We start from the raw sequence: 72,089 nt of genomic DNA on the forward strand, positions 1-72,089 counted from the left end.
TATGATTATCCAGCACTAGAAGGTATTTTCCCTCTCACTTTCCATTTTCTTTAAACACATCTGCAAATTTACCCAACAGTGGCTGCTTATTGACTGCAGAACTTGCATCCACAGAAGCCTGTACTCTCATTATGTTCTCCGTCTGTACCGTCAGTTCCATTTGCTGGGCCAAAGGACCACCAGGATCGGCAGCTTGTTTTTGCCCAGCGGTATTATGGCTCTGTGGTTCTGCATTGTTAGCTCTTGTTTTGTGTCTTCAATCTTCCTTGCAAACTTCTTACAAATTATATGTTGCACCATTGTCCCTGTGGAATTGTGCATCTCTTCCTTCTACTTTATTATAACCGGGATCTGCTTCGGGCCTTTGACTTCTCTACTCTTCCATATCCACTCTACCTGGGTTCAATGTAACAATTTTTATCTCATCATATTCTCCATCAGTTGTCTCCCAGAAAGTGTAATTAGCTGGTGTGACATTGTGAACTGCCTTGTCCCTGTGTAAGTATTCTTCTGCTTGTTACTAATCTTTTGATTCTGCACTGATATGAAAAATTATTTATCATTTTGCATTTGCAGCATCCTTTACCATAAAATAGGGGCTGTTTCTTCTGCCATTCATACCATTCACCACAATATTTGCATATATTAAGCTGCTGTCATTTTTTCCTTTTGTGCTTCTGTTTGACTGCACATACAGAATTTTGTTGTCTGCCATCCAACTCATTAACTTTGGCTTTGGACTGTAAATGTAAAACATTTTGCCATGATTAAGTCTGTTTTTCTCAGCTTTCGCTATTTCAGTCGTGCATCCTGAATTTCCAGCATCCATGTCAGTTTTTCAGGGTCTCACCATGAACCTTTCCTGTCTGATGGCACCAGATGGCACATAATGAAAAACCAGCAGGTCATACGCTCTGAACATGGGAGATTTGACAGGAAGGATGTGAGCACGATATCACCCTGCATTAGGCACAAGTTGGTAGAAGATCTTTGTCTTGAATATGTTGAGTGTAGGGGCCATCCTCTTGTATACTTCAGTGAATGAGTGAACGATAGCTTAGAGCTCAGCCTCTAAGTGTGCACATACAACAGCTCAACTACTGAGGCATGGCTGACCGCATTTCTGGAGTGTTGTTGCAGTTTCTCTTAGTTCTGGAGGTTAGCTCCACTCTCATGAAAGGTTTGTTGAAGGTGAGGTACAACACTGTGGAGCAAAAGATTGAGAAAAAAGTGTCAGGGCAATGAGAAAGCATCGTCTGACATTTGTCTTCACTAATATCGGCTCTTTTTAGGGTCATGGTTTGCAGGCCATCATGAAGCAAACATAAAATGAAGATGAGTTTATGTGGGCAGCTGAGTTTGAGGAGGGTATTCCATAGTCCTTCCGGTCGATGGAGGCAAAAGTGTTTGTGAGGTTGATCAAGGCCACGTACAGTGGCTGGTGCTGCTCCCTGCATTTTTCTTGGAGTTGTTTCACAGTGAAATTCATGTCCACTGTCCCTCTAGGGGTGGAATCCACACTGTGATATAAGGGCTCAGACCAAAGCATGCCACATTCCACTGTCTCCCACAGCCCTCCATACTTCAAGTAATATACTTGTTGTTTTGCAAATAATACCTCTTTAGCTGTCGATGTTACTGTGGAGGAAGTTAGTTTTCTTAGTAAGTTTATTTTGAGTTACTTACTGCCTCATTCTGTGTGGTTTTGCTGACTTAACAATAACCTCTGACTCAGAGATGCCTGGTAATTACAGCTGATGGCACCAGATGGAACCAGATGAAAAACCGGCAGGGCATACATTCAGAACATGAGGGAGGTTTGACAGGAAGGATGTCAGCAATGATATCATTTGCCTGCATGTGATGAAGGAAGTTGTGTGTGTGGCTACAGCTTCAATGCATGGTATAGATATGAGATGTTCTATGAAGGGAAATGGAAAGTTCTACAAGAAAACGATGAGGATTGTACATGCTACAGCATGCCTATGCTAACAGATGAGGATATTAAATAAAAGATATCATTACATCTGCCAACACTTTTCCTCCGGTGATATTTCTGAGCTTCTGATACTCCAGACGCCGCAAGACAATGTGGCCCTTACATTACTATACTCCATCATCCACTGGTATGCTATTGATTGTACCATGGGATGAGGAATTCCCTCCATGATCCAATCCCTGCAGCAGTATTTTAGTGCACTGATGCCCTACTTATAGAATCAAAGAATGGTTAAAGCACAGAAGGAGGCCATTCAGTCCATCAGGTCCACACAAGCTGTCTACCAGAGCATCTTATGAGTTCCACACACTGGCCCTTTCTCTATTGCCTTAGAAGTTTTACTCCACCATGTATTTTTCCAATTCCCCCTTGAAAGTCACAATGGAACCTGTCTCTCCCGCATCTCCAGGAAGTGTATCCAGATTCCAATATATGTAAAAAGATTTTCCTCATGTCACTCTTAATTCACTTCCCATTTATTTTTTAATTGTGACTTTTAGTCCTTGATCTCTCCACCAAAAGGGAACAGACTGCCACTATCCACTCTATCCATACCCCTCATCATTTCATTTACTCCTATTAAATGTTCCTTCAGCCTTCCCTTCTTCAAAGAAAACAAATTCAGGTTCCTTAATCTATCCTTGTGAAGATAGTCTCTCATCCCAGGAACCTTTCCTTGAACTTCTCCAATGCCTTTACATTCTTCCTATAGTATGGCCATCGGAGTTGAACACAATATTCCATTTGAGGTTGTACCAGTATTTTACCAAGGTTCGGAATAACTTCCCCATTTTTAAATTCTGTGCATCTGTTGATAAAGCCCAGAACTTTGAATGCCTTATTGACTACTTTCTCAACCAGACTTGCCACTTTTATTGATTTGTGTACACAAATATCCACAGATTTCTCTACTACATGCCTTTTACAATAGTTATTCTATATTGCCTCTCCTTATTCTTCCTACTAAAATGCATCAACACACATTAAACTTCATCTGCCATGCGCCTGCCATTCCAGCAGCCTTTTTATATCCTGCTGTGATCCATCATGATATCTTTGCAGTTCACAATACCACCAAGAGTTGTGTCGTTTGCAAATTTAGAAATTGTGGCTTTCACCCCCACATCTAAGTCTCATTCACATAGATCAAAAACAAAGCAATGACCCTAACACCAATCCCTGGGGAATGCCACTATTCACCTTCCTCCAGTTCCAAACCAATGATTTGCCACAACCCACTACTGTTTGTTACTAAGCCAACTCTGTATCTGTGGTATTGATTTTATGCCACATGCTTCAACTTTGCTGATAAGCCAAGTGGTACCTTATCAAAACATTTCACCACATAGACCATAATACCCTCATTAGCTGTTAACTCATGAAAAATCTATCAAATTAGCCAAACATAATTTGCCCTTACTAAATTCCTTCTGACTTGTTTTAACTAATCAATTTCTGGCCAGGTTACTATTAATCCTGTTCTGGATCAATGTTTCCACCATCAGGGTCAAATTGACTAGCTTATAGTTACTGGGCATAATAGTTGCTGCTCTCCAGTCTTCTGTTACCACCCCTATTTTTGAAGCATTGGAAGATTATGGTCAGCATATGGGCAATTTCCCCTTATATTTACCTCAACATCCTTGGTTGCATCTTGTCTGGTCCTGGTGAAGTACCTACTTGAAATTTTGCCAACTTTTCTAATACCTCTGTGCTATAATTTTTTAATGTATCTAGTGTTGCAACTATCTCCTTCTTCATTATTACTTTGGAAGCATCGTCTTCTCTATTGAAAACAGATATAAAGTACTGATTTAGTACCTTAACATTGCCTTCAACGTCAATGGACCCCAATCTTCATGCACAATCATTTTATTATCTATATGCCTATACAGCTCTTCTGGATTCCATTTATGTGGACAGTGAATTTTTCTCATATGCTCCCTATCACAATCAGCCATTCCAGTTTTTTTGGTTTATCTTCCTCTGTTTCTTTTTGTCATCCACGGAGTTTTGGCTTACTTTCTTCTTCCTTTGTTCCTCATGGGAATGTGTCTCAACTATCTATTCCTTGAAGGCAGCCCATTCATGTGTTACAGGTGTTGCAGATATTGTTGAAATACACAATGACACTGGAGGAACTCAGCAGGTCAGGCAGCATCCATGGAGAAAAGCAGGCAGTTAACGTTTCAGGTCAGGACCCTTCTTCAGGACTGAAGATAGGAAAAGGGGAAGCCCAATATATAGGAGGGAAAAGCAGACCAGTGATTGGACAAAAAGGGGGTGGGGTGGGGTGGGCACAGGGTGGTGACAGGTAGATGTAGGTAAGAGATAGTGATAGGCAGGTGTGGGGGAGGAGGGGAGAGCAGATCCACCGGGGGATGGGTCAAAGGTGAGGAGGAAATAAAGGAGGGGGGGGGTAGAAAAAAGAGATAGGCTAGGAAAGGGAAGAAAAGAAAAGGCATAGTTGGGGGGGTGGTTGGTGGGGGGTTGTGGGGATTACTTAAAGTGGGAGAATTCAATGTTCTCATCTTGTACTTAGTTCCTCACTGTCTAGAGGAACTAAGTACAGTTCCTCTAGACAGTGAGCAACTAAGTACAAGACTAATATAGTTACCCCTGAAGCATTTAAAGTGCTTTTAAAGAAAACTTTCATTCCGCAATCACCAAGCAATATTTCAGGTACATTTAAAGCAGACACCAAGGCAGTCTACACTGCATTCCCTATATAACTGAAGCTCAATTGTCAGCCGCTACAGACCACCAATTTCTAGCTGTGTACCAAGTTCACCCGGCAAATTCCCAGTTCTTACAAGTCATAGCGATTTCCATAAATTACTCCTGCAGCGCTTACCAATAAATACATCTGGCACACAACACTACAGATTCCCTCGACCGTGGCTTCCCCAGCAAATAAAGCACACATGAAAATGTAAAAGTTCATGGATTTGATTTCTCTCGGTGAAATATTAAAGCTGATGGAAGGTTCGTCTCAGCGAAATGTATAATTTTCACATCTCAGGGAGATTAGATCCTGAAGTTAAACAATCAATTATCTGATAATTTTCTTTGCTCTACAGATTGTTAACATGGATCCGCACCTTTGGTCTTTCCTGTTGCACAAATATGCACGCCATCATAAAATTCCCTGGAATGCCATTTATTAACCTATTAAAGACTAGACAACTTGGCCTTTTGGATAAAAGTGAAAGAATGGTCACACTTCTCACTCTGATAAAACAATAAAGACCCTGAAGCACTGCAGAAAAATAAGGATTTCTACTGTTGTCCTGATCAAAATTCTTCTCTCACCAACATCAGCTCTGTCCTTATGGTTTCTTTCAACCTTGCTTCATTTAACTAACATAGAACATAGAACATTACAGGCCCTTCAGCCCACGATGTTGTGCCAACATTTTATCCTGCTCTAAGATCTAGCTAACCCTTCCCTCCCACATAGCCCTCCATTTTTCTATCATTCATATGGCTATCTAAGAGTCTCTTAAATGTCCCTTATGTACCTGCCTCCACCACCTCTGCTGACAGTGCATTCCACACCCCCACCACTCTCTGTATAAAAAAATTATCTCTAACATCCCCTCTATACCTTCCTCCAATCACCTTAAAATGATGCCCCCTTGTGATAGCCATTTTCACCCTGGGAAAAAGTCTTTCTCTTGCTGTCCATTCGATCTATGTACATGTACATGTATTCTTATCATCTTGTACACCTCTATCAAGTCACCTCTCATCCTCCTTTCATCCAAAGAGATAAGCCCTAGCTCACTCAACCAATCCTCATAAGACAGGCTCTCCAATCCAGGCGACATCCTGGTAAATCTCCTCTGCACCCTCTCTAAAGCTTTCACATCCTTCCTATAATGAGGCGACCAGAACTGAACACAATACTCCAAGTGTGTTCTGACCACAGTTCTATATAGCGGCTCTTGAACTCAATACCCTGACTAATGAAGGCCAACACACCACACGCCTTCATAACACCCATATCAACCTACACGGCAACCTTGAGAGATCGATGGACGTGGACGCCAAGATCCCTTTCTTCCTCCACACTGCTAAGAGTCCTGCCATTAACCTTGTCCTCTACCTTCAAATTCGATCTTCCAAAGTGTATCACTTCACACTTTTCTGGGTTGAACTCCATCTGCCACTTCTCAGCCCAGGTCTGCATTATATCAATGTCCTGTTGTAACCTACAGCAACCTTCTACACTAGCCACAACACCACCAACTTTCATGTCATCTGCAAGCTTACTAACCCACCCTTCCACATCCTCATCCAAGTCATTTATAAAACTCACAAAGAGCAGGGGTCCCAGAACAGATCCCTGCGGAACACCACTAGTCACCGACCTCCAGGCAGAATACGCTCCATCTACCATCGCCCTCTGTCTTCCACGGGCGAGCCAATTCTGAACCCTCACAGCCAAGTTTCCTGGGATCCCATGCCTCCTGACTTTCTGAATGAGCCTTCCATGAGGAACCTTATCAAAACCCTTACTAAAATCCATGTACTTCACATATAACATATTGATTGCAAAAACAGAGAATGCCAGAAATACACAGGAGGTCAGGCAGCATCTGTGAAAAGAGAACCAAAGTTAATGCTAACTGTTTCCCCTTCCATGGCTGCTGCCTGGACTGCTGAGTGTTTCAGCCATTTTCTGCTCTTGTTTCAGATTTCCAGCATTTGCAGCATTTGATTAACACATTGATTATGCCCCTTTCTCGAGGGCTTGCTAAGGCGTGTGGAAAATAGAAGTTAGAACTATCACCAAATCCCATGGATGCAACTTTTCATACATACAGATGAGCAGAAGAGAGAAAAATCCAGGGTGTCCTTGGGAAGAAAGGCTAGAAAATGACCAGTGCACCCTGTAGAAGGATGTAGAAGTGCCATAGACCTGGAATTATAGACCAATACTGGAAGAATTATAGGTACAAGTATGCAGTACAACAAACCAGCCATTCTCATTCACTGAAATAAAAATAGAAAACATTGCATGCATTCAACTGATCAGGCAGTTTCTGTATAGAGAAAAACAGAGCTAAAATTGCAGTTTGATGACTTTACATCAGTTCTCACTTGATACATTAATCTTGTTTTTCTCACCAAGGATACTGCCTGGCCTGCTGAGTATTTCCAGCAATTCCTGTCATTTTTATTGTAATTTTCTTTTGTACTCATTCACTGATAAGGCCACCTCTGACAATGTATTGCTTATCCACCAAAACCTTAACTCTTAAAAGCCTGCTCCTGTTGAATCTTCCCCCAAGTTGATAATAGAGAGAGATCATTTCGCATGGAAACTGGCCCTTTGCACTGACCATTCAAGCACACCATTTTTGGCCTTTCCATTTTCCCATCGATTCCCCCTAGATTGCACCACTCACTAACAGACTCCAGGCAATTCACAGTGGCCTACTGACCTACCAACCCACATATCTTTGGAGGAAAGCGGAGCACTTGGAGGAAACCCACGTGGTCACAGGGAAAATGTGCAAACTCCACAACAGACAGCATTGGATGTCAGGATTGAACCCAGATCGCTGGAGATGTGAGGCAGCAGCATTACTAGCTGCACCACTATGCCATTGCTTTAAGCTGCTCTTTTAAGCCACTAAATGTCTGGATTGTAAGTGCCACCAGACTGTGGTTGTTCAGCATCTCTTGGCATCGCCTCTAACAGCACCAGCTTGCAGATACATTATGAAATCTTCCTCCAAATATCAACATATCTCTTACCTCAACTGACACGTGGTACTCGACAGCTACTACTCAGTTGCTCACCTTTGTCTAGTTCACCAAATTTCATTGCAAGACAAATTAGCCTGATTGGACAGTGATGGTATGTAGTGCAGAGCATGCTGCAACTTTGTAAACCATATCACTGGGAATCTGTTTCTTCACTGCTTGTCAAGGCAGCAAAATGTCCCCAAGGGACTCAATTGATCTCAGTATCCACTTTGGAAGAAGCACTGGATGTTGTGGGCTCCTTTGCCACTGATCAGGCTACTTCAGATGAGGCCATTGTCCACAGTGTTAATGACCAATAACTCATTTCAATCACCTACCATCAACAAATGCAGTTTTTTTTTGAAAATATTAGGGAGGGTTAGATTTCAAAGGACAAACAATCATAGCAGCTTCCTGCATATCTTGTGCTATTACTGTGCATATCCTTTAGAAGTTGTCACATGCAGTCTGGATATTCAGGAACTGGAAACTCAAACAATGTGAACAGTGTAAATGCCAAAAAGCTGGAAAGGTTAATGCATGAGGACACTTACAAAAGAAAGAATGATAATTAATTCATTCATCAGAGGGGTAGGGGTATGTTCCTATATTCCCTAGGAGAAGTCATCTCATAGAGTCATAGAGTTGTACAGCATAGGAACTTCAGCTCATCACATCTATACCAACTATCGTGCCCATCTATACTAATCCCACCCCTGTATTAAATTCATATCCCTTTAAGCCCTGCTAAATCAAGTACCTGTCCAGATGCTCTTAAATGTTGTTATTGTTCCTGCCTCCATCATCTCTTCTGGCAGCTCATTCCAGTTACTAACAACTCTTTGTACCTCCTGGATCTCCTTTAAACCTCTTCCCTCTCTCCTTAAATCTATGCCCTCTAGTTTTAGACAGCCCAATTGTGGGAAATAGGCTCTGGCTATGTACCATTTCTATGCCTCTCATAATTTTAGGTACTGCTATCCTGTCACCCCTCGGCCTCCTTTGCTCCAGGGAAAACAAACCCAGCCTATCCAATCTCTTCTTACAACTCAAGCCCTTCAATCCAGGCAATATCCTGTGAATCTTTTCTGCACCCTATCTTACCTAAACACATCCTTCCTATTGTGGGGCAACTAGAACTGCACAAAATATTCCAAGTATGTTGATAACTAGTTGAAGTTCAAGGTAACTCCAATATGCAAGGGCATGGCTCTGCTACTGGGACTGGGAGATGATGAGAAAGTTTCAAACTCAGAACTGAATTTGCAACAATAAGCAAATGAAAATTCTGTCATTTGATTGCTGTTGCTTTATTTTGAAAAGTGTCAAATCCATTTATTAAACAATGGATTGATTCGGCATATGCACAAATATTTTTGTTGGTCAAGCTGAACATATCAGCAATTTTGTTACTGTGGTTTTACTCACTGGTTGGATGTCAAATTGGTTGGCTGTGTGATGTGCAATGATCATCATCCTTGTTCCTGTAGCCTTTTAAGCGTCTATTGAAATCAGAAGAGACAATCGCTAAATCAGAAGCCCTCCAGTCTTGCCTCATGCTTGTGAATCATACTGAGAAGCAGATGATGAGAATAGCTGTGGAGAAAAATATTTGATTTAATAAGGATTACTTTCATTACTTAATCATAATGATGTGGAAGGAAGCCATTTGGCCCATTGGTCCAACACAGCTCCTATCAATGCAGTCCCATCAGTCCCGTCACCCCTAGTTATTTCACTGTAATCTGCAATTTATTCTCTCTCACACACCCATTAACTCCCTTCTCATTCTTTTACTATTAATCTACATTAAGGAGTCATTTACAGTAGCCTCTTAACCTAGTAACATGTCTTTGCAATGTAGGAGGAAACTGGAACAACCAGTAGAAGCCACACAGTCATAGGGAGATCATGCAAACTCCACATAGATAGTACTCAAGGTCAGGACCAAACTCAGCTTCCTAGAGCTGTGGGGCAGTAGCATTAACTAGTGCTGTGCACTTCTAATATTGCTTTGTGGTCCAGAGTAATTCTTGGTGAATGAAGCAAAAATGTTTGCAGTCTTGATGTCGGAGTTGTCTTTAAGATAGGCTTCTGAGTACATACCTTCTCCATTAATAATACTGGCTATCTTCACCTCTGTAAGACTGCATGTCTTGCTGTGAAGACTTGACTATTCCAACCAGACCTAAACTTGTTTATTGGAAACTCTGCTACTGTATCTTCTTGCACTAGGTGCTGTTCAAACATCATCCATGAGCTCACCAACCTCTTCTATTGTTTGATAAATTAACACCACTTTTTAAAAAATTCCCTCCCTTCCCCATTCCTGTAATCTCTTCCAAAACTGTGTACCTCCAACTGTGCCCCTGATTTTAGTCAATCTATCCATTGGTCGCTGTGCTATCAGCTGCTAATTGGAATTGCAATTGGAACTGGTTTATTATTGTCACTTGTACTGAGGTACAGTGAAAAACTTGCCTTGCATACCATTCATATAGATCAATTCATTACACAGTGCATTGAGGTAGTGCAAGGTAAGCAATACAGAATGCAGAGTAAATTGTCAGAGCTACAGAGAAAATGCAGTGCAGGTAGACAATAAAGTGCAAGGTCATAGCGAGGTATATTGTGAGGTCAAGAGTCCATTTTATCGTACTAGGGAACCATTCAATAGTCTTATCATAGTGGGATAGAAGCTGTCCTTGAGACTGGTGGTATGTGCTTTCAGGCTTTTGTATCTTCTGCCTGATGGGAGAGGGGAGAAGAGAGAATGTCCTCAGTGGGTGGGATCTTTGATTATGCTGGCTGCTTTACTGAGGCAGTGAGAAGTATAGACAGAGTTCATGGAGGGGAGGCTGGTTTCCGTGATGTGTTGGGCTGTGTCCACAACTCTGCAGTTTCTTGTGGTCCCAGGCAGAGCAGTTGCCATACCAAGCCATGATACATCCAGAAAGGATGCTTCTATGGTGCATCGGTAAAAGTTGGTGAGTGTCAAGGGGGACATGCCAAATTTCCTTAGCCTCCTGAGGAAGTGGAGGCGCTAGTGAGCTCTTTTTGCCGTGGCTTCTACGTGGTTGGATCAGGACAGGCTACTGGTGATGTTCACTCCTAGGAACTTGAAGGTCTCAACCCTCTTGACCTCAGCACTGTTGATCTAGACAGGTGTATGTGCACCGACCCCCCACCCACCTTGCTGAAGTCAATGACCAGCTCTTTTGTTTTGCTGACTGTTATGAGAAAGGTTCTTTTGAATCTTAAAGATAGAGATATCTGGACACACAGTCCTTGTACTTCAAAAAGGAGAATTTTATTTACAAAGACAGACGTGGGAACAGAATGAGAAGGAAGAAATGCACACTCGCACACTTGCACTCGGGTGATTGCGAAACGTGGGGGGAGTCGCAACAGGGGTGAAGTGCACACACACACACATACACAGACGCACAGACACACACACACACGCGCGCGCGCGCACACACACACACACACACACACACACACACACACACACACACATGCAACAAACTAGTACAAATGATCAGGGAACGAACAAATACGTTGTCTGAACCCCCTGAATCTGGACAAACAACGGCTCTACGTTACTGGGAATCTACTTAGGACGCTCCTAGGCCCCTGTGGAAGTGCACCCTCTTACCGGTGGTCTCAACCTCAGCAGCAATCGGAAAAGAGAGCGAACTGCCCACATGTACCATCTTTTATAGGGCTGTAGCTGGGTGGAGCCCGTTCAGGTAATTCAAACAAGCCAATGATTCAGGGTCAAGAACAAAGGTGAGTTACAAGCCAATCCTTAGGTATGCTCCTGATGGGTGGGGTGGAGCTGGACCCTTGATTGACAGTGGTGTAGCTTCTGACCCGATAGGCAATGCTATCATCTGACCATGGGGGTCAGTAGTATTGTCACTGCCATCTGACCCCTGGCCTTTCATACTACACTGACATTGAGGGAAAGGTTGTTGTCAAGACACCATGTCACTCAGCTCTCTATCTCCTTCCTGTACTCTGAATCATTATTATTTGAGATACGGCCCACCATGATGGTATCATCTGCAGACCTGTTTCGGCAGTTGGCAAACTGCAGTGGGTCGTGGTTTTCCAGGAGGCTGGAGTTAATGTGTGCCATGACCAGCCTCTCAAAGCACTTCATGATGGTGGATGTCAGAGCCACCGGTTGGTAGTCATTAAGGCATGTTACTTTGTTTTTCTTAGGTACTGGGATGAAAGTGGTCTTCTTAAAGCAGGTGGGAACCTCATATTGAAGCAGGGAGAGGTTAAAAATGTCTGCAAATACCCCCACCAGCTGATCAGCACAATATCTGAGGACATGGCCAGGGACACCATCCAGGCCAGATGCTTTCCTCGGGTTCAGTCTCTGGAAGACTGATCTTATGTCCTCGACAGTGACCATGGGTTCAGTTGCATTGGAGGCCGTCAGGGTGGGTGATGACATTCCAATCTCCTTCTGTTCAAAACATGCATAGAATGCGTTAAGCTCATCAGGAAGGGATGCACTGTTGTTGATTATGCTGCCCGACTTTGTTTTTTTGTAGCCTGTTATAGCATGTAAACCCTGCCACAACTGACGGCTGGTCTGGGACTCTGTTTTGGACTAATATTGTCTCTTGGCATCTCTGCTAGCTTTACAGAGGTCATATCTCGATTTCTTATAAAGATCAGGGTCAACTGATTTGAATGCTGCAGTCCTGGACTTCAGTAGGGAGTGGATCTCCTGGTTCATCCCTGCTTTCTGGTTGGGGAACACACTGATTGTTCTCTTTGGAACACAGTCCTCAACACACTTGCTGATGAAGTCCGTGATGGTGGTTACATACTCATCTAAGCTGGCAGCTGAGTCTTTGAACATGGACCAGTCTACCGACTCAAAGCAGTTGCGTAGGAGCTCATCTATTTGCTCAGACTAGCACTGCATGACTCTCTGTACCGGATCCTCCTTTTCAGTTTCTGTGTGTATGCAGGGAGAAGCAGCACAGCCTGGTGGTCTGATTTACCGAAGTGAGGGCGGGGGTGGGGGTGGTGGCGGGTGGTGGCTGGCTCAATTGGCATCTTTGGTGGTTGCATAGCATTGGTCAAGGGTGTTTTAGTCCCTGGTGGGACAGGAGACATGCTGGTAGTATTTTGGTAACACTCTCTTGAAGTTGGCCTGCTTGAAGTCACCTGCAATAATGAAGAGGGCCTCAGGATATCCTGTTTCAAGGCTGTTGACCACAGAGTATAGTTCATTGAGTGCAGGCTTCATGTCCATCTGGGGTGGGATGCAGACTGCCATCAGGATAGCTGAAGTGAACTCCCATGGCAGGTAGTATGGGCGGCACTTCACCGTTAGATATTCCAAGTTGGGTGAGCAGGAACTCACCAGGACAGTCATGTCTGAGCATCACGGGGAGTTGATTAAGAAGCAGACCCCTCCGCCTGTGACTTTGCCCGAGGATGCTGTACTGTCTATTTGGTGAATTGAGAAGTCCTCAGGTTGTATAGTGCAGTCAGGTGAAGCAGGTGTAAGCCACGTTTCGGTGAGACATAGCACACAGCAGTCTCTCGAGCTAATGCTCAAGATACCAGAATTTCCTCCAAATCCCTTTCTGCCTCTTAGCCTCTCCATTGAGAAGCTGCTTAAAATCTGTCCCTTTGACTTTATCTTTGGTTATCTGCCATAATTTTCATTAAGCTTGAAAGCACATACCACCAGGGTCAAGGACAGCTTCTATCCCACTGTTATAAGACTCTTGAACAGACCTCTTGTATGATGAAGATGAACTCTGGATCTCTCAATCTAATTTGTTGTGGCCCTTGCATATTATTTGTCTACCTGCACTATACTTCCTCTGTAACTGTAACACTGTATTCTGTAATTGCTTTTCCCTTTGTACTACCTCGATGCACTTATGTCTGGAATGATCTGTATGGATGGCATGCATAACAAAGTTTTTCACTGTATCTTGGTACATGTGGCAATAATATTACAATTACAATTAATGTAGCTCAGTTGCTTGGCTACCTTGAAGAGGTACCTTTATTGAAAGAGCTACATGAACACAAGTTGCTGTGCTATAATTTAGGAAAGGTAAAGCTGCCAAATTACTTTATGTTTTAGAGTAGTTATGGCAAAATACCACTAGAAGGAGCCCTCTACAAAGCTAAATCTTGTAAAGGTGGCACTGAATAGGAAAATATAAGAACTGAGGGGGAAAAAAGCATCAGATGATAAAATATATTCTCACCTAACCAACCTGAACAGGAAGATCTGAATTTAACTCCTGATTTTCCAACATTGACCAAAATTCTACCCAGTGTTAGAAACCCAGTCTGTGAGTTCAATATGGGCAAGTGTGAAGTCATGAATTTAGGTCAAAAAAAATCAAAAACCAGTTTATTATCTAAATAGAGAGAGACTGCAAATGAGTGACATTCAAAGGAATCTTGGTGTTCTCGTGCATTAACACAAGAAGTTAGCAGGCAAGTAGTTAAGGCTAATGGCATGTTGGCCTTTATTGTGAAGGAGTTGGGGTTTAAGAATAGATAAGATATTTATTTATTAGTCACATGTACATCAAAACACACAGTAAAATGCGTCTTTTTGCGTTACTGAGAATGTGCTGGGGTCACACCTGGAATACTGTGCACCATTTTGGTCCCCTTACCTAAAAAATGATTTGGTAGCATTGGAGGAAGTCCAAAGGAAATTCATTAGGCTAATTCCTGGGATGAGAGTGTTGTCCTACCAAGACAGACCGGACAGTTTGGGTTTGTATTCTTTGGAGTTTATGAAAATAAGGGTTAACCTTATTCATACATATAAGATCTTAACAGGGGTTGACAGGATGGATGTTGAAATGCTTTCAGTAGTGGGAAAGTCATGAACAAGGGGACATAGCTACAAAATAAGGGTACAATCATTTAAAACTGAGGTGCTTAGAAATTTCTTCTCTCAGAGGGCAGTGAATCTCTGAGATATTTCTGCTCCTGAGGGTGGTGGAGGCCAGACCATGAGATATATTTAAGGTGGAGAGAGATAAATATTTACAGTCTGTGGAATTAAAGGGTATAGGGAACTAGCAGAGGAGTTGAGACCAGCATGGATCAACCATGAACATACTGAATGGCAGGGCAGGTTTGAGGGGGCCAAGTGGCCTACTCCTGCTCCAATTTTCTTGTATTCTTATGTGCACACCCTCCCCTCTCCACCAATGGGAAATAATCCATGTTGACTGAAGACTTGTCATGGATCTGAATTGTCGTGTTGGTGTTATGTGATGGCTGTGGGGGCTGTTAATGGACCTGTTCTTCTAGATGTTTAATGGGATCCTAGATGCCTGTCATCTTGTTTATTTCAGTGAAGGAATCAGTAATGGTTTGGATTTCAGCCACTGAGTATATGCAAGTGTCCTGAGCATAACGTAGCTCAAATACTGAAGTTGGAATGAGCTTGGTTCAGTAGTGGAGGTGACAAAGATTGAACTGTTTTCCACTCATCCTGCTGATAAGCTCCACTCCAGCCTGGACTTTGTTGGAGGTAAGGTGAGGTATTCCAGCAAGGAACATTGAGTAGATTTTTAATGCAATGACATAACTTTGCTTGACCCCACTTTGGGATCCTGATTTTGCTTTATTTGCTGTACCTGCTGAAAGAGTAAAGTGGTCAGTTACCAAAGTGCAGCTGTGTTTGAAAAGGCCAGTTCATTAAATGTTCCAGAGGTAATGTTTTGGTTTATATACTTACTGAGATACTTTAGAGCTAATTGCTTTTGCTCTTGGAAATTTAATCTCCAGTTTAGAGCCTGCTTTGGGACGTCATTAGATTATGAAAATCAGAAGAAAGCAGCAGGAAACAGCTTGTTTTGTCTCCTTTTCAATTTGTGATATTTCCCTCTCATGTAAATTAAATTAGCAGGCTATGTAATATAGCTCCCTAGCATCTAACTCACCCACACTCACCTCTGTCTCATACCCCCAGTTTCTCAAACCCTCCCAACCACCAGCTCCTAGTTCCAATACTTTTGTGTCCTTGGAATTCTTTAACTTTTCATGCAGCATTTTCCTGTCATCTCTGGAGAACCTATGTTTTAGTGTTAACTCATTGATTGCTTCTCTCTACTGCATGAACAGATCTCAAGTGTTTGCTTTAATATCAATTTCTCAAAGCAATCTTTTTAGCACCAACTGCCTCTGTATATTTCTTCCAATGTAACTGCTGAAATCCACAACCTTTTGATGAGTTATTGCAATGCTATTCAGTATTCATCATATGATTCACCAGCATCTTGCCTTCTATTTAATTTAAACCACTAATAAGAGAAAGGTTTTCTTGTCGTTGGCAGTACAGGTCATCTCCAGGTTACAACAAGGATCCATTCCTGTGAACTGTTTGTAACCTGAACAGTTTGCAAGTCAGGAATGCGGCCATGAACCAAGTTCTCACGTGGCAAAAGATGCCTGCAGCCAGCTAATCCATACTGCCAGTCTCTCAAATATTCATTCGTATGTATGGGGTGTACATAAGTCAGACATTCGTAAGCTGGAGAGGACCTGTATGGAGAAGAGTTCCACAACATCTGGTACTAATCCCTCTCTTCAGCCCAGTCTGTCCAAATGGAAGAACTCCTCCAACAAAATCCCTGGGTATGTCTTGTCCCACCAACAGGGCAGATCCACCAGAGGTGGTGGCAAAGGGCCACAGAGGTGGGAAGGGATAACCCTTGGAGTCCTCAGCATTGATTTCAAACACTGTGAAGTCTCAAGGCATCAGATCAACATGGGCATGGAAACCTCCTTCTGTTTACCACCAACTGTTCTCCCTCAGTTGATAAATCTCTGCTCCTCTATGTTGAACAACTCTTGGAAGAAGCACTGAAAGTAGCAATGACACAGAATGGACTCAGTTGGTGGGGGTAGGGGTGGGGGTGGGGACTACGGCATCTATCATTAAGAATGGCTTGGTGGCAGCACTGCTGGCTGAGCTCTGAAGGAGGTATTTGCCAGACAGGATCTAAGGAAAGTAGTGAGTGAACAAATATTAGGGTAAACCATGACCTGTTCTTTACCAATCTACCTGTGGCAGAAGCATCTCTCCATGATAGCATTGATGGAAGTGACCATCATACAGTGCTTGAGGAGGCAAAGCCCCATCTTCACATTGAGGATAACCCTCCATTGTTTGGTGAGACACCACAATTACGCTGAATAGGATAACCTCAAAACAGATTTGGCAAGTCAAACTGTGGACCACCAACAGATGCAGACATGCACACTGCCACAATCTGTAACCTCGTGGCCTGGCATATCCGTCACTCTATCATTACAATGGAATGCGGGGATCAATGTTAGTTCAATAAGGAGTGTATACAGGGAGCAACACTGGGTGTACCTAACAATGAGAGGTCAACCTGGTGAGGTGAAGTGGTAGTACAGGACTACAGTGAAAACAGCATGCATTAGGTAAAGCTAAGCAATCTCACAACCAACAAGATCAGAGATCAAAGCTGTAGTGCTTCCATATCAGGTCTTTAATGGTGGTGAAAAATTGGACAGCTAATGGGAAGTGGAGGCTCCAAGAATATCCCCATTCTCAATGATCATGGGCACCAGCATGAGAGTCTGATTGACATGGCTGAAACATTCACAAGCATGTTTCACCAGAAGTGCTGAATAGAAGCTCAGTGCCATCCAAGAAAAGGCATCTTACTTGATTGGTACCGCATCCGTTACCCTGAGCATGCATTCCCTGCACCACCAGCATTTGTAGGCTGCTGTGGATACCATCTACAAAATGAATAGCACGAGCAGTGTGAGGCATAAAGGGAAGAATAGTAAAGGTTGTTGTACATACAAACTAAATGAAGAAAGTGATGACCTCAATTGATCAAGTAGACTGTTCATGCTAAGGTAGAAGTCTACATTAGAGTCAGTATAAATTGAAGGAAATAGAGTGCAGCAGTGCTGGTAATGTGTGAGCAGGAATTTATGTCACATTGTCCAGGGAGCACAGTGCTGAGGGAGTCATCCTTTGTCTTTTGTACCTGCATTGGAGAAAGAATCAAGATAATTGGCATGTGAGGTTGGAGTGAGGAGCAATGCAAGTGAAGCAGTGCTCATTCTTCCAATTGTTCCAGGTCAAGGATTAAATTTTGGACATCAGAACTGGCAATCAGAGATAAAGGCAGTTTGGGGAGAGAGAAGAGCATCACAAAGCTGTATTGCCTGTCCTTGACAAGCGTCCAGAGTATTTTGTGATTACTTTGGAGGCATTTCCCAGAAAGAAAGCCAAAATTAAGCTGATGGAGAATACTACTAAACAAAAACTGGCCCTAGAGTCTGAAGGAAAAAGATTAGCAAAGAGCTGAAAAGGTGACATGAGGAGGAGGGAGAGATGGGTGTGAGGTGGGGAGGGGAGGGAGAGATGGGTGTGAGGTGGAGGGGGAGAGAGAGATGGGTGTGAGGTGGGGAGGGGAGGCAGAGATGGGTGTGAGGTGGGGAGGGGAGGGAGAGATGGGTGTGAGGTGGGGAGGGGAGGGAGAGATGGGTGTGAGGTGGAGGGGGAGAGAGAGATGGGTGTGAGGTGGGGGAGGGAAGGGAGAGATGGGTGTGAGGTGGGGGAGGGGAGGGAGAGATGGGTGTGAGGTGGTGGGGTGTGCTGGGGCAGAAAAGATAATGGTGAGAGAGAGAGAGGGGGAAGAATGGTGAGGAAGAGGAGAGAAAATGTAACAGAAAGAGAGAATGAGGGAGGGCTCTGAAGGTGAGAACATCATACGGGGAAAGACTGCAAAGGCTCAGGTCCTACCTCTCCCAGGCACAGAGTCCAGATTAGCAATCAGGGCTTGGTTTAATTCATTACATGCTGTTGACTACTGGCTTGCAAGCGCACTCCCAACATCCCAACTCCTTTCCCCTCCACCCCTCTCTCTCTTCCTCTTTTCCCTGTAAACCCTCCATCCTCAGGCCATTCCCAAGGCAGATTTTTTTGAATGGTCAAAGTATTGGTATTCTCTCAGAATCAGAATCAGATTTATTATCACTGACATATGTTGTGGAATTTGGTGTTTTGTGGCAGCAGTACAGTGCAAGGCATAAAGACATAAAAATTAATATCAGTTACAAAAATAAATAAATAGAGCAAAAGAGGAATAATGAGGTAGTGTTCATGGGTTCATGGACTGTTCAGAAATCTGATGGTGGAGGGGAAGAAGCTGTTTCTGAAACGTTGAGTGTGGGTCTTCAGGCTCCTGTACCTCCTCCCTGATAGTAGTAATGAGAAGAGGGCATGTCCTGGGTGGTGAGGGTCCTTAATGATGGATGCCACCTTCTTGAGGCACCACCTCTTGAAGATGTCCTCAATGGTGGGGCGGGTTGTGCCCGTGATGGAACTGGCTATGCCTGGAACCCTCTGCAGCCTCTTTTAATCCTGCACATTGGAGCCTCCATACCAGGCGGTGATGCAACCAGTCAGAATGCTCTCCACTGTACATCTGGAGAAATTTGCAAGAATCTTTGGTGACATACCACATCTCCTCAAACTCCTAAAGAACTAGAGCCACTGGCGTGCCTTCTTCATGACTGCATCAATGCGTCGTACCCAGGATAGATCCTCCAAGATGTTGACACCCAGGAACTTGAAGCTGGGTATCCTTCCCACGACTGACCCCTCAATGAGGAGTGGTGTGTGTTCTCCCGACTGCCCCTTCCTGAAGTCCACAATCAATTCCTTGGTTTTGCCGATGTTGAATGCGAGGTTGTTGTTGCAACACCATTCAACCAGCCGATCTCTCGCACTCCTGTACACCTCTTCATCACCATCTGAGATTCTGCCAACAACAGTGGTGTCTTCCGCGAATTTATAGATGGAGTTTGAGCTTCTTGTTTAACTACTTCTTTTAGTTCTCCTTGTTTAACTACTATCATTTCACAATTCATTTTTTGGCCTGTCCTAGTGTGAAGGGATTTGGGGAAAGGTGTGTGGAGTTAGATCACCCTTGTTCTCACCGAAGTTGCTGGAAAGCCTCGTTCTGTTCTTTCGTTCCCTTCAACTCAACTTCCCACCGTAGAAAATCAAACAACTACAGATGCTACAAGTCTAAAATAAAAACAGAAATTGCGGGAAACAGTCAGCAGGTCAGGCAGCATCCGTGGAAAGTTTCGAGCGCGGGACCCCTCATCAGACTCGTTGTTCTGACGAATGATCTCAGACCTGCTGAGTATTTCCAGCTTTCCTGTTATTACTCCCTCTCACAACCTCTCCACTCAATCCTTCGTAACTCTTTCCTTCCACTCTGGACTGCTACTGAAGGGCTTCCAGACGGAGATGACTATCACGTCCCACCTTCCCGTCTTCCTTTGAAACTTACGTATCTTCCACCTCACCGACCAGTATCGCCCCTTCCTCTATCTCTCATAGCTCGTCCCTTCATTCGTTGTGCCAATCAGCCCCCTCGCTAGAGCACTCTGTCAAATCCTTCCTCTTTCTATTCATCCACGCAGATCCGAGATACGTTCGTCAGGCTGCTACAATCCAACAAATTTGCTCCCAGTTTTGAATAAGCAATCACAAATCAGTCAATATGATTTGGTATCAAAAATATTCAAGACAGCTGAATTTAATTTTTCTGCTCGCTGCATCAGGTAAGGGTAGATAACTCAATTACGTTTAACTTTTTTATGCATTAAATTGTACGGTGTGAATTTAATTTTTACTGTGATATAAAACGGGTGATCTCTGTACAGCCTATAAAGTTACAATAGTTTATTTTCCTTCCTTTTTTGTTGGCGGCTGTTCCGACGTCGACCGTTTAATACTAAATTTAAAATATTCACCCAAGTATTACAATATCAAAGAAACTTGGAAAGAGCGATAATTTAACGAGGTTTTCACATTGTACACTTGTAGAGTGGACAGCTGAATTTGTTATATGTTGAAACACTTCGATTGTATCCTTGGTCGTTAAGACTCATCCGTTTTACGGTATCAAACTCTGTGCACCCAATTTAAACAAAACACTGGATTCGAACACTTGCGTGCACGCACAATCTACACATAACTACTCCTGACAGAAGATTCCTCATGATAGCAATTTGTACTTGTCAGCAAGAATAATTATAATATGTTCTCCCTACTTACAATGCTTACTAGTCTTGCAGGTGTTACTTCCAGTTTGAAAAAAAATGTCATTTTATTTTTCATATGAATTATGATAAATCCGTATATTCTCTGAGGAAAGTGAAATTAAACCGTTCGAGTGTCAGGGTTCTCCAGATAATGCCGAAACCTTAGAACCAAGGTGATCCTTTGTGCCAGATTTAAATATCAACTACACGATCACAGTGGACCGGCAATCATTGGAAGCCACTGCCGATAATTCATCCAACAGAGTGGAATAGTTCACCAGAAACTCCACCCGCGGATTTCCTTAGTAGCCTGGAAAAATCTTGTTTCTGTACATTAAAGAGATCCGGTAGATCAAACAAATAAATACATTTAAAACGTTTGCTTTCTTTAACCCACAGGAGTGTTTCCTACAGCAAGTGGAGAAAATGTAGCGATGGTTTACAGCGAACTTGGGACATCAGCTTTTTTAAGTACTCCGAGTAAAATTTCCTTTGCTTTTAATGAGATTAAGTGGTCTAAAGGAAATCTGATGGTTGCGCGGTACAAAGGTGACTCCAAAGCGTATGGAAATTTTACTGGAAGAGTAGAAGTTTTCCAAAATGCCACTCTGAAATTTAACTCCACAACAGAAACTGATGAAGGAACGTACCTCTGTGAAATGTATAAAAATGATGGAAAAAAAGAATATGTCCAACATTTTAAATTGTCTTTGCTTGGTAAGTTTATTTCTTTTAAATTTCTTTAAGACGTGATCAGAGTTCCTTTGGAGTTCCAAAGCATGATTTGTAACATAGTTGTAACGTTGTGTTATATAGTGCTAGATGATTTGTAACATTAGCTTATTAACGTGTATCAGCGGAGAGTGTACCATCTATTCCATAAACAATTCCTTGCTCATACTCAAGGAGGATAGGTTTGGTGCCACAAGACTTGAATGAAGGGAGAGTGTGGATAATGGCCCTGGTACTATGTAAGCCAAATGAGTAGACTAGCTGATTTGCCTAACACTGTATAACACTCTGATTATGATACTGATGCAGATTTTGGTATTAGTCCAGTATCTATCTGGCATTTTAATGGTCTGTTGCTGCTCTGGTGTAAACATTTGATATTGGCACTGTTCTAATAAAGATCTGAAATTCATAGGAATGTAACTGTAGGGTAATTTTATTATATTGGTTAAAAACCAAAACTGCAGATGCCAGAAATCTGAAACAAAATGCTGGAAAATGTAGGTCACAGGAACACAAGAAAATAGGAGCAGGAGTAGGCCACTTGGCTCCTCAAGCCTGCCCATCATTCAATCTGATTCTGACTGATCGATGCTGGCCCCAGCTCCCCTTCTGTGCCCCATAATCCTCAATCTGTCAAATATTTGTCCGACTCCATCTTAAGCATATCTAATGATCTGGCCTCAGCACCCCCAGGAGCAGAGAATTCCAGAGATTCAGTACCTCTGAGAAAAGATATTTCTATGCAGTTCAGTTTGAAATGACCAGCCTTTATTTTATAACCGTGTCCCCTCGTTCGTGCCTCTCCCGCAAGTGGAAACATCTCAGCACTTCCCCTGTCAAACCCCCTGAGGATCTCAGATGTATGAATAAGGTCATCCCTCATTCTTCCAAACTCCAAGGAATACAAGCCCAAACTGTCTAGCCTCTCTCTTGGTAGAACAGCCCTCATCCCAGAAATTAGACTGGTGAATCTCTTTTGGACTGCTTTCAATGCCAGTATATCTTCTTCAGGAAAGGGGACAGAACTGTGTACAGTAGTTCAGGTATGACCTCACTTGCACCCTGTACAACTCTAACAAAACCTCCCAATTGTTAAACTCCAAACTCCTTCACAATAAAGGCCAATATACTGTTTTCTTTCTTAACTAATCGTTGGACCTGCTTGTTAACTTTTATGATTCATGCACCAAAACACTTAGATCCCTCTATGGCACTCATTTGCTGTCTTTCTCCATAGATATAACAATCTACCTTTTGATTCCTCTTCTGCAAGAGGAATTCCTCTTCTACCTCACACTTCTCCACATTAAACCCCATTTACCAGGTTTTCACCCAATCAATCTACTGTATCTATATCCTGCTGCAGATTCACAATATCCTCAGCACAACATGCCCTTCCACCTATTTCCGTATCATCGGCAAACTTGGAAACCTTACGTTTTGTTTTCTTCTCCAGGTCATTAATGTAAATAGTAAACAACTGAGGGCCAGGAATCAATTGCTGGGGTACCCACTGGTTACGTCCCTCCTGAAAATGACCCATTTATTCCAATTCATTGTTTTCTATGTGATAGCCAGTTTTCAATCATACTCACACTCTTCCTCCAATATCTTGGGATCTTAATTTATACACCAGCCTCTTATGTGACACCCCATCAAATGCCTTTTCAGAATCTAAATACATCTCCAGGTTCCTTTCTATTAACTCTTGCTGTCACATCAACAAAGAACTCAAACAAGTTGGTCAAACATGATTTACCTTTCATAACACCACATTGAGTGGATTCAATTATATTCATCTCTCCTAAATGGAACAGGATTAACAATTCAGGTCAAAAACTCTGTTCCAATGAAGGATCTCCAACCAGAAATGTTAACTCTGTTTCTCTTTGTACAGATGTTGCCTGAAATGCTGAGTATTTTCAGCTTTGTTATTTTTGCATTATGATTGGGTGTCCTCGTATAGGTCAGTTATTGTCTGGTACTAGTACACCAGTGCTGATATATTTGGGTGGTGCTGCCTAGAAGCTTGAGCATTTGTTTCCATGTAACAAGCAAAAATTCATTTTAAACCACTTAAAATGCAAATCTTATAGCTAATCTTACTGAAAGAAAAGTTATAAATTCAGCAGTTTGAGTGGTTTAAAATGAATTTACACTGGTACAATGAACAGTGCACCAATCTGCATTTAAGTGCATCTTCTCTAAAAAATAAACTAAAATGCAGACTGGCGCACTGTTCATTGTATCCTTATGTAGCAAGTTATACGACATCAAATCCAAAATCTGCTGACAGCAACAGGTTTCAAGCAAACAAGAACAGAAATTTAAAGATGATTCATACCCAATGAATGGCCAGCAATTGGGAGGTGTTAAGCAACACCAGGAGCCAAATACAAAGCTGCTTTATCCCATAATGTACAATAAAAACTGAAATATCAGTTCCCAGATCAGTATTTGTCTAAAATTCATTATAATAATCTGTTGGTGTTAATTCACTGGGGAATATTTTCCTATTTCTTACTGGAATATATTAGTAAATTGTACTAAGTTTTCTGTTTCAGTAAATTTTATGGTGGAACAATATAATTTTTAAGTAAATGAGTTTGTAACATAGTCTCAATAAACTGTACCCAGTTAACCTACAAAAAACTACCAAGAAAACTTATACATTTGTAATATTTCCAGGATGATCAATAGGATTTATATTTCTGGCTCTGTTTAATCAAAATTTATCTTAATGGATTTCTTTTGTCCCATTTGGCTCATTCTGTGAGCTGATACCAGCTTCTCTTGGGCAGATAACGGCATTTGATTTTACTGTGCAGATTTGGCAGCTATGATGTATGAACATCTTTTAGAGTAATTTTCCGTGACCCAGCCACAACTGGAGCACTTAGGCCATAGGTGGTTCATCTGGACTCACAGGTGCATTCACTTCAGACACCTGATGTGAATTGCGTGGGTGACTTTAGCACAACTGAAAAGATTGTTGTGAATGGAAATAAAATCAGAAAATGCTAAAATAGAAGTCTGAAATGCTTGAAACTGTCATATCTAAAACAACGACTTATCTTTCTCTTTTTCTGTATGTCAAATTGAGGTACTTTGTATTCCAGTTTCTTTGTTACTTGTAGAGTTTGATGGTGCACTTTGAATATACCTTGGCCTTATAATTATCCCAAGTATTATCTTCATAAGAAGCTGTGTGCTATGGACTTAGATTTCTCATAAAGGATTCTGCGATGCCAGTAGGAAATAATTGTCAAAAGATACAGCTGGAATAGAGAGTTCTGATTATGCTACTGGATAGAATTACAAGGCTGAAGTTGTTGTTTATGGGAAAGACCACAAACCTGAGAGTAAATTACTTACTAAAACTCACCTTTCATTATTTGCTTGGGCATAATATGTACTGTAAGGCCATGGGTAAATCACAGAAAACCAGTAACTCTGCTTAGTTTATTGTGAGCCCATGTTTCTTATGAAGGTAAGAGGTGTTGGAATTCCATAGTTCTTAAAATCTTGCATACTGATCTAGAACGGTTACAGTACATAAGTAGGCTGGCAGTCCTTCATGTCCACACATGCTCTCTACTACAGCAACTCACTATCCTCCTCACAATTCACAATACTGGTAAGTTTTGTGTCATCCAGAAATGTAGAAATTGTGACTAGCACCACAAGTCTAGATCACTAATACAGATCAAAAAAAGCAAAGACTGATTCTGGAGAATTCTACTATTCAACCTTCTCCAGTTTGAAAAACAATCATTCACCACACTCTCTGTTGTTTGTTGTTTCACCAACTTTATGTCCATGCTGCCAATGTTCCATTTATGCCATGCGCTTTAACTTTGTGACACCTCATCAAAAGCCTTCTGGAAGTCCAGGTACACCACATTGGTTGCATTGCCTTCATCATTTCCGTCTGTTAGCTTATCAAAAAATTCTCAAACTGATTAAACATGATTTGCTGTTAACAAATCCCTGTTCTCTTACTAATCCACTTCCCTCCTGGTAACTACAAATCCTGTCTGGATAAATGTCTCTAAAAGCTTTCTCACTTTAATATATTTAAGAATTGATAGATTTAGAACTGTAACCTTGGTGATTTTGTTACAGTGTAAAGTGTATGATTCCTTTAAGTTCACACTAACTGCACCTAAATATACCATGCCATTTTGTGCAGTTTTCGTAAATTTTATTGAGACTTTTGATTGTGGAGGTTTTCAGATGGCATAACATTTTAGCAGCTTCATTTTATGTTGAACAATGAGTATTGCCAAACTTATATTTTGGCAGGGGTAATAATTTGTTAATTTGTTTTATTTTAATTGCAGTTAGGTTAGTAATTGAAAGCTATTCCAAATACGTTTAGTTAGGGTGTGAATTCATGAGCTTTATCTTTTCCATCATCAGCTCATGCAACTAAGAGCATCAAAAAGGAGTTATTGAACATATTACTATTGTGGATCTGAAGCTTATAATGTTAATTATTAATTGCAAAGTTATCTAACTCATAGCATTAATCTACCCAGTTAAAAACAATGAAGTAAGGGACAGTATTTAGAGTTACATAGAAATTATCAGCATGAAAACATAACATTCAATACAACCAATCCTATACTAGAGTTTATTCTTCAAATGAGCAGCAGTAATAATTCCTGTTTCTTTCACCTATTCACCCACTTTTCCTTTCCACCACCTCCCTAACATATTCTTAAACAATAACATTATTTTTCCTTCAATCAGCATCTGTGCAATTTCACAAGACTCTACTTAAAAGAAGCTTCCTCTTTTCTTTGACCTAAATTACTGTTGGTTATTATACATTCACTTCCCCATGTTCTATTCAGTGGGGTGAACAAAGTTCCTCTGAGCTATATCATACCATCTCTGTATCTCCATTTTGAAGAGTGCAAAGCTGCTGAATATGGTGGGTACGTGGAACACACTGCCAGCAAAGGTTGTGGGGACAGATACGTTTGGGACATTTAAGAGACTCTTAGATAGACATACGAATGATAGAGAAATGGGGGGCTATATGGGAGGGAAGGGTTAGAAGACATACGAATGATAGAGAAATGGGGGGCTATATGGGAGGGAAGGGTTAGATAGATCTTAGAGCAGGATAAAATGTCAGCACAACATTTTGGGCCAAAGGGCCTGTACTGTGCTGTAGTGTTCTATGTTCTATGTTCTAGTGAAGCAGTTACCATAATGCTATTACAGTGCCAGCGAGCCAGGTTCAATTCCCGCTGCTGTCTGTAAGGAGTTTGTACGTTCTCCCTGTTTCTGCGTGGGTTTCCTCTGGGTGCTCCGGTTTCTGCCCACATTCTAAAGGCGTATGGGTTAGGAAGTTGTGGGCATGCTATGTTGGCGCCGGAAACATGGCGACACTTGCGGGCTGCCCCCAGAACACACTTCACAAAAGATGCATTTCGCTGTGTGTCTCAATGTACATGTGATTAATAAAGATATCTTATCTTACAATGAAACTTAGATATCTTTTCCTCATCCTTAACAACTTGTGTTTTGTTTTCTGGAGCAAAGTGTTTGGCATGGAGCTGAGTGCAAGACTCAGTAAGTCCTTCTGTTGTGGTAGAAACAATGGAATGAACACAATGACCCTGCTGTAAACTATGTTCAGCAGTTCAATATTGCTAATTCTTGGAGCAGTGATACTAGTTAGTGAGCGAGTCTAGTCTAATAAGTCAGTTAGTTTTTTTTTGCTTCTGCTAATTTAACCAAAGGATATTCTGCACCCCAAATTGTGGACAATCTGCACTGAGGGAAGCTTGGTGTCTGGACCCGAACAAACAGATGTGCAACAGATTGAATGATTATGAAATTAACAGCATGAGGACCAAGAAGGAAGTGTATACTGGATTTGATGTCAAATCAGGTACACATAAAGAAAAAAAGGGGAGAAGAATTGGTATAAGAGAGGAGGGAGAAATTCATGGGAAAGTTAAAAAAATTCACATTTTTACGTTTGTAAGTTTTTATTGCCAGACAAGTTAAGAACAGGAGATCATTAGAAAACAGAGCAGGAGCAGACCATCAATACCTTTGGCACTGCTCTGCCATTCATTAAGGTCATGGTTGATCTTCTGCCTCAACACCATTTTCCAGCACGATTCCCACATCTCATGATTCCTTTGGTATCCAGGAATCCACGATAAACGCAATGATTGAGGCTCCACAACCATCTTAGTGAAGACATTTCTCCTTATCTAAGTTTTAAATGCATTACCCCTCATTCTGAAACTATGTTCAGACTCCTCAGGTAAGGAAACATGTTCCCTGCATCCAACCTGTCAAATCCTCTCAGAATCTTCTATGTTTCAGTCAGATCTCCGCTCTTCCTTCTAAACATTAGAGATTACAGTTCCAGTCTGCTCAATCTCTTCTCAATTGGCAAATACACCATCCCTGGAACCACTCCCGTGAATCCTTGCTGCTCTCTTTCTCTCTGTGGCAAGCAAATACTTCCGTAGGTAAGGAGGCCAAAAATGAACATGTTACTCCAGATGTGGTCTCACTAAGGCTGGCACAACAGCAATAAGATTCCCTGCTCCTAGAATGGAGACACAAGGGACCACAGAGCAAAAAATGAGCTGCTGGAGGAGCTCAGCAGGTCTGGACCCACATTTAATGGTGCATGTGCAATCCCTGAAATGATAGAATCATACACAATGAAAACAGGCCATTCGGCCCACCATGTCCATGCCAACCAGTGGAAATCCATCTGTCTTAATCCCATCTTCCAGCACTAGGCCTGTAGCCTTCTATGCTTAAGTGATTCAAGTGCCTGTCTAGACACTTTTTAAATGTTGTCAGTGACTCTGCTTCTGCCATTCTCTCAGGCAGTGCACTCCAAGTACTCACTTCTCTCTTGGTGAAAAAGGTGCCCCTCACATTCCCTCTAAATCTCTTAACCCTTACCCAAAATCTGTGTCCTCCAGTTATATTTACCTCTGATAACAGAAAACGTCATCTCTCTATAATTTTATATACCTCAGCTGTGCCCCTTCTTAACCTTCTCTGCTCGAGGGAGAACAGTCCTAGCCTCTCCTCATAATAGAAACGTTCCACCCCAGCCAACATCCTGGTGAATCTCCTCCATACCCCCTCCATTATCCTTTTTATGGCATGGTGATCAGAACTGTATGCAGTACTCCAGCTGATATCTGACCAGTGTTTGATAAAATTGGAACATAAACTTCCTGCTCTTATATTCAAAGTCCCAATTAATGAAGGTCGGTATCCTATATGCTTTCTTAACCATGTTATCCACCTGTGCTGCCATCTTCAAGGATCTTTAGATTTGCACACCAAGGTCCTTCTATTACTCAGTACTCCCTAGGACCTTACCATTTATGATGTATGTCCTAGCCTCAATAGTACTCCCATCACCTCATATTTGTCAGGATTAGACTCTATCTGCCATTTCACCAACATACCAATCTCATCCTGTAGCCTAAGACTACTCTCCACACCGTCAACAACACCACCAATCTTTGTGTCATCAGTGAATTTATTGATCATGCCTCCTACATCCACATCCAAATCATTCATGTATATTACAAACAGCAAGGGTTGATCTCTGTGGAACACCACTTGTCACAGGCACCCAATCACAAAAATAACTCTACCACCAGTCTCTGTCTCCTATTGCCAAGCCAATTTTGGATCCAATTTGCCAATTTACCCTGAATCCCATGGACCCTAATCTGTTGGACCTGTCTTTCTTTGTTACCTTGTCGAAGGCCTTACTGAAGTCTATGTGAACCACATCTACTACACTGCCCTCATCAATACACTTTGTTACCAACCCAAAAAATTCAATCAAATCAATCAGACAAGATCTGCCCTTGATAATGACATGCTGGCTATCTCTGATCTGTCCCTGCTTTTCCAAGTGATAGTTAATCCTGTCCCTCAGAACTTTTTCCAGTAAATTCCTGTATCCGTAGGAGTTTAGAATTATGAGGGGGGACTTGATTGAAACATATACTGTACATTCCTGAAGGGTTTTGACAGGATGGATGTGGAGAGGGTGTTTCCTCTTGTGGCAGAATTCAGAACTAGGGGTTACTGTTTAAAATAAAGGAATCACTCATTTAAGATAGATCAGGCATTTTGTTTTCTCTCCTAGAAGGGCTTGAATCTTTGCAACTCTTCTCCTTAAAGGGCAGTGAAATATTTTTTAAGGCAGAGGTCTGTGGATTATTGATAAGCAAGAGGGTGAAAGGCTGTCGAGGATAGGTAGGAATAAGGAGGTGAGGTTATAATTGCCGCTGTAACATTTTTGTGATTGAGGTCACAGAAGACGCTGAAGTCAAAGTGAGTATGAGTACAGAGAGGATAACACAGCATTAAGTTTTGTTGAGTTTGTGAGAGAAGTCAAATGAGATCAGGAGTAGCTCAGCACAGAAAGAAAAAATGAAAATGTTTCAGTTGAACCAGCATGGTTTTAGATTGTCATTTTGTACGTTATACAACGGTAGAAATTGTTACAGCATAGAAGGATGCCGCTCAGCTATCAAATCTATATCAATTCCTGTACAGCAATCTTTTCTATTCCATTCCCCACTCTTGCCCTGTAGTCCTGCAATTTATTCTCTTTCAAGTGCCTGTCCAATTCTCTTGAAGGCAAATTTTGTTCCGTTTTTATCAATTTTTAGGCAGTGAATTTCTGATCATAACTCAAGTATGCAAGGTTCTTCCTCACCTTTTGCTCTAAATTTTAAATATGTTCCAACCCCAGAACTTGTATCATTACCACTCTACAACCTATCTAAAGCAGTCCTGATCTTATACGCTCTATCATGTCTCCTCTCATTTTTCTTCATTTCAAGGGAATCAACTGCAGCTTCTCCTGTGTAACACTGAGGTTGAGATCCCTCATCTCGGGAATCATATTACTGCACCCTCTCTTGGGCTTTCACATTGTGCTTGTCAGTGTGGTGACCAGAATTGGATGCAAAACTCTGGTTTTGGCCTTTGTACACATTCAATATAGCCTCTTGGCTTTTGTATTCTATGCATCATTTTATGAATCCCATGATACCATGTGTTTCACTTATAACCAATAAATAATGATAGTAGCAATTTTAAAGTAGGGTTGGTGGTGGTACAACAGTGCAGGGTAATGAGAAGGGAAAAAAGTGCTTGCTAAACAAGGGCAGAACCAAGGCAAGGCCTCAGTAAAAGGACCACACCTCCATTGCAGCAGATTGATCAAGGCCAGCTAAAAGTGGAAATAAACTGCTTTAGAATCAGGAGTGACATCATCAGGTATGAGCTGAGGTCTCAATACCAGCATCCAAAATAGGTTGTGGATGGCAAAACCACTTTTTATGTAAAATCTAGAGCGATAGGTGGGGTGAACCTTTTCCCTGTTTCCCATGCCTTATGGTCATATCAAAATTAGAGCCCCACGTATCAAACTAAATTACTAAAATCCTACTTATAAAATATGCATCGCTTATACTTCACCACATCTTAGCTCTTTGGATTCCCTGGCAGAGAATTTGTGTGAAAGATTTTTCCCTCAGGAGAGTAAATAGATGTAGTAATGTTCCTCAACTGTGTACACGCTCTGAAAGAATGTGTTTTACAAGCTTGGTTGCCTTACCTCGTTAGACAGTTTATTTTAAACAGATCTTTAGTACTTGAAGTAAACTGAACATTGGTCATATTTTAGGTTCAATCTTGCTGCACTCTGGACACTACTTAAATGTAAAGATCGTAGAAAATGTACAATATCATTTCTCACATTGCATGATTATCTGTAATTTCAAAATCCAGTGGTATATTTTCTTAAAGCAATCTAGCTTTTGTAAAATATCTGCAGAAAAGGAGACTATAATCTGATCACATTGATTCACAGGTAATTTTACTTTAAATTTAAAAATCAAAGGAATTAATTGTGAAATACATAACCTTTGAATTTTATTTGGTAGATATTTTCCCTCCTTTCTTCCCATATTCTCTATGCTTATAAGTCCTCATGTTAAGTAATTTCAGTCTTCATCTCAACTCCCTCTGTCCTCCATCCTGTGATTCCATTGATCTCATGTTCTCATTGACCGTCTCTCTTCATACAAACTAATTAGTACGTGTTTGCAATTATTTCCTCATCCTTGCCACCTCTAATGGAATCTGCTCTTGAACACAAATCTGTTCTGATGAAAGGCCATTAACCTGAAACGTTGGTTCTGTTTCTCTCTCCACAGATGTCACCTGACCTGCTGAATACCCTCAGCACCTTCTGTTTGAAAATAACAGAAATGAAAGTAATTTTGAAATGAAAATAATTGTTGTTCTCATTGCCAATTGCATACTTAAAATGTAATTTTTTTCTTTCAGTGAAAGTCTCAAAGCCCGCCTTGAATATTAGCTGTAACTCTCCAAAAGAAGTTAATATAATCTGCAGCGTGGAGAATGGAACAAATGTCAGCTTAACATTACATGATGACTCACTGCATCAAACAGTCCAAGGCCATCATTTAACGAAGATATTTTCTTTTAAAAGGACAGGAAATAGGTCCTATTTTTGCATTGCTAAAAATAAAATTAGTGAAGCTAAGACTGTGAAAATGCATCATTGCGCAGGTAAAGATGTTGAGTTTGCTGATGTATTGGTTGATCCTCAGGAAACTGAGATACTTGAACTTTCCATGATTGTTAAATGATTAAGCTAATAGGGAGTGGTACCTGATCATAAATCCAGGTTGAACTGATTGAAAATTCACCCAAAATGTATTTCGAGACTGAACTGAAAATAGACTTCAGTGAATACTTCTAAAGTGCATCATTTTACATCTGGAGTAGATTGATTTGAGAGCCCTGATCAATAATTAGGATGGACTTTTAATTTACTGCCTGAGTGCAAAATTGACATTGAATATCAGAAAGGAAGCATTGGTTTCTTTGGTTCCATTGGTTTAAATGGAACTGGTAACAAATAATTTCTTTGACTGGTGTTGATCTGCCGTGACTGTTAAGATAAACAATCAAACTTGCAAGAGCCTTTTTTTTTGTTCATATGTTGGAAGATGTCATCTCTGGAATAGGGATATTCATTAGGACTTTTCCTCCTGTTAGCTGCTTATTTACCTTAGTGACTGGAGGTGGAAAGAGTTTCTATCACTTAGCTCTGTCTACAGGTTGTTCCTTCTGCTGTTTAACATGCTACTTTTTAGGTGCAGCAGACACTATTCCTAGCCTGTGGTTCTACAATCCTTATTGAACCAGTGTTGGCCCCTGGCCTGTGGAATAGGCATTAGGTTACGGATTGTGATGAAATACAGTTCTGCAGCTGCTGATGGCCAACAGCTTCCTGTGAATGACTAGCATTGAGCTGCTAGATCTATTTCACATTTAGAACAAAATCAGGTGTCATCATCCCTTAATTCAGTGACAGATTTCTGTGCCATCTGCATTGGAGCCACCATGACATACCACAAAGCTGACTTCTAGGTAGCAAGCACCTGACTACTGGGTAACAAGCACTACAAGGCGCTCAACTTGTGTGCACAGACCATGCAAATCATGAAGGTGTGCTAGCACAGGAAACAGCAGGCTGAAAGAACACTCAGTGTTCAGTATGCTTTCAGCAGAGCAGAGCAGGTGTCAAGATCATAGATGTGCTTTGTGTTCTGCACAACTCACTAGCATAAAGGAAGTAGCCTTTGCCGCCAACCTTACATTAAATTGCAGGGAAACAGGAGCATGAGGGGAAAGAGAAGAATCAGATGGCGGAGGAAGGAAGGGCATAACCTTAACAATCCCTCTCTGCCCAGACCCTTGATGAACATGCAACTGTGGTGGGTCAGCCTTGGAGGACAACTTTGGGCAGCTGTGGGCCTTGAAGACCAAGCTTTGGACTGCACCATCTTAGCGTGGGCTGAATTGGCCCGGGTTGTCTGGTAGACCAGAAACAGGGTACGTCCTGGCTGGTGGACTGTGAAGAGTAAAGTGAAGAGAGCTGGTTTATGCTCTACGGAGACACTGCTGCTCCCTTTAGTTTGGAGAAATTGACGGAGGACACTCTGGAAGCTGCTTTGAAGGATTAGGATTAGGTATGAGAATTTTTTAAAAATAATTTTAGTCCTGTCATTGGACAGAACTCAATAATTGCCACTTTAGCAATGGTGAACACTGCTTACACCATAAGGAAGCAGACATAAGAATGTGCCCTGCAGATATTCACTGTTGCTACTTTCAGTTGTACACAACTATATCCAGCATGTGACAGAAAACTGTGTTTGAGTGTGTCATACTATTTGGTTGATGTGGCGATTATTGTTGAATAGCTAGGAATGTGGACCTGTGAAACCTTTGCAGTATGGAGATTGTCAGTAGATAAGCGACAGGTCTGAGGTGCATTGGGCAGTGTAGGGAACCAATGGTGCAGTTGATGGAATGTATCAAATATGAGTTGACTGATCTTGACAATGTGCATGAAGTCACTCAGCTTCTTGTAGCACCCAGAACCTGACACATTGGCTAAGATGTTTGACCCCATTTCTTGCAGTTTTCTTGAAAGACTTGCTGCCCCTTTGGATAAAGCAGTTATCCACCTTCTCCATCAAGGCTCCAATGCAGCTGCAGAAAACCCTGAAGCTCGTGTTCTCCTTTATGGTGTCATTCTTTAGTGTTCCCCAGGTCAGCACGAGTTCAGAATGATTCCTAGCAACCTGATGCTACCCTTTAAGATACTTAGGCTGGCTTTATATAGTGACTTTAGTTTTAGGTCCTAACTATTCTGATTGCCATTAAGTAAAAATGGATCCCATTAGGACTGTACATAATAAATTAAATCATTTCATACAAATATTAATTGTGATTATAAAATAGCAAATATTTGCATATTAGTATATTGTCTGTCAAAACATACACCTCGTTTCAAATCTTAATATTTTCTATTTAACACATATTGCTAAATTCATACTGTTGCTGTTTTGTTGGCATAATTCATATTTTCATTTATTTCTGTTTTACAGATAATGAAACTCCAATAGATTACATTAAAATTATGATACTAGCAGGAATAATAGCAGTGGCAATGATCATATCATTTCTCCTTATTTGTTTAATTCGAAAATGTCGATCGCAAAGGCAAAGACGAGTCTGTAAGTAATCTGGCTTCTGTTAGATACCAAACATACACCTAGTACCTAGAAATCTGGTAGTAGTAATGATTAAAAAAAGGTGCAACAGATCCAAAAATGGAAGCATAAATGTAGTGTATGGGATATGAGACTTAGGCCTTTGCATTAATCAGTGAATTGGGTTTTAATGTTTATTAGCTATTCAGCTGCATTTTAGACTTAGGATTTGGTGGAGAAGCCCTAAGGTCAGTCACCTCACAACTTGCAGCCTCTGCCCTGATGAACTTTACATCAATGTCCAGGGTCTGTGATGATTGACTTCCAACACCTCCAACTGCCTTCTATTTCATCAGGTACAAATTGAGTTATGGTTGGGTTTTATCTTTGACTTCCTTTTTGTCCTATTTTGGTCAATTGTCTCTGCTGATGTTCAGGCCAGCTGCCTTGTTACAGTTATTGTCATTAAAGCGAATGGCTGGGCTCCTCCAGCACTGTCCTTCTTGTGCAGCTTCCCCACTCCCACATTTATTGTTCACCCATCTAGATTCTGAGCATCAGAATTCCCTTCTAACCAAAGTGCATGTGGTACAAGACAGATCATAAAGTAGATGTCAGTAAACTCTGAGTGCAGTATAAGAATTTTCAAAATGCATTCATGAACCAGGAACAGGAAAGGACCTGTGGTTTAGATTCGGAGATGGTTATAGCAATAAATAAACCAGTAGGACAAGGAATTATCAACAGCCAGTGCTCATATTGTCTAGTGCTCATAAACGACATAAAACATCTGAACCCAAGGGAAATGACAATAATATGGGGACAGTGACCACAAGATAACAAAATTTAACTTCTTTGAATGTCCATGACTAGATGTCAGGTATATTATTTTTAAAGCACCAATTCAACGAAGTGAGGGAGTAGGAAAAGCAAATAAACTGGGCAAGGTTAGTCTACAACATTTGAGTAGAAGTTAAACAACCTAATTCTACCTAGGCAGAACAAATGCAGTCCTAAAGCCAACAAGCAGGATCCTGTATGCATTAACAAACCAAATGAAATAAAAGGGGGGAAAGTTGTGTAAAATGCCTGCATACTTTTTAACCCAGTAAGGATTAAAGGCTCAATGTAGTCAAAATGAGACATAGAGAAAAGCATCGCTTCTGAGGGTAACTATAATTGTCACAAATTATTTCAATATTACACCAAAAGAGCATCAGCAAAGTGAAAAACCATCGAAGACACAAACTGATGATAAACACAAAATAATAAATGCTTTAAACGACTGCTACTTCCAAGTATATCAAAAGTGTCCATGTAAATATGATGAGTGTGTAACAAACAAAAAAGAAATAAATAGCCACGGATAGATGGTATTTATCTCAGAAGACTAAGGAGGAGCTTCAAGAGGCACGGGAAATCATTCAGTGGGTATTGTGGAGATACAGCAGCTGGAAAGGAGAAGAAATAAGGAGTCCGTATCAAAAACAAAGGTAGTGAAATATAGTCTCATTTAAAATAATGGAATGCATTACCTTTTGTTGTGTGGACAGTCTGGAGAAGCTGAGTTGTTCTTGTTGGCACAGAGGAGGTTGCATGGAGATCTGATGGAGACGTTAAGATCATGAAGGGCTTAGACAACAGAGAGAGAGAGAAACTGTTATTACTGTTGGAGGGATTGAGAACCTGTGGTGCACAGAATGAAGGTGAATGGCAAAAGAAATGAAAATGATTCAAGGAAAAGGTTTTAACACAGATTCTTTAGGGTGTGCAATGCACTGCCAGAGGTTGTAGTAGAGGTAGATTGAAATGTAATATCAATGAGGAACTGGATAAGTAGCTGAAAGGAAAGAACTTGCAAGGTTATGGGAAGAGGTGGGAGCATGGGATTGCACATACATCAGGTCGATGCAGATGTGACAAGTTTTTGGCACCCTTGTGTGATTCTGTGAACAGATTGTGCCTGGCTGTGAACTTTGTGTGACTGGGTAGTTTAAGAATACTCATTCTTTAAACACACACCTAAACAGCGATTTTGTGATCAAAGCCACAGAGGCTTTGTAAAAAGCCATACCTAAAGATAGAGTTAGCACTGACTAGAAAGAGGAGGCAAGGGGAAAAATATAGTGGAGGGAAACAAATAGAATGAATGGAGAAACTCCTGTACCATGGGTGCAAGGGCAGTGAACAATTCCTGTTTTGGATGAATTAGTTCACCCCATTAACAAAACGACTGCTCATTTTATCTTCTTAATTAGTCCTGGGGGTGAGGAGGACCTGCTTCCACTTCCGATCTGTGGATTGTCAGGCAGCTGTTTTTTTGGGGAATAGGAAGCTGAAATACACTTTCATCTTTCAGCATACCAATAACTTGGTGGGAAATGGAGGTGGCTGATGGAGAATGATAGTGATGTTGTGGGAGATTATATTGTTCTGCCAGTAAAGTTAAATACATATGATAGCCCTTGCTGATAAGGTAAAGGAGAATCCTAAAAGATTTTACAAAAATTTTAAGAGCAAAAGGGTAGCTAGGAAGAGAATAAGATCGTCTTTTAGAAAATAGAAAATGAGGTCATCTAGGTGTGGAACTGCAAGGAATGGATGAGATGTTTAATTAATATTTCCATACTTACTATGGAGGAGGTCATGCAAGCTAAGGAATTAAGGGATATGAATAGTCATGTCTTGGAACATACCCACATTACAAAAGGGGAGACGCTGGTGGTCTTAAAACATATTGAGGTAGACAAGTCCCCAGGGCCTGACCAAGTGTATCTTTGGACCTTGTGGGAAACTAGGGAAGAAATTGCAGGGGCCCTGGCAGAGATACTTGTATCTTCCTTAGCCACATGTGAGGTACCGGAAGATGGAAGGATGGCTAACGTTGTGTCTTTATTCAAGAAAGGCTGAAAGGACAAGCCAGGGAACTACAGGCCAGTGAGCCTAGCATCAGTGGTGGGAAAGTTACAGGAAGGGATTCTCAGGGAGAGGATCTACCAGCATTTGGAAAGGCAAAGACTGATTAGTGATACTCAGCAAGGCTTTGTGCGTGGGAAATCCTGTCTCACAAATTTGATTGAATTTTTTGAAGAGGTGACCAAGGTGATTGATGAGGGTAGGGCAATGGATGTTGTATACATGGATTTTAGTAAGGCATTTGACAAGGCCCCTCATGGTAGGCTGATCCAGAAGATTAAGATGCATGGGATCCACGATGACTTGGTAGATTGGATTCAAAATTGGCTTGCCCATAGAAGGCATGGGGTAGTGGTGGATGGATGTTATTCTGACTGGAGGTCTGTGACCAGTGGTGATCCACAGAGATCAGTGCTGGGACCTCTGTTATTTGTGATATCTATAAATGACATGGACAAAAATGTAGATGGGCTGATTAGTAAGCTTGCAGACTACACAGAAGTGTGTTGAGTTGTGGATAGTGAAGAAGGCTGTCAAAGGATACAGCAGGATATAGATCAGTTGCAGGTATGGGCAGAGAAATAGCAGATGGAGTTTAACCCAACCAAGTGTGAGGTGTTTTTTGGGAGGAAAAATGTAAGGGTACGTTAGACAGTAAATGGCAGGACCTTAGCGGCATTAATGTACAGAGTGATCTTGGGATCCAAGTCCATAGCTCCATGAAAATTGCAACACAAGCAGACAGGGTGGTAAAGAAGGTGTACGGCATGCTTGCCTTCATTGGTTGGGGCACTGAGTACAAGAGTCAGGAAGTCACATCTGTATAAAGCGGCTGTATAAAGCTTTGGTTAGGCCACATTTGGAGAATTGTGTTCTGTTCTGGTCGTCCCATTACAGGAAGGATGGGGAGGCTTTGGAGAGGGTGCAGAGGAGGTTTACCAGGATGCTGCCTGGATTGGAGAGTATTAACTGTAAGCAGAGGTTTTCTCTGGAGCATTGGAGTATGAGAGAAGACCTGATAGAAGTTTATAAAATTACGTGATGCATAGATAGGGAAGCTAGTCGAAGTATCTTTCCCAGGGTAGAAATGTCAAATACTAGAGTGCATAGCTTTAAAGTGGGGGGGGGGGGGGGGCGCAAAATTTTTATTACACGGAGAGTGGTAGGTGCCTGGGATGCGCTGCCAGGGGTGGTGGTGGAAGCAGACATGATAGTGGCTTTTAGATAGGCAAATGAACATGAAGGGAATGGAGGGATATGAATCCTGTGCAGGCGATAGATTTGTTTCATTTAGTATTATGGTCCGCACAGACATCATAGGCTGAAGAGCCTGTTCCCGTGCTGTACTGTTCCATGCTCTATGATGTTACCAGGACAGGAGGGCTTGAGCTATAAAGCAAAAATGGATTGGCTGGGACTTTTTTCCCTGGTGTGTAGGAGGCTGAGAGGTGACCTTATAGAGGCTTATAAAATAATGAGGGGCATAGATAAGGTGAATGGTCACAGTCCTATTCCCAGGGTAGGGGAGTCTAAAACTAGAGGGCATGGGTTTAACGTGAGAGGGGAAAGATTTAAAGGGGACATGAGGAGCAAGTTTCTTCACAGAGGGTGGTGGGTATCTGGGACAAGCTGCCAGAGGGAGTGGTGGAGGCAGATACAATTACACTTAAAAGACATTTAGACAGGTACGTGGACATGTAAGGTTTAGAAGGATATGGGCCAAATGTGGGGAAATGGGACGAGCTCAAGAAGGTTGGTGTGGACAAGTTGGGCTGAAGGTCCTGTTCCTGTGCTGTATAACTCTGAAAATGGGTTGGTTTGCAGTGACTATCCTAGTTTCCTGTTTCTTTAAGTATATTTTTATATATATCAATGTTAAATTAATCACTTTTTTTCCATCTAGCAAAGCTAACCCCATCCCAAAATGAATGGAAAGAACCCACAGAAATAAATTATGTGAATCAACCAATGCCATCAACACCAGATCCGAGAGAACACCATGTGGAATATAGCAATCCACATCCACGACCAAGACCCCAAATAGCCCAGAAAGGTGGAGAGAGAATGTATGAAGAAAAGGGAGCGTATAGAGCAGAAAGAACACATGGAGGCAGGAGGGGCCCAAGAGAAGAGAGGAGCCCAAGAGGAGGGACAACACCAAGAGAAAAGGCACATCAGGGAGATGCAACACAGAGAGGGGGGAGAGCACCAAAAATGGAAACTAAAGAGCCCAGAGGAGGGAGAGGACCACTGCCTAAGCCACCTGAATGAGCCATTAACTTTGATTTAAAAAATTACTTCAAAAATATTTTTTACATTGAAAATATGCAAAATGAAAATTATTATTTCCTCAAATTCAGCAAGCTGTCTTTGGGCTTACTTCCTATAGGATTGGACCGCAATTTTTGTAGATCACAAATATGAAAGAATTGTTTGCACAACAACCTTCATTTACAAATGAATATTTAAACAGTACTTCTATAACTGCCTTTCAAACTTTAAGACTTTTTACTAAGCGTACACATATATAAATGGTAAGGGGGTTGCATTTGCTAAGATGTTTCGTTGCAGTAATTGTTATCAATCACTTGGATTTTTGTTATTAAATTCATTTTTATATATTTTTATTAGGAATTAAAACAGATTAAAATATTTTAAATAAAACCAGAAAATGCTGGAGGAGTTTTGACAAAAGGTCACCCAATCTATGTTGGGATTCTCCAATGAGAACATTGTGTTGTGCAATACCTTAAATTGGAAGAAGTCCAAGGGAACCTCTGCTTCACCTGGAAGGAGTGTTTGGTTGCTGGATGGTGGGAAGAGGTAAACGGCTGGGTTTTGCATTTTCTGCAGTTGCATAGGAAGATGAAGAAGGAAACTGTGTGTTGGTGGAGATGGAAGAGTGAACCATGGAGTAACTAAGGGGACTGTCCCTTTGGTATGCTGAGAGTGGAGGGGAGAAAGTGTTTCAAGTGTCACCTTGTTGGAGGTAGTGAAAATTATGGAGGGTGATCTGTTGAATGTGGAAGCTGGTGGGTTGGAAGGTTAGGATAAGAACACTATCCTTACTCAGTATGGGAGGATAGGAGATGAAAGAAAAAGTGCAAGTAACGGAACAGAGAGGATAAGAGCCGTGTCAATAATGGTAGAGGGGAAGAAATAGTTAAGGAGAAAGCTATCACAGAACCACTGATGTGGCAAGTGTTATCATCAGAACAGATAGGATGGAGATGGAGACACTGGAAGAATGAAATGGAGCACTTTCCGAAAGCAGGGAAGAGGTATAGTTGAGATGGATGTGAGATCCTGTGACTTGTTGTGGATATTGGTTACTAACTCTACAACCTTAGATGCTGATAATGAAATCATGAAAGCAAAGGGAAGTGTCGGGAGTAGATCATAGCAAAGTGAGAGCAGAGTAGAAATTGCCAGCAAAGGTAATGAAACTTTGAGTTCAGCAGAAGAACAAGAAGGACCAGCAATGCAGTCATCAATGTACTGGAAAAAGGTGAGAGGCAGGAGCTTGAGTAAGACTGAAGCAAGGACTTCCATATATCCTGCACACATCAGGAATAACTTGGAAGTACACAGATTCCTGTTGTTACACATTTGATTTGGAGAAAGTGAGTGGAGTTAAAGGGGGAGTTGTTCAATGTGCAAAAGGTTTCAGCCAGACAAAGGAGGCTGGTGGCTGAGGGCGACAGTTCTTTGTTTCCTTTGAACGACCTGATTCCACATCCATATAATTAAATCTACACTTTTCAACTTGACTGTAAACTGAGTAATTCTTTCCACTTTTGTATTTTTCTACTGGTGAAAGTGGGGTTTGAATTCTCCTGGTGAATAACTCTCATGTATTTGTCACCATTCATTTCTCCGTTACTTGACATGAGACTTATATTAATATGGATTCTTTTACGAAAGAAATCCTTCATGCAAATTTCTATGATATGGTATTTTATCAAAGTACTTTTCTTTCCAGTGGTCATGTGGCACAGTTTACAGCTTCTACAGGTGCATCCCAGCCAGCCCAAAACTGTGCCCAAGCATAGTAAACCCAGCTGTAACTAACTTCTTATTGTAACAGATGAAATTTGGTGTTTGGGTTGACACAATAGTTGGCAGCTGTGTTATTGTTATGTTTTACTGGCTACCTTCCAGCCCTCATTCTCCCACTTCCAGAGTCATAGAGTACTACACAGAAACAGGCCCTTCGGCCCATCTAGTCCATGCCAGCCTGGTTTTCTGCCTAGTCCTATCTACCTGCACCCGGACCATAGCCCTCCATACCTCTCTCATTCATGTACCTATCCAAACTTCTCTTAAATGTTACAATTGAACCCACATCCACCACTTCTGCTGGCAGCTCATTCCACACTTGCACCACCCTCTGAGTGAAGTAGTTCTCTCTCTAAAAGCACTGTAACCTAGAACAAGAAAAACAGCCTGAAAATACGGAGTGAAATGATGTCAGCCAGTGAATCTGTTTCCCTTATTCTTTGGCTCAAAGATCCTCACTTTGCAGTTGGATCATTAAAATGGTGCAAACACCCAGGGTAGCCACATCTTTGAGCCAAAATAGACAAAATAAAAAACATGTAAAGTAATATTCATATATTTTACTGGGTTTATGTGTTAAAAATATGCTTTATATTTCTACTAATCACTTGACCTCCATCTTCATTGCATAGGATATGTTCAATATCTCGTAAGTAAGTCGTAGCCATAATTAATCTCAAATGAATTAAGAAATTATTTTAAAACTAATAACAATGTTATCTTGATTTATTACATTCAAGTTAATTTTCAGATACATATCTGATCCAGGCTTATTATTCATAGTCACTTTCAGACATATATCCCGTTATTTGCTGGGAAAGGGACACTTTTCACTATTTATATCCATTAAACACATTAAGATGAAATATAATCTGATTGCTGTACAAATAAAGGTTGCATCCTCTCAGCAGTGAACCTTGGGACTACCTCCAAAAAACACCACACATTACAGTTTCCTTTATGCCAGTGATGTTCTTCCTAAGTGAGAAGGTGAACCAATGTCATTTTGTGTCATGGATGCAAATTCTTTTTGACTTAAAACTACTCACGTTCATTTCACATTGTACCCAAAGAGCTTGCAGAAGGTCAAGTTTGTATTCCAAAAATCAGTGCTGGGCCTGTCTGTCCTTGGCCTTCTCCACTGCAATGAACAGGCCAAATGTAAACTGGAAGAATAACACCCTGGGGAGCCAACAGCCCAGCAGGATGACCACTGATTTTTCCAATTTCAGGTAACCCACTCACCCTGTGTTCCTTTCCAACTCCCACCAGTCCTCCCAGGTTCTCTCTCCTTTTGTTCACATTGTCCATCCTTCCCCCCTCAACCCCCCTCCCGTTATCTAGACACCACCCTCCCCCATCTGCTTCCACCTGCCCATCAGCCACATACCTATCCACCTGTCCTTTCCCCTTGGTTCACATTTCTTACCTCCTCCCCCACCTGGTCTCATCTGCCCATCATCCCTCACTTATCTGTTTCCATCTATCAACTATGCTCTCAACACTCCTCCTCCCCTCCCCACCTGGCTCCATTTGCTCATCATTCCTCTCCCCCCCCCCCCCCCCCCCCCCCCACCTCATCTGGTTCCACATACCAGCCTCCATCTCACCCCTCCCTCTCATTTCTATATACTGGCTGTCTTCCTTCTACACACCCAATTCTGATGCATGGTCTTGACCCAAAACATCAGCCATCCTTTTGTCTCCACAGATGCAGTTTGACCCACTGAGTTCTTCCAGAAGTTTATTTTCTGCATTTTCTTGTGTCTGGATTCAAATCTTTTGCCTAGATTTAATCACAGGGCTCTGGAGATAAGTACCAGAGTCAAAGAAATTTTAACGCTGAATCGTCACTTTATTAAAAGCAGAAAATGCTAGAAATATTCAGCAGGTCAGACAACACGTGTGAAAACAGAAGTAGTGTTAACATTTCAGATGAATGACCTTTCATTGGTAATTTGCAGTCAATTACCCAGCGTCTTGGGGCATGACAAGGTAAGCTAACAGCAAGAGAGCCCAAGAGCACAGAAACAGGCCTTTCAACCTACCAAGTCCATGCTGACAATCAAGCACTCATTTACATTAACCTTACACTGATCCTATCAACTATTCCCAGGTTCTACCACTTATGCACATGCTGGGGCCATTTACATTGGCCAATTAGTCTACTAACGCACGTTTTGTCCCTCCATTCTTCAAGAAGGGAGGGAGGCAAAAGACTGGAAATTATAGGCCGGTTAGCCTGATTTAAATGGTTGGTAAGATGTTAGAGTTCATTATTAAGGATGACGTTTCAGGGTACTTGGAAGCACATGATAAAATAGGCCAAAGTCAGCATGGATACCTTAAGGGGAAATCTTGCCTGATAAATATATTGGAATTCTTTGAGGAAGTAGCAGGCAGGATAAACAAAGGAGAGTCAGTGTATGTTGTTTACTTGGATTTTCAGAAGGCCTTTGACAAGGTGCCACACATGAGGCTGCTAAACAAGATAGGAGCCCATGGTATTACAGGAAAGGTACTAGCATGGGAAGAAGATTGGCTGACTGGCAGAAGGCAAAGAGTGGGAATAAAGGGGTCCTTTTCTGGTTGGCTGCTGGTGACTAGTGGTGTTCCGCAAGGGTCGGTTTTGGGTCCGCTACTTTTCATGTTATATGTTAATGATCTGGATGATGGAATTGATAGTTTTGTGGCCAAGTTTGCTGAAGATACAAAGAAAGGTGGAGGGGCAGGTAGTGTTGAGGAAGAAGGGAGTCTGCAGAAGGACTTGGACAGGTTGGGAGAATGAGCAAAGAAGTGGCAGATGGAATACAGCATAGGGAAGTGTACGGTCGTTCACTTTGGTAGAAGGAATAAAGGCATAGACTATTTTCTAAATGGAGAGAGAATTCAGAAATCAGAGGTGCAAAGGGACTTGGGAGTCCTAGTGCAGGATTCCCTGAAGGTTAACTTGCAGGTTGAGTCGGTAGTAAGGAAGGCAAATGCAATGTTAGCATTCATTTTAAGAGGACTAGAATATCAAAGCAAGGATGTAACACTGAGGCTTTATAAGGTGTTGGTCAGACCACATTTGGGGTATTGTGAGCAGTTTTGGGCTCTATATCTAAGGAAGGATGTGCTGGCATTGGAGAGGGTCCAGAGGAGGATTACGAGAATGATCTCAGAGATGAAAGGGTTAACATATGAGGAGTGTTTGATGGCTCTGGCCTGTACTTGCTAGAGTTTAGAAGGATGAGGGGGGATCTCATTGAAACCTACCAAATATTGAAAGGCCTGGATAGAGTGGACATAGAGAGGATGTTTCCAGTAGTGGAAGAGTCTAGGACCAGAGGACACAGCCTCAGAGTAAAAGGATATCCCTTCTGTAACTGAGATGAGGAAGAATTTCTTTAGTTATATTATTTATATTTAGGCATATTTAAAGCAGTAGTTGATAATTTCTTGATTAGTAAGGGCATCAAAGGTTACGGGGAGAAGGCAGGATGGGGTTGATAGGGAAAAATAAATCAGCCATGATCGAATGGCAGAGAAGACTCGATGGGCTGAATGGCCTAATTCTCCTCTGATGTCTTAAGGTCTTATGGTTTTGGGAAGGTAAGAGAAAACTGGAGCAGCCAAAGGAAACCCATGTGGTTATGGAGACACATAGGTTTTTTTTGCATTGAGTTCAAGAGTCAGGAAGTTATGCTGAGGCTTTATAAAACTTTAGTTATGCCGCATCTGGAGTATTACTTTCAGTTCTGGAATTCAAGGCTTTGGAGAGAGTGCAGAAGACATTTACCGAGATGTTGCCTGGATTAGAGGGCATGTGCTATAAGGAGAGGTTGGATAAACTTGGGTTGTTCTTTCTGGAGCGGCGGAGGCTGAGGGGAGACCTGATAGAGGTTTATAAGATTATGAGAGGCATAAATGGAGTAGACAACCAGTATCTTTTCCCCAGGGTTGAAATGTCTAATACTAGAGGGCATGCATTTAAGGTGAGAGGCGGCAAGTTCAAAGGAGATGTGCAGGGTAGGTTTTTTACACAGAGAGTGGTGGGTGCCTGGAATGCGCTGCCTGGGGTGGTGGTGGAGGCAAATACAATAGGTGCGTTCAAGAAGCTCTTAGATAGGCACATGAATGTGAGGGGAATGGTAGGATATGGACATTGTGTAGGCAGAAGGGATTAGTTTAATTGGGCATTTTATTACTAATGTAATTGGTTCAGTACAACATTGTGGGTCGAAGGGCCTATTCCTGTGCTATACCATTCTATGTTCTATGACCACTCTGATCATGGGTCTTGACCCGAAATGTTGAATGTTTATTTCCCTCCATAGATGCTGCCTGACCTGCTGAGTTCCTCCAGTATTTTGTGTGTGTTGGTTACGGAGAGAATGTACAATCTTTACATAGCTAGAACCCTGAGGTCAGGATTGGACCTGGGTACCTGGAGCTATGAGGTAGCAGCTGTACCAGCTGCACCACTGTGCCAATCTCTAGCAGTGGACTTCACCAAGGATTGCGAATGGAGGAACAGCATCCTACTACCATGCTGCCCCAAATCCTTCCTCAACCAGCTTTCAAAGGATTGTTCCCTCATAATAGAAACGTAGAAAAGGATAGCAGAGGGACAGGACATTAAGCCCACCATGTCTGCACCAATCATAATGCCAAGTTAAGCTCATCCCACCTGCTTGTACATGATCTGTATCCCTCTATTTCTTGCCTGGTCATGTGTCTGTCTAACTTAAACATTGCGATTGTATCTGTTTCTACCATCTCCCCTGGCAGCAAATTCTAGGCACCTACCACTTTCTGTGTAAAAAACTTGCCTTGCACATCTCCTTTAAACTTTACTCCTCTCACCTTAAACCTCTGCCTTCGAGTATTTTACATTTCCATTCTGAGCAAAAGACTGACTATCTAGCCTATCTATGCCTCTCATAATTTTATGTTTTATATCAGGTTTTCCCTCAATCTCCAGTGCTCTGCAGAAAACAATCCAAGCTTGTCCAACTTCTTATAACTAATGCACTCCAATCCAGGCAACATACTGGTGAACCTCTTCTGCACCCCCTCCAAAGCTTCCACATCCTGCCTATCGTGTGTGTAAGGAAAGAATTAAATTAGCCAAAAGTTGTTTCTGATTCCTCCTTAGTATGTACAGTAGTGTGTAACACAAAATGGTGTCAGCTCGGTATGTGGGAATGTTTTGAGAACCTAGGGGAGTACAGATGCACATCCTTGAGATTAGATACTGGTGAAGAATGTTTTCTTCTTTACAGACCAGTTGCTCTGTTTCTAAGTTAGGAGTTTAGGCTGAAGTTCGTGAGTGATAAGGGGGTACAGGCTGGTACCACTAAGGAATGGAAAAGTACTGGGTTAAAAGTTATATTAAGTTTTTGAGGGGTATAAAATGGGGGTGCCTCCTTTGGGCAAATTGGGACCTTCCCTTAGGCTGGGTCGCAACCGGTGCTAAGACACAGAGAGAAGGCTGCGTAAAAGGCTTTCGGACACCTGAGGTTCCCTCCGGCATTATGTAGATCAGTTCATTGATTGGTCGATAAGTATTATTTTGCTTCCTTCTGTATTTTTAAGTATTCTTCTTCCTTTCAGTATTTTATTCTTCATATAACTCTAATAAAGTAGCTTCTATAACCTTTAACACGTGTACAGTGTCTCCTTTGTTTGCAAATACCTCTTGCTGCTGAATCAGGAAAGAACAAGGAACAAATTTCAAAATATTTTTGTTACAGTGTGGTGACCAGAACTGCACACAGGACTCCAAGTGTGGCCTAACTAAAGTTGTATATAGTTGCAGCGTGACTTCTCAACTTTTATACTGATTAAGGCAAGTATGCCGTATACCTTTACCATTCTATCCACTTGCAATGCTACTTTCAGGGAGCTATGGGCCTGCACCCAAAGATCCCTCTGTACATCAATGCTCCTAAGGGACTTGCCATTTACTGTATACTTTCTTCTTGTATTTAACCTCCCAAAATGCAACACCTCGCACTTGTCTGGATTATATTCCACCTGCCATTTCTCCCTCCATCTCCCAATTTCCAACTGACCTTGAGTAGATAGAGAGTTTCACAGAGAGGTGCAGTACAGAAACAGCCCCTCTGGCCCAACGTGTCCGCACTGACCGTCAACCACCCCAACCACTCACCTGGACACCAGGGGCAACTTACAGCAGCCAATTAACCTGCAACCTGCACGTCTTTGGGATATGGGCAGAAACCAGAGCACCTGGGGGAAACCTATGTCATCACAGGGAGAACACACAGACGGCATCAAAGGTCAGGACTGAACCCGGGTCTCCGACACTGCAGGGCAGCAGCTCTACCAATTGTGTCACTGTGCCGTCCTGACATATATCCTGCTGTATCCTTTGACAATGTTGCTCGTTATCCACAACTCCACCAATTTTTGTATTTTCAAGTTGACAGCTAAAAACAAAACCAAACCCTTACAGATATAATATGAACCTGAAACATGCCAATTATCACAAATCTTCTAAAACGTATTTTGTGGTACACTTGCAATTTATAGACCATAAGACCACAGGATATATTTTTATTTTTGTTTTCGCCTGGATGTTCGCCATGGTTGACTAAATGACTAAAGAAGCTGACTGAAGTTGGTCAAAATATAATGTACATTAAAACTAATAATGCAATCCTATTATTATAGTTATACAAGACTTCTGCTTTTTTGGTGTTTTGTTGCGTTTCACTTTTCCTTTTTATATTGCTTTTAACTATTTGTAAGATTAGTAACTTGTGTGATTATTATCATAGCTTTGAACATAGAACAAAGAACAGTACAACATAGGAACAGGCTGGAACAGGAACAGTCTATGATGTTGAGCTGAACTAATTAAAATAGTAATTAGCTTGTTCTCACAATCATGATAAAACTGTCACCGCATATAGATAACAGCAGTTGAATTGTGAACTAGGGAAAGGCAATGCAAGGAACAACTTTTACTTGCAGAATACCCTAATTTTCAGCCTTTCCAACGTCCTCTGACTGAACTGATGATAGAAAGGCAGTAGACTTCATCAATTAAGTAAGGCTGTTCATCTTTCAAAGACGAGATCTCATATATCCATTAAACTTCCTGATATTAAGCTTCCTGAGAGGCAAAGAAGTGGCAGCATTACCCCATTCACATCTCTGCAAATGGCAGATGCCTGACCAGGCAATATAAACAACACTCCTGAATCAGGACTGATTTCAGAAAGTTTGTTGTTGATTGCCATCCTTGTCTAACAGCGGAGCCTAATCGTAATATACAAGTTTAGGCAAAGCTGCATCAGGAGCCTTCATCCATTGCTGTGATATTTTATTTCATGTGCACAGTGCTGGGGGGGTGAGGATGGCAGGCAAACAGGGCTTCATTAAGCAGGTTAAAATTATTCTCAGATGTACATGCGTGCATAATACAGGTGTGCTCAATGTGGTCCTCCAGAAGCAGTCAAATTTTAATTCTCATACATGTTTCTTTTGCACTGAATTATTGTTTTCAGATTGACAGCTTTCTGCAATCATGTATAAAATCAAAGGATTGTTTTCCAAAATTGAGGGGAGATAATAGATGCTCAATGGTGACCTAGTTGTCAAGTTTTTTTAGGCTCTACTCGCACAAGGTCAACATAGTTCCTTTGCAATCTAAAAAGTTGCGATGAATTACATACCATAGCAAGGAAGCTGATGACAGTGTTGTTTAAATACTGGCAAGAATTGTTTTGCAGGGCATACTCTGAGCTGCAGAACTTTATCAGTCCAACCATCTTAAATGTGACGTTGCTTGCTCATATTTTGCTTCACAAGATGTATGTCTTTGATTGCAAGAACATGAGGATAAAAGATCATTCTTAGCCTTCAGTTCACCACAACGGAAACATACAGCCCAAGACATCCGCAGTTAGCTGAACAAGCTCATCTCTGCCTGTGCCTATCTAACTGTGTGCTAACCACATTAAATGTCTTTGACTCACATGGTTTATTTGCAGAATATATAAAGAAAAATTGACATTAACAGCTGTTTTTTATGGGATACCATTCACTACTTGCATGTTTGCAAACTACTCATTTCTGTTATTTTTAAGTGAACAGTATGTCACAATATTTGGTTTCAAAAATACACAGAAAACATTTGCATCTGGCCTTTTTTTGGGGATAAAACATTTGAGGGCAGATTTTTCCTGGAACAATAGATCTACTAGAATCTATTGTTTATCAGAATTACTTCTGCATCATTCTGCTCAAAATCTTTCACTTATAAAAATTATCAGTTGATGATGAAAATGCATGGTGAAACATGGCATTTGGGTGAATTGATGATATCTTGACCAAGGACTGAGGAAATCCTACAGCTACTCTACATCTCTTACATCTACAAGTACTGTGCAAGGTATGACTCCACCCAGTGAGGATTTTCTCCTTGATTCCCATTGACCTCAGTTCTCCTAGAGCTCTTTGATGTTGTACTTGACTGTCATGATATCAAGGACAGTCACCTCACCTCTGGAATTCAATTCTTTTCATAAAGTTTGGAACAAGGCCTGGCAGAGGTCTGGAGCTCAGTGTTACTTGTGGAATAAAAAAGGGAGCATCAGTGAGAGGTTTCCTATGAATTAAAGGCCACTTGATAGAACTATTAACCGCTTATTCTTTGGTTAACAGCCTAGCAATGCCTGACCATTCATCCAACATCATTATAACATGATAAAATTCAATATAATGTTTTAAAGGAAAGATAACAAAATGGCTACTTAGACTTGCTCAGGCTGGCTTCCACATGCTGAGGTATAGATTGTCCATGGGGAACTGGGTAAATCTGCAAATGGGTCAAATCACAGTTGACCAGTAGGAGCTATTTGGACAAAGGATTTACTGTGATGCAGAAAACTTTAAATCTCTTAGGGCAAAGGCTTTAGTTACCAAAATAATACAATCAGGGGATGTCTAAAGAGGTAAGCAACAATGTAAAACCAAAAGAAAAGAAATATTAAGGGGCAAAGATAGCAGGGATCATGACAACCGAGTCTAACAAAGAATAGCAAAAGGCAAACAAAACAAATGGTAACAGCTACAAAAATGCATTGCGAAAAGAAAGGTATTTCAAAATCAACACAGAAATACATCATGTAAAACAGGGTGGTTGGGAGGAACACAATCCTTAAGAGTGGACAATGTTGATATTATAAATATTAATGGTGGGCATGTTGAATAATTAACTTGTATCAGGATTTACAATAGGGTCAAAGGATAGTGTCTCAAACATGAAGAGAAAATTAACATTAAATCAGAGACAAATGCTTTCCAAAATCATTGTAAGCAAAATAACAGTAATGAGGAAAACAATGGCATTAAAGAATGACAAATCCCCTGGGACCTGATGGATTTCATTCTCGGATTTTAAAGGAAGTAAATGAAATAATTGTGGATGCCTTGACCATAATTTTATGAAGTCCTCCCAACTCGGGAACCATTCCATTGGATTGGAAGATCATTCATTCTGTTATTCAAGAAAGATGATAGGGGGAAGCCAAAGAGGTGGGCCAGCGAGGAAATCTATTGTTGGGAAATGACTAGGATCTATAGTTAAGGTCAGAGTGACTGAATACATTGAGACTTTGCAGTTGATCAAAGAGAAAACATGGACTAGATTGAATAATTTGAAGGGATGGTAAATCCTGGACAAAGGGATGTAAATTAATGTTACTTACAAGAACTTTCTAATGGCATTTGATAAAGTCTGTCATAAGGGATATCCAGTTAACATCAAGGACATGGTTGATAACATCTGGGCAGCATTTTTGCCCCCTTACACCACTTCATTGTTACAACCCATGGAACAGGGTTTTACCACCACATTCAAAGTTCACCGCCTGCAGCTGGCAATGCAGCATGTCATTTCAGCATTGAACAGCAATGATAAACCTACCATTTAGGAAAGTTTGAGGAAGTACAATATCAGAATCACAATCAGATTTATTATCACTGACGTATATCATGAAATTTGTTGTTTTGCGGCAGCAGTACAGTGCAAGACATAAAAATTACTTTAAGTTACCAAAAATAAATAAAAATAGCGCAAAAGAGGAATAACGAGGTAGAGTTCATGGGTTTATGGACCGTTCAGAAATCTGATGACAAATGGGAAGGAGCTGCTCCTGAATCATTGAGTTTGGGTCTTCAGGCTCCTGTACCATCTCCCCGGTGGCAGTAATGTGAAGAGGACATGTCGCGGGTGGTGAGGGTCCTTAGTAATGGATGCTGCTGTCTTACGGCACTGCCTTTTGAAGTTGTCCTCGATGACGGGGAGGGTTGTGCCCGTGATGGAGCTGGCTGACTCTACAACCCTCTGCAGCCTCTTTTGATCCTGCACATTGGAGCCTCCATACCAGGTGGTGATGCAACCAGTCAGAATGCTCTCCACCATACATCTATAGAAATTTGCAAGAGCCTTTGGTGACATACCAAATCTCCTCAAACTCCTAATGAACTAGAGCTGCTGGCGTGCCTTGTTCATGATTGCATCAATGTGTTGGGCCAAGGATAGATCCTCTGAGATGTTGATGCACAGGAACGTGAAGCTGCTCACCCTTTCCACCGCTGACCCCTTAATGAAGACTGGTGTGTGTTCTCCCGACTTCCCCTTCCTTAAGTCCACAATCAATTCCTTGGCCTTGCTGACGTTGAGTGCAAGGTTGTTGCTGTGACACCACTCAACCAGCTGATCTATCTCACTCCTGTGTGCCTCCTCGTTGTCATCTGAGATTCTGCCAACAACAGTGGTGTCATCAGTGAATTTAAAGATGACGTTTGAGCTGTGCCTAGCCACACAGTCATGAGTGTAGAGAAAGTAGAGCAGTGGGCTAAGTACACATCCTTGAGGCGTGTCTGTGTTGATTGTCAGCGAGGAGCTGTTATTACCAATCTGCTCTGACTGTGGTCTCCCGATAAGGAAGTCAAGGATCCAGTTGCAGAGGGAGGTACAGAGGCCCAGGTTTTGAAACTTATTGATTAGTACCGAGGGGATGATGGTGTTGAACAATGAGCTGTAATCAATGAACAACAGCTTGACCTATGTATTGCTGTTGTCTACGTGCTCCAAAGCCGAGAGAAGAGCCAGTGAAGTTGCATCTGCCATAGACCTGTTGTGGCGGTAGGCAAATTGCAGTGGGTCCAGGTCCCTGCTCAGGCAGGAGTTAATTCTTGTCATGACCAACCCGTTAAAGCACTTCATCACAGTAGATGTGAGTGACACCGGGTGATAGTCGTTGAGGCAGCTCACTCTGCTCAACTATGATTGACGCCCTTTTGAAGCAGGTGGGAACCTCTGACTGCAGCAGTGAGAGGTTGAAGATGTCCTTGAACACAGCCAGCGGGTCAGCACAGATGTTCAGTACCCTGCCAGGTACATCATCGGGGCCTGACGCCTTGCAAGGATTCACCCTCTTGAAAGATGTTTTGACATCAGCCTCTGAGACAGAGATCACAAGGTCGCCAGATGCTGTGGGGATTCGCACAGGTGTAGTATTATTCTCCCTTTCAAAGTGTGCATAAAAGGTGTTGAGCTCATCAGGGAGTGAAGTATCACTACCACTTATGCTGTTAGATTTCTCCTTGTAGGAAGTAATGGCATACAAACCCTGCCACCACTGTCGTGCATCCAACTGTGTCTCTAACTTCACACGGAATTGCCTTTTCGCTTTCACGATGGCCTTCTGTAGGTCGTACCTTGACTTCTTGTAGGGTTCTGGGTCTTGAACACCAGAGATCTAGCCCTCAGCAGACTGTGAATCTCCTGGTTCATCCAGTGCTTCTGGTTTGGGAAGACTCGCTATGTCCTCGAAGGCACACACTCATTCACGCAGGTCTTGATGAAGTAGGTGACGGCTGTGGCATATTCATTCAGATCTGAAGATGAATCCCTGAATATGGTCCAGTCCACCGATTCAAAGCAGTCCTGTAAATGCTCCTCCACCTCCCTTGACCATACCTTTGTGGTCCTCACCACTGGTGCTGTGGTCAATATGAAGATAAGTACAGAGTATGTCATATCTTTTGGGATAACGTAAATCTTGTGACTATGTATGGTGCGTGGAGGAAGTTACGGCTGTAGTACGTGTATGACTCCCATGAGGTTACAGATGGCAAAATCTCTGAGAACACATTATCAAGCTGAAAAGCAAGACTGTGCTTAATGAAATAAACCAGGATTATGTGGAAGATTTATTGGAATTGCACAGCAATGAGCTGGGGTGACGAGAGGAACCACTCCACCACAACCAAAACAGCTTGCTACAGAAAGGCCTTCAGAAAAGTTCTGCTGCATCGAGAAAGTGATCGTCATTATCAAAGATGATGATCCTAGTATGGAGCACAACCCTGGATGAGGCCACATGATGGAAGATGCTGTGTTTTGTTATAAGCAACTTCATTAGATCAAAAAGAACAGGCTGTCCAGACATCCATCAACACCATCTTTAAGCCTCATTCATCAGCCAGCGCAGGAGATGTCAGGGGTAAGTTTTTTACTCAGAGAGTAGTGAGTGTGTGGAATGGGCTGCCGGCAACGGTGGTGGAGGCAGATACGATAGGGTCTTTTAAGGGACTGTTGGATAGGTACATGAAGCTGAGAAAAATAGAGGGCTATGGGTAAGCCTAGTAATTTCTAGGGTAGGGACATGTTCGGCACAGCTTTGTGGGCTGAAGGGCCTGAATTGTACTGTAGTTTTTCTATGTTTCTATAAACATTGCCAGCTCTATTGGCGCAGATTTACCAGCATCACCATTATAGAGCATAGAATAGTACAGCACAGGAAAAGGCCTTTCAGCACACAATGTCTGCGCCGACCAGGATGCCTGTCCAAACTAATCCCAACTGCCTGCACAGGGTCCTTATCCGGGTATTCCCTGCCAGTCCAGATGTCTGTCTAAAACGAATTTCAAAGATTCACACCCCTCTGAGACAAAAACCTTTGCCTCATCTCTGCTTTGAACAGGAGGCCCCTTCTTTTCAAGTTCTAGATTCTCCCAGAAGAGGACATATCCTTTCCACAAAAACCCTGCAAAGACCCCTCATGATCACTTGGGACTTCCCTTGAAAGACTAACTTACTTCAAGTTTTTCTTGTTAATAAAATTACATTTCATTATTTCAGATAGATGTATTGATATATTTTTAATTCTTTTGGTTTCTTTGATACAGTTTTGTGAGCTCAGGAACACACAACCAGAATTTTTAAAGTGGAACTAATGGAAAACACTCTCTCAATTTATGAATTCTTGCATTGTGAAACTTATGCAAGGATCACATCCCATCCATAAACTGAAGAATACCTGTATTGAATATTCAGGTCAAGATTGTGGGAAGTGCTGCTGGATTTTGGGAAACAGAAGTAACAATCCAAATTTAATTATTAATGGGAGATAGCTTCCTTCAGTCTGACTCCTAATAGCAGACTAATGTGGTTATTCAGTGTTGCCATTGGTTCCCTTTTATCACCGGTAGATGTTCTATTAACAGCACAAATCTTATCAGGGTCTTCTATGCACGGAAAATAAGCCATAATCTGAAAATGGGGTGACTGAAATATCTTATTTTGCACATAGAATTTTATATCAATTCATGGTCTTGACAGAGGGAACACGAATATTAAAGACAAGTTCTTAAAAATTGGATTTTCATTCTTATATGATGTGCTAAAACAGTTGCTCACAGTCAACGAACACCCACAGTTACAAAATAAGGAAAACTTACCTTTAATAAAAATGGTTAGTCAAAGTCAAAGTCAAGTATATTGTCATATGCGCAAGTACATGTATGCACAGTTGCAATGAAAAACTTACTTGTGGCAGCATCACAGGCACAGAGCATCATATAAGCAATATTCACAACAAAAACATAAATTAAACAATAAAGGAAAATATTTAATTGAGGGAGGGGGAATTATGATGCTATTAGGCAGGAATTTGGGAGTGTAAATTGGGAACAGATGTTCTTGGGGAAGTGCACAACAGAAATGTGTAGGTTGTTGAGGGAGTACTTGCATGGGGTTCTGGATAGGTTTGTCCCATTGAGGCAGGGTAAGGATGGTAGAGTGAAGGAACCATGGTTGACAAAAGACATAGAATATCTTGTCAAGAGGAAGAAAGAAGCATAAAGTTTAGAAAGCAAGGACCAGACAAGGCTCTGGAGAGTTACAAGGTAGCCAGGAGGGAGCTTAAGAATGGACTTAGGAGAGCTAGAAGGAGACATGAGAAGGCCTTGGCAAGTAGGATTAAGGAAAATCCCAAGGCATTCAACATGCATGTGAAAAATAGGAGGATGACCAGAGTGAGGGTAGGACTGATCAGCGATAAAAGAGGAAACATGTGCCTGGAGTTGGAAGGGGTAGGGGAGGTCCTTAATGAATACTTTGCTGCAGTATTCACCAATGAGAGAGACCTTGACGTTTGTAAGGATGGCGCACAATAGGCTGATAGGCTAGAGCATGTTGACGTGAAGAAAGAGGATGTGCTGAAACTTTTGAAAAACATTAGGATAGATAAGTCACCGGGGCCAGACGGTGAGGGAAGAGATTACTGTGCCTTTGGCGATAATCTTTGTGTCCTCACTGGCCACAGGAGTAGTGCCAGATGATTGGAGGGTGAAAAATGTTGTTCCTTTGCTGAAGAAAGGGAGTAGGGACAACTCTGGGAATTACAGACCAGTGAGTCTTACTTCAGTGGTGGGCTAATTAGTGGAGCAGTTTCTTAGAGACAGGATTTATGAGCATTTGGAGAAGCATAGGTTGATTAGGGACAGTCAGCATGGCTTTGTGAGAGGCTGGTCCTGCCTCACGAGCCTGATTCTTTAATTCTTTAAGGATGTGACAAAGCACATTGATGAAGGTAGAGCAGTAGATGTGGTGTACATGGATTTTAGTAAGGTGTTTGATAAGGTTCCTCACGGAAGGCTCATTCAGAAAGTCAGGAGGCATGGGATCCAGATGATAGATGTTGCCTTCTTGAGGCAGCGCCTCATGTAGATACTACTGATGGTGGGGAGGAATGTGCCCGTGATGTATTGGGCAGAATCCACAACTCCCTGCAGCTTATTACTTACCTGCGCATTTGAACTGCCATACCAGACCATGATGCAACTAGTCAGGATACTTTCAATAGTGCACCTGTAGAAGTTTGTTAGAGTGTTTGGTAACAAGCCAAACCTCCTTAACCTCCAAAGAACATAAAGATGATTGCGCACTTTCCTTTTGATTGCATCTATGTGCCCAGGACAGGTCATCTGATATGTTAACGCTGTTGTGTTTGTTCTTCATCAAGAGACAAACTTCGCATGGGTTTAACATCTGTACATTTTTATTAATCAACAACAGACAGGCTTGCTTTCCCTCTCTTTTTTTTAACAGCCACTTCCGGTTCCCCTATGTGACCCCTTGCATTGCTTACTGGGAACTGTAGTTCTTTATTATAGCTACATAATAACACATAATAACACATCTTCCCCCTTTAAAGAAAAACAAACATAATACTTTGTCCTTATAAACCTGGCAAGAACCCTTGTCCACTCAGCAGCTTTCAGTCAGTCTCTGAGGTGGTTTAATGGTCCTTTTTGGTCTGGTACTTGTTTCCGCAGGTGTGTTGCTTTCATTTGCTGCATTGCTATTGGTGTTTTCCTGGGAACTCTGGTCCACATGTTCATTTTCTCCATATGCTGGGCTCTTTGGTGTACTGACAGGGGATGGGTCACAGCCATGTGTTGGAGCTTGTGATCGTAGATCCATGAGGTTCCTCCTCAGAGGTGTCCCTTGCTCCATCTGGATCCAGTATGAATGTAGATTTACTTCCTCTTGCATAGCTCCTTACATGGACCATGTGCCAGAATTATGATCTCGGATTTGCACTTGATCCCCAGGCTTCAAGACTGGTAGGCTTTTCGCTGTCTTGTCGTGATTCTCTTTCTGTTTTTCTTTCCCTTCCTCTTTAGCCTGTTTGACCTTGTGTGCTCCTTCAGGTGTCAACAGGTTTTCATGTATTGGAAGGTTAGTGCATATGCGTCGACCCATCAGCATTTGGGCTGGTGAAAGGCTGTTCTGCAGTGGCGCACTTCTGTAAATCATTAGACTTCTCTGGAAATCCTCTCGTCCATCTTGCGCTTTCTTCATGAGGCCCTTCACCACCTTAACTGAGTTCTCTGCTAGGCCATTAGATTTTGGGTGATGTGGGCTTGAGGTTATATGTTGAAACTGCCAAACATTGGCAAAGGATTCAAATTCACAGCACGAAAATTGTGGACCATTGTCTGTTACTACTTCACATGGAACTCCATGCCTTGCAAACACAGTTTTCAGGAACGTGATAACTGCTTTGCTGGACATTGATTGCAGTGTCGCAACCTCTGGGTAATTGGAAAAGTAGTCTATTACAACAATATGGCTCTTCCCATTACAGTCAAACAAATCCACTCCAACTTTGAAATACGGCCTGTCTGGTACAGGGTGTGGTGTAAGTGGTTCCGCTTGCTGCTTTGGTCTGTAGGTAAGGTATATTTCGCATGAAGCAGTGGCCCAGCTGAGGTCTTGGTTCATTCTTAGCCAGTACATCACTTCACGTGCTCTACGTTTACAATTTTCCTCCCCAAGATGCCCTTCATGTATCTTCTGCAGCATCTCCTTGCATAGTGACACTGGAATCACAAACCTGTTCCCTTTGAAGATCATATCTTTCACTACTGACAGTTCAGCTCTGCATGCCCAATTATCCCGAATACACATTGGACAGTCATCCTTTGCTGCTGGTCATCCTTTCTGTATTGTATCTTTGAGTACTTTCATTGTTTCATCTGCCTCTGCTGCTTTCCTAATCTGCTCTGTTCTATCCGGAGATACTGGAAGAGAGGTGACTATCATGTCAACATAGGCCTGTATATCTGCATTAACCTGTTGGTCACTCTTTTCTGTCTTGTCGACTGCTTGAGACAGCGCATCAGCAGCAAACATATATTTTCCCGGTGTGTAGATCATCTTCACATTATATTTCTGCAGCCTTATCAGCATGGGACAGTCATTCGGTGCTTTGGACATAATTGAGACCAATGGTTTATGGTCTGTCTCCACTTCAGTAGCTTGCCCATAGATGTACTGATGGAACCTTTCACATGCATATGTAGTGGCGAGAAGCTCTTTCTCTATCTGTGCATAGTTGGCTTTGCACTTGTTAAAGCCCTTGATGCATAGGCCACAGGTTGCCATGTGCCATCATGCTGCTGCAGTAGTACTGATCCAAGGCCGTGCTGGGACGCATCAGCTGATATCTTGATACACCTTTCCGGATCATAAAACTTCAGCACGGGCTCTTCAGTTAGGACCCTTTTCAACGTCTGGAAACACTCTTCTTGCTCATGAGACCAAATCCATTCATTTTGTTGCTCAAGGAGTGACCTAAGTGGTGCTGACACTGTTGACAGTTGAGGGATGAACTTAGCCAGGTAAGTCACCATCCCTAAGAAACGTCTCACGTCCTCTTTGTTTTGGGGACCCTCCATGTTTTCAATGGCTGACGTCTTTCTTGGGTCAGGCTTCACTCGCTCTTCAGATATGACATCTCCTATGAAGATCAGTGTCTTTACACCAAACTCACATTTCTCTTTATTTAATTTCAAACTGACATTCCTTGTCACGTCAAGCATTTGTCTCAGTTGAGTATTGTGTTCCTCTTTGGTGGACCCCCAGGCGATGATGTCATCCATCATGGTTTTGACAGCAGGTATGCCCTCATAAATCATGTAGATGGTTTTATGGTAGACTTCTGGTGTGGACAGGATCGCATATGGCAGCCGAAGAAAGCGATATCTTCCCTGTGGTGTGTTAAAAGTATACAGTCCCGAACTTGCCTCATCAAGCTTCATCTGCCAAAACCCAGAGGATGTGTTGAGCTTGCTAAACCATTTGGCACCTGAAAACCAGGACATGATCTCCTCCCATGTTGGCAATTTAAAATGCTCTCCCTTGATGGCTTTATTGAGATCTCTTGGGTTTAGACAAATCCGCACCCAATCTGTTGGTTCTTCAATTTTCTGTATGACATTCATCCATTCCATGGGTGCTATTTCTTGTTTAAGTTTATCTCTAAGTTGAAACGGAACTTTCCTACGTGGATGGACAACAGGAGCCACTGCCTCATCTATGTGAATTTTGTGTACACCAGGTAAGCATCCGAGCCCCTCAAAGACATCTGCATACTGTTCCATGAGTGTTGTGTGGTCATCTTTGGTACGTGAAGCTACTATGAAAACTCTGTTCACTAGGTTGAGCTTTTCACATGCAATCAGACCTAATATTGGCTGTACTCTCTTTTCTACAATCAGTAGCTGTGATTTTAAGTGCTGCCCCTTGTGCTTAAAGGTCACCATACAGCCCCCTTTTACTGGAACTTTCTCTCCAGTGTAGCCTGTCACTTTTAACTTCACAGGGAAAATCTTACTCTTTACTGTGAAAGTCTTATAATCATCCATGGATAACAGATTCACCTGAGCTCCGGTGTCAAGCTTGAATGGAATTACTGTCTCATTCACAGTTACTGGAACAATCCATTCTGTTTTACCAGCAGCCACAGTCTGTACAGAATCCACAAAGAATTCCTCCACTTCCTTATCAACTGTGTGCACCTTTCTCTTGTTAGCCCCAGCTTTGCAGCACCTTGCAAAGTGATTCTTCTTCCCACAGCTATTGCAGGACTTCCCATAAGCAGGACACATCTTTGGAATGTGTCTACCTCCACATCTGCTGCATTTGCAGTTTGAGCCTTCCTCCTTGCTTTGCTGTTGCTTTCGGAAATGTCTTGTGTGCTGCTTCTCTGTTTTCACAGCATGCACTGTTGTGTCTGCCCTGTGCAGCTGCTTAGCTTGTGTTCGTGCGGTTTCTGCTGACCTACACATATTCACCGGCTTTTCCAGGTCAAATCTTTTTCATGCAACAGTCTTTCTCTGAGTCCATTACCTGGAATTCCACAAACTCTTCTGTCTTTAACTAATGAGTTTCTCAAATCTCCAAATTCACAAGACTTACTCAGTGTATGAAGCTCAGCTAAGTATTGGTCAAAGCTAACACCTTGTTTCTGGTCACAGGAAAAAAATTTATATCTCTCAAATACAATGTTTTTACTTGGGATAAAATACTCCTCAAATTTTTTCATCAAAGTGCCCAACTCAAAAGCTGTCTCTTCAATTTGAAAGCTGTTATAGATGTCCAAAGCATCTTTGCCAATCACGTGCAGAAAAATAGACACTTTCAATTTTTCATCGTTCCTTCTCACTCCACTAGCATCTAAATATATGTTGAATCGCTGTTTGAAGCGTTTCCAATTATCAGTTAGGTTGCCAGTAAACTGCATAGGCGTGGGAGGACTTAGCTTCTCCATAACGGGAACTCTCGGTCTCTCACCTGAATCTCTCTTGGCAAATCCGGTGACCGCTGAACTTCAGGAACAATGTGCTCCCTCGCCACGCTGGCCAGCCTTTTCTCCATCTTATTACAGCTTTTCTTTCGTACTCACTGAGTCTCTTTCTCAATTGCACACAGTATTCATCTACTCTCCCTGTTCAGACCTCACAGCAACTTCTGACACCATGTTATGTTTATTCTTCATCAAGAGACAAACTTCGCGTGGGTTTAACATCTGCACATTTTTATTAACCAACAACTGAGAGCTTTCTTTCCCTCTCCTTTTTCAGCCACTTCCTGTTCCCCCATGTGACCCCTTGCATTGCATATTGGGAACTGTAGTTCTTTAATATATCTACATAATAACACATAATAACACAAACGCCCAGGAAGTTAAAGCTGTTGACTTTCTCCATTGCTGATCCCCCAGTGTAGACTTTGCACTCCTTCCTCTTCCTGAAATCAACAATCAGCTCTTTCGTTTTGCTGACATTGAGCAAGAGGTTGTTTTTGCGGCACCACTCAACCAGGTGACCTATCTCCCTCCAGTAAGCTGACTCATCACCATCTGTGATTCGTCCAACATTAATGTTGTCAGCAAATTTGAAGATGGCATTGGAGCTGTGCTGAGCCATACGGTCATGTGTGTACAGAGAGTAGAGCAGGGGCTAAGCACACAGCCTTGAGGTGCACCTGTGTTGATGGTCAGCGAGGAAGAGATGTTATTACCATTCCTCACTGATTGAGGTCTGCCAATGAGGAAATTGAGTGTTCAGTTGCAGAGGGAGGTACAGAGGCCCAGGTCTTGAAGTCTGATGATGAGTTTGGATGGGATGATTGTGTTGAACGCTGAGCTGTAGTTGATGAACAGCAGCCTGACGTACAAGTTCCTGTTGTCTAAATGGTCCAGAGCAGAGTGAAGAGCCAGAGAAATTGCATCTGCTGTTGGCCTGTTATGGTGGTAGGCAAACTGGAGCGGATCCAGGTAATCTCTGAAGCAGGAGTCGATTCGCACCATAACCAACCTCTCAAAGGTTAGCCTGGTTTCATTCTGATTGGTCCATCGAGGTGTGACCAGCATGGTTTCCAATAGCAGCTGCCTGCAGAGGTCACAGCCGATTGTAGAACTCTCTTCATGACAACAACAGTTCAACAACATAAAAGACAGAGAGTAGTGGACTCTGCCCAATACATCTGCTGCTGCAAGTAAGTTTTTCATTGTACCTGTGCATACATGTACTTGTGCATATGACAATAAACTCGACTTTGACTTTGACTGTCATAGAGGTGAAGGAAAATATGTCTTGAACGTGTATGACCAAAGCAGCTTGCCCACAATCATGATCGAGTCTTGGGACACTGTGAGGCATGGACTCATGACTCACGCTACAGCACACATTTTTGTGCACAGCACATAGTATTTAATTACAGTGAGACCCAGCAACATTGTGTGAAATGTGCAGAGCTTAAAAAGCTCAAGCAGGCAGATGCAGATAGTTGCAGATTGACATCCCAGTAGGGACCTTTTAATTCACATCTCCTTGCCTACTTGCTGCAGGACTCAGGAGTTGAAAGACAAAGGTCATGGGTTGTAAATTATCACTCTAATTTTGGTTGGTAAGGCAGAGGTAACTGTCATGCATGCTGATTACATATATTTATACCAGTTTTATATTTCCTTGATGATGACATTACATGCATGAATAATAATGGAAAAATGTCACCCGAAGTGCCCAGTCCAATTTTGCAGTGGATGGGATGTCAAAAGGAAATGGTTGCCGTTACATTAAAACACATAAACTATTTGACTTGCGCTGAAAAAAAGCACAAATGGGTGCAAGTTCTAGGCTAAGTGTTGGAAGAGAATGAGAGAAAGGGATATGGAAAGGGAGTATGTACGATGAGTTAGGATTACTGTTATGTGCAGGGTAATTCCAATTTGGTCTATTTGGGCCAATTCTACGTATCTGTATCAAGGAAGTAGAATTTTGGTGAAGAGAGAGTTTTTCATTATTGCTGGAAGGAAATGCTGACTCATTCAGTGGTAATAAAGTACACTTGAGGACAAGGGTGGAGATGGCCAAGAAATGCAGCCAGCATCAGTTCACAAATCATGGATGACCCATGCTTCTGAGAAAAAGGAATGCAAAGGATAGGTTTCCAGGAACTCTGCGGCTCGCATGATGAAACACTATATCTAGGAAAGTGATAGTGTGCAACCATATAGGAAGATAAGAGGGCAGTCTGACAGAACTTGGTAAAATCCTCACAGAGAATGATTAAATTGGGCAGTGTCTGAGAATATGGACAGAACAAAATCTGATGGTCAGAAAAGTTTATTCTCATTTTCTCATTTATTTCATAAGGTACTGAAACACTTATTTACATTTTATTAAATTGTTGAAATCTCTTAATTAAATTATTGCATTGATGTTCAGTCTATCCAGAATTTTATACATCAGCCAGGTATTTCAAAAAATGAAGCTGTGATTCAATCACCTTCATTGTTGTGTTACAAATTAGTAGAATTGCCACCCACACCAAGTGCTATACCTGTTCCTACACCTCCTCCCTCACCACCATTCAGGGTCCCAGACAATCCTTCCAGGTGAGGCAGCGCTTCACCTGTGAGTCTGAGGGTGTCACTTATTGCATTCGGTGCTCCCGGTGTGGTCTCCTGTGCATTGGTGAGACCCAACGCAGATTGGGTGACCACTTCGTCGAGCACCTTTGCTCCGTCCGCCGCAACAGCCAGGACCTCCTGGTGGCCACCCACTTCAATTCCACATCCCACTTTCATACTGACATGTCTATCCATGGCCTCCTCTACTGCCACGTTGAGCCCGGACACAGGTTGGAGGAACAACACCTCATATTCCGCCTTGGGAGTCTCCAACCTGAAGGCCTCAAGATCGATTTCTCTAACTTCTGGTAACCCCACCTCTTCTTTTTCTCCCCCCCCCCCCCCCCCAAATCCATTGTCTCCCCTTATTCCTGTGGCTCCCTTCCCCCAATTTGATGACCTGCCCATCTCCTCTCCTTCCCTCCTCCATCCTTTATTCCATGGTCCACTGCTCTCTCCTACTGGATTCCTTTTCCTTCAGCCCCTTGCCTCTTTTACATATCATCTCTCAGCTTATTACATCTTCTCCCCTTCCCGCACCCACCTACCTTCCCCCTCTCAGCTGGACTCTCCTATCACCTGAACTCGCCTATCCCCTGCCTGTGTGTGCTCATCCCCCTCCCCCCACCTTTTTATTCTGGGTTCTGCCCTCTTCCTTTCCAGTCCTGATGAAGGGTCTTGGCCCGAAACGTTGACAGTTTATTTCCCTCCATGGATGCTGCCTGACCTGCTGAGTTCCTTCAGCACTTTTTGTGTATTGCAGTAGAATTGCCATGCTGGACTGGTTAAGTTCCCACAATGTGCCTTGAAACATGCATCCAATAGCAAGTACATTTAAACTCATTCTGTTGCTGCATTCTTACTTCCTCCATGAAAGTGATGACTACAGCTCCAGAGATTTTCTTAGCACTTTATGACATTCTGAGGGTGTGAAAAACAATTTATGCTCTTTCTTTCCATATTGTTTCAGAGAATTGTTTGACAAGTGATCTCATGGTATGTTCTCGGCACTTACTGGCAAACAAAAAAATACCTACTGGATGTTACTTGTATTCAGGTTTGATATTCAAGCTCCTACTCATAAAATGAATGTAAGGGTAACACATACTTGTAAAAAAAACATGATATTTTCTTTTCCTGAATGAAAGTCCTCGCTTCAGTTTTAACTTCTGCAAGGCAAAGAGTGAGAACAGCATAGCGTAGCAAGCAACTGATAGAGATGTGTCATTCCTGTTTAAAAAAGTGCACTAAATCCTCTTTTGCAACTCATGTTCAATGAGAGTCACTCCATTAAGACTTTACACCTTAGCAATGTGGGTGCATGTATGGGAGGAGCAATTATTAAAAGAGTAAGTGTGCTTTTCCCCAAATTAAGCTGCAAAAGACATTCACAATCATTACTTAGGTTTGCATACTGCCAAAAATGCAATTGTGTTTCTACAGAAAGTTAATGCTGCAGCTTTGTATTTTCCCAGTTAGTTAATGAAGAAAACTGGGGAATGACTGAAATATACATTAACATTTTAAAGTAATCTCCCTTTATTCAATAGTTGTGAAGAGACTTTATTCTGAATATGCAGATTTACTTCTGGTCATCTATACAATAGTGCCATCATCAATATCCTTATGGTAATTGTTCCTTATTTTTGTTATTTCAACTTCCCACTAGATATTTGTTTCTGATCTTTTTTTCTTGAAGCATAGAAAACAGAAGTAGGAACCGGAATCAGAATCATGTTTATTATCACTAATTTATATGTCATTAAATGTGTTGTTCTGCGGCAACAGTACAGCGCAAGACATAAAATTACTATAAATTACAAAATAAATAAATAGTGCAAAGAAAAGGAATAACCAAGTAGTGTTTATGGGTTCATGGACCATTCAGAAATCTGATGGCAAAGGGGAAGAATCTGTTCCTAAATCACTGAGTGTGGGTCTTCAGGCTCCTGTACCTCCTCCCTGATGGTGGTAATGAGAAGGTGGCATGTCCCGGATGGTGAGGGTCCTTAAATGATGGATGCTGCCTTCCTGAGGCATCACATCTTGAAGATGTCCTCGATGGTGGGGAGAGTTATGCCCGTGGTGGAGCTGGCTGATTCTACAGCCCTCTGCAGCCTCTTGCGATGCTCCATACCAGGCTGTGTTGCAACCAGTCAGAATGCTCTCCACCGCACATCTATAGAAATTTGCAAGAGTCTTTGGTGACATACCAAATCTCCTCAAACTCCTAATGAACTAGAGCTGCTGGTGTGCCTTCTTCGTAATTGCATCAATGTGTTGGGCCCAGGAGAGATCCCCTGAGATGTTGACGCCCAGGAACTTGAAGCTGCTCACTCTTTCCACCGCTGACCCCTCAGTGAGGACTGGTGTATGTTCTCCTGACTTCCCCTTCCTTAAGTCCACAATCAATTCCTTGGTCTTGCTGATGTTGAGTGCGAGGTTGTTGTGACACTACTCAACCAGCCGAACTATCTCACTCCTGTATGCCTCCTCGTCGCCACCTGAGATTCCACCACAACACTTGTGCCATCAGTGAATTTATAGACAGCATTTGACTTGTGCTTTGCCACACTGTCATGAGTGTAGAGAGACTAGAGCAGTGGGCTAAGCACGCATCCTTGAGGTGCGCCTGTATTGATTGTCAGCGAGGAGGAGATGTTGTTACTGATCTGCACTGACTGTGGTCTCCTGATATGGAAGTTGAGGATCCCGTTGTAGGGGGAGGTGCAGGGGCCCAGGTTTTGCTTGTTGATCAATACTGAGGGGATGATGGTGTTGAATGCTGTACTGTAATCGATAAACAGCAGCCTGACATATGTTTTTAGAACTTAGAACACTACAAGCACAGTACAGGCCCTTTGTCCCACAATGTTGTGCTGACATTTTATCCTGCTCGAAGATCAATCTAACCCTTCCCTCCCACCTAGCCCCCCCACCCCATTTCTCTATCATTCATGTGTCTATCTAAGAGTATCTTAAATGTCCCTAATGCATCTGCCACCACAACCTTTGCTGGGAGTGCATTCCACGCACCCACCACTCTCTGTGTAAAAAACTTACCCCTGACATCCCTCTTATAGCTTCCTCCAATCACCTTAAAATTACATCACCTCGTGTTAACCACTGTCGCACTGGGAAAAAGTCTCTGACTGTCCATTCGATCTATGCCTCTTATCATCTTGTACCCTTCTATCAAGTCACCTCTCATCCTCCTTCTCTCCAAAGAGAAAAGCCCGAGCTCACTCAATCTATCCTCACAAGACATGCTCTCCAATCCAGGCAACATCCTGGTAAATCTCCTCTGCACCCTCTCTAAAGCTTCCACATCCTTCCTTTAATGAGGCAACCTGAACTGAACACAATACTCCAAGTATCTGGATAAAATTTTCTTATCTTAGAAATAGAAACAGAATTAACATTTCTATTTTTTATCTCGTGAATGCTTGCAACCAGTTTCTCTCAGCTTCCATACAAACTGCTTACATTGAGCATAGGGCAGCATAGGTTCAGCTAAGTTACAGCTCCAGCAATCTAGTTCCATTCTGACCTCTGGCGTTGTCTGTGTGAAGTTTGCATCTCTCACTGTGTGGGTTTTACCTGGGTATTCTGGTTCCCTCCTGCATCCGTCAGACGTGCTGGTTGTTTGGTTAACTGGCTTGTAAATTGCCTATGGTGCGGGTTGGTGGTAGGAGAATCAAAGGATGTTAAAAAGCGTGTCAGACTGATTAGATAACAGAGAAGTAAATGGGATAATATGTTGCGTTGAGACACAGCAAACACTTGTTGGCCAAATGGCTTTCTTTTATGTCATAAGGAAAAAATAAGAAATTCTTATATTTCCAAAGGCAGTTCTTCACCCAATTTCAGTCACTCCTCTACACACACCACATAGTGCAGTACTGTCCCTTACAAATTGCAGATAACTACCCACTGGCCCTTCTGCAGACATTGACTCCTGTCTCTGCAGGCTCAGGGTCAGCACTGACTGGGCTGGCTGCAGATCACTGCCATCTCCTGGCAGGAAGCTGCAGCAAAACGGCACCTTCAGCTTGGCAATGCTGGTCAGGCAGCCTTTGTGCAAAGAGAAAAGGACTTAATGTTTCAGGGCGAAGACCCCTGCATCATCAGAACTGTAAAAATGAGAAGACAAGTCAATTTTAAATTGCAGAGAGGTTGGTGGAGGGATGGATATAACAAAAGAAATATCTCTGATAGGGTAAGTCCAGGCTTGCTATGGCGATAAGTTTTATTAAATTAGCTGGTGCTTTTAAAATAGTAGCCACTCCTACAAATGAGGAAGGGTAGAAATCTGCCTTTAGTTCTCAATATTAAATGAGTTCCATAGTATCAGCCAGTTCAGTCTATGCCAGTGACTGAGGATGAATTTCTACCCAAACTATTTCAGTATGTCCAGATATTCATAAAAATAAATTCAGATTTGAAACCAACAAAGTGGCATTTGAATTCATTCGCCGGATTATTAGGTCAGCCCTCTGGATAACTTTGTTTTAATTCATTCACAGAACGTGAGGATTACTGGTGATACCAGCAAATATTGCCATTGTCCCTGAACTGAGGAGGCAGATAAGGGCCAATATATGGGAGGGTCTGGAGTCACATATGGCTAGACCATGTAAGGTCAGCAGATTTCTTTACTAAAGGACATTAGTGAGCCAGGTGATCTATAACATCAATCTAGGAGCCTCCTGGCTACTGTTACCAGCATCATTTTTTTTCCTTTAAATTCTATTTTTTAAAATTACTTGAATTTAAATTCCCCCAGTTACCATGGTGGGATGCAAACTCATGTCCCTGCAATAAAGGCCCTGAACCCTGGCTGCTATTCCAGTAAGTTAATCACTGCTATATATCCATGAGAGTTCAATTGTCCCGAACCAGCAACAAAAGAACCACACTGAGCATGATTCAGTGTTAAAAACTATTTTATTAATCACTACTTATGATAATACGTAAAATAAAAGTAAAAATGTTAGTATGTTAGAATTCAAAAATGTTAAACCTTGAACGTTAACCCCAAAACTAAACTCGTCGTGTGTGTGTGTGACAAAGTCCCAAACTCCAAGTTCCGGAATGGTTCTTAAAGTTCAGTTCCGCAAGTCATAAGGTGAAACATGAGCAAGGGCTTCTTCAACAACCACCGTTGTCTGAAGATAAGACGTAGACGTAGAGAAACATAGGGAGAGTAAATACGAAATCCAAATGTTCCCCGATGGAACCCCAGCGACACTTCAGTGTTTACTCGGTAGTGACTCCCTCACCCCGAAAAGCATCCGAATCGTGGTCGTCCACACACAAATACCTGTTTCCTTCTACAGGTCAGCAACAAAATGAACTCCACTGGATTACTTCCAACTTCCATACATGGATTTCAGTGGCAGACACGGTTATTGTTTCTCATCCATCGATAGAGAAAACTAGCAGGCTGGTGTCTCTCTCCCTTCTCTCTCTCTCTCCTTCTAACTTCTTCAACAACCACATTACGTCCTTTATCTTCTATTGACGTAAGCACGCCCCACACACACATACACACACACACTCTCTATCTTAAAGGGACTTTCACTGAGTCCGTAACACCTCCCACCTAAAAAAAAATTTTTCCCAAGAAAAATTTAACCGCGCATACAGTTAGTAATGTTAATAATTATCATTTTACACAACTACAGACTATCAGATTAGTACAGATACATGTTTCCCATTTAACATCGGGAAAGACAATCAGCAATCACATTATCTTTGCCTTTAATGTGAGTTATCATGAGATCAAACTCTTGCAAAATTAAACTCCAGTTTAACAGCCTTCTGTTCTTGTTTTTGACTCAGCTCAGAAACACCAATGGGTTATGATCTGTATATACAGTCAATGGTTTCTGAGCGGTGCAAACATATACACTGAAATGTTGCAAGGCTAAAACAAGCGACAGTAATTCTTTCTCTATGGTGGAATAATTCTTTTGATGCTCATTAAATTTCTTTGAAAAGTAAGCTACAGGATGGTCAATGTCATCAAGGTCACCCTTCTGCAATAACACAGCTCCTGCAGCTTCATCACTGGCATCTACTGCTAATGAAAATGGCTTTTCAAAGTCAGGTGATTTGAGCACAGGATGGTAGCATAAAATGGCTTTCAGCTTCTCAAATGCTTCTTGACAAGAATCTGTCCAAACAAACTTTACTCCCTTCTTCAGAAGATTAGTTATGGGAAGAGCAATATCAGCAAAATTTTTACAAAATTTTCGATAATATCCAACCATTCCCAAAATTCTTCTAACAGTCCTCGTACCTATGGGAATAGGGAACTCAGATATTGCTTGAACTTTTGCCTGAACAGGAGCTTGCTTGCCTTGACCTACAACATAACCAAGATACGTCACAGTGGCATGGCCAAATTCACTTTTAGCCAAGTTAACTGTAAGGTTAGCCTTGGAAAGTCTTTCAAACAACCTTTCTAACGCAGAGATGTGATCTTCCCAAGTATCATTCCCAGTCACTAAGTCGTCAATGTAGGCATCTGTATGTTTTAACCCATGAATCACTGAATTAATCATTCTTTGAAATGTTGCCAGAGCATTTTTCATTCCAAATGGCAAAACATTGTATTCATACAATCCAGAAGGGGTTACAAAGGCTGAAATCTCCCTTCCTCTATCTGTTAATGGAACACACCAGTACCCTTTTAATAAGTCAATCTTTGTAAGAAATTTTGCCTTTCCCACTCTATCTATGCAATCATCCACCCTAGGAATAGGGTAAGCATCTGACTTTGTTACAGCATTCACTTTCCTGTAATCTGTGCAAAATCTAACAGTTCCATCAGGTTTAGGTACAATAACACAGGGCGAACTCCAATTTGAAGTAGAATGTCTAATAAAATCATTTTCCAACATGTATTTGATCTCCTGATCAACAAGTTTACTTTTTTCCACATTCATTCGATATGGGTGTTGTTTGATTGGTTTTGCATCCCCAACATCAACATCATGGGTAATTATCGATGTTCTGTTTGGAACATCTGGGAACAGATTTTTAAATTTTAAAATTAATTCTCTCATCTGTTGTTTTTGTGAAACTTGTAAATGGTCCAACTTCGTTTCAAGGTTCTCCATGATATTTTGGTTTTTTAGTTTTGGTGGAACAATATTTGGTCTAAATTGGCCTTCCTCAACATCAACATCATGCATTCTAGAAACAACCTTTACATCATCCACCAAGGCCACAACTGAATCCCTCTCATAATAAGGTTTTAGCATGTTTACATGACAGAGTTGTGTTTTCTTGCGTCTATCTGGTGTTTTGATTATATATGTTAAATCAGTCACTCGAGATTCAATAACATAGGGTCCAGAAAAACGAGATTGCAATGGATTATTTTGGCTAGGGAAAAATACCAACACCTTTTGCCCCACTGCAAATGTCCTAGGCCGAGCACGTCTATCAAAATATGTCTTCATTCTTATCTGGCTAGTTTTCAAATTCTCCCTTGCTAGCTGGCAGACTCTCTCCAACCGAGTTTTAAATTTTTGGACATAGTCCAACAGACTCAAGTGCACTTCTTCATTAACCCATTGCTCTCTTAACAACTCCAAAGGTCCTCTCACCCTATGTCCAAATACAAGCTCAAACGGACTAAATCCTATTGACTCTTGGATTGAATCTCTAACGGCAAACAAAAGTAAATGAATACCTTCGTCCCAATCCTTTGTGTTTTCAAAGCAACAAGTCTTCAGCATATTTTTGAGAGTAGAATGAAATCTCTCCAGAGCTCCTTGAGATTCTGGGTGATATGCAGATGATACAATCTGCTTTGCTCCCAGCTCATAGACTAGTTGTTGAAAAAAATTTGACATAAAATTACTACCTTGATCAGATTGGATTTCTTTTGGCAAACCAAACAAGGTAAAAAATTTTAAAAGAGCCTTTGACACCGTCTTGGCCTTAATATTTCTAAGGGGTATTGCCTCTGGAAATCTAGAAGTGGCACACATGATGGTTAACAAATACTGATTTCCAGTCTTAGACCTTGGTAATGGGCCAACACAGTCCACAATCACCTTCGAAAAGGGTTCACCAAAAGCAGGAAATGGTTTCAACGGAGCCACAGGGGGTTTTTGATTTGGTTTACCTACCATCTGACATGTGTGACAGGTTCGACAAAACATCACCACATCTTTTCTCAAACCAGGCCAATAGAATTGTTTCAAGATCTTCCCTACAGTTTTATTCACACCAAAATGACCACCCAAAGGCATACTATGGGCCAGGTTTAAAATC

The 72,089-nt window shown here is 41.8% G+C and overlaps 1 protein-coding gene across 1 annotated transcript; it reads left to right on the top strand.

The window, feature by feature from the left end:
- Positions 1–20,232: 20,232 nt before the first annotated feature.
- On the top strand, positions 20,233–42,091 carry LOC127570074 (T-cell surface antigen CD2-like). The gene is made up of 5 exons (XM_052015331.1): positions 20,233–20,407; positions 21,290–21,607; positions 32,006–32,251; positions 34,645–34,773; positions 39,569–42,091. Exons 1-5 carry the CDS (start codon positions 20,347–20,349, stop codon positions 39,934–39,936), a joined length of 1,122 nt encoding a protein of 373 aa, XP_051871291.1. The 5' UTR covers positions 20,233–20,346; the 3' UTR covers positions 39,937–42,091.
- Positions 42,092–72,089: the final 29,998 nt, after the last annotated feature.

Source organism: Pristis pectinata, chromosome 4, assembly GCF_009764475.1.
Source record: "Pristis pectinata isolate sPriPec2 chromosome 4, sPriPec2.1.pri, whole genome shotgun sequence".
NCBI lineage: Eukaryota > Metazoa > Chordata > Chondrichthyes > Rhinopristiformes > Pristidae > Pristis > Pristis pectinata.

Coding starts and splice junctions, on each gene's coding strand:
- LOC127570074 (XM_052015331.1), top strand. CDS start 20,347: ATGATTTGGTATCAAAAATATTCAAGACAGCTGAATTTAATTTTTCTG. Junction 21,608..32,005: donor TTTTAAATTGTCTTTGCTTG/GTAAGTTTATTT, acceptor TTTTTCTTTCAG/TGAAAGTCTCAAAGCCCGCC. Junction 32,252..34,644: donor GAAAATGCATCATTGCGCAG/GTAAAGATGTTG, acceptor TCTGTTTTACAG/ATAATGAAACTCCAATAGAT.